The 69,425-nt window shown below is 56.6% G+C and overlaps 3 protein-coding genes across 10 annotated transcripts in view; all 3 read left to right on the top strand.

Annotated features, from left to right (window-relative positions):
• Positions 1-5,550, top strand: part of TBCEL (tubulin folding cofactor E like) — a 23,005-nt gene extending 17,455 nt beyond the window's left edge. For 4 of the 8 annotated variants that reach the window (XM_075723379.1, XM_075723374.1, XM_075723376.1 and 1 more), the window contains exon 8: positions 2,290-5,550. In XM_075723379.1, coding sequence (XP_075579494.1) covers positions 2,290-2,608 — 319 coding nt within the window. In that variant the 3' untranslated portion in view covers positions 2,609-5,550. The remainder of the gene's footprint in view (positions 1-2,289) is intronic. The other 4 variants (XR_012831763.1, XR_012831762.1, XR_012831761.1 and 1 more) reach the window with 4 other exon arrangements.
• Positions 5,551-11,322: 5,772 nt separating this feature from the next.
• On the top strand, positions 11,323-39,291 carry TECTA (tectorin alpha). The gene is made up of 23 exons (XM_075723373.1): positions 11,323-11,386; positions 14,581-14,714; positions 15,848-16,135; positions 19,957-20,094; positions 21,123-21,288; positions 23,769-24,181; positions 24,481-25,051; positions 25,596-26,188; positions 26,693-27,266; positions 28,475-29,085; positions 29,408-29,969; positions 31,354-31,553; positions 33,083-33,466; positions 34,083-34,369; positions 34,455-34,735; positions 34,887-34,997; positions 35,354-35,556; positions 36,287-36,450; positions 36,607-36,855; positions 37,398-37,560; positions 37,847-37,934; positions 38,600-38,716; positions 39,191-39,291. The coding sequence occupies exons 1-23, from the start codon at positions 11,323-11,325 to the stop codon at positions 39,289-39,291; spliced, it is 6,462 nt and encodes a 2,153-aa protein (XP_075579488.1).
• Positions 39,292-52,616: 13,325 nt separating this feature from the next.
• On the top strand, positions 52,617-55,148 carry LOC142595376 (lathosterol oxidase-like). Its single transcript, XM_075723315.1, has 4 exons — positions 52,617-52,826; positions 53,797-53,929; positions 54,390-54,490; positions 54,723-55,148. Exons 1-4 carry the CDS (start codon positions 52,617-52,619, stop codon positions 55,146-55,148), a joined length of 870 nt encoding a protein of 289 aa, XP_075579430.1.
• The last annotated feature ends 14,277 nt before the right edge of the window (positions 55,149-69,425 follow it).

The raw sequence follows: 69,425 nt of genomic DNA, 5'->3' as shown, positions 1-69,425 counted from the left end.
GCAGGCTGCAGCTACCAAACAAGGAGCAAGGTGCAAGGCTTGTTCTGCCTTTCCTCGACATGAGAAAATTTAAGACAATATTGCCTGAACCTGTGCATGTTTACAGCATGCGTTTGGGTAATCTTAGCCCACCCGTTGTACTTATCTTTTTCAGCTTGCTTGAAATTTCTCCCCCTCTTTATACTCTTCCCACCATCAGCGCTGTTCACTGCAGTTTCCCTTAGCGCATGAATCATGGCAGTACTTCTGGTCGGCACGTGAGAAGTTGTTGCTGGTTTGCAGCAGAAGCTGTGCCGCAAAGAAATCCTCCCAGTCGGTGACATTTTGGCTAGCGCTCCTTCTTACTGCGGGCAGTAGCCCGGTGGGTAAAATATGGGGAGCGTGTTGTCTCCTCTCGGCACTAATGGCTTTTCCAAAGAAATAGGGCTGATCCTCTCACCCAGGTGACTGTGAGAGCAGGACTTTGGACACTCTGCCCTGGTGAAGGCTCATTTTGTCTGTGAGACTGGGGAAATCCTAGTGTGTTGTGGCCCTTACCTCACTTCCCGGCAGACAGAGGGTCTGCTGTTCTCCAGGAACATTCCTGCCTTCAGCAGGACTCCCTGGGGTCACCCAGCCTGCCAGGTCCCATCAGCTCTCGTGACACAGCACCGATCGCATTCAGCTCAGACTCGGATGGGGAACAAAAAGAGCTTTCTGTACAGCGCATAGTGGAGGGCCTCTGAAATGTTACCTTTTCTCAGCAGCTCTCGGTCTTTGTCATTTCAATCGCATTGTGTTTTGTGTTGCTGTTCGATTCTTTCCCAGCCAGGCAGGGGAGATGTAGCCTTGCCCGATCGGAGCGATACCCGCTGAAGGCGGCGGGAGGGTGAGTCGGGCTTTCCATCGCAGGGGATGGCTCCCCAGGACGGACCTTGTGAAGGACAGTCAGACAACTTGGCTCCAAGGAGAAAGTGATGGTGGAGTGCGTGGCTCTGCGAGTAAAATTCCTATGTTGTTTTAGAGTAGGTGTGAAGGATCAGCTGGCAAGAAGTCCCCTGTTTGTTGTCAGCTTCCAAACCGTGCGGCAGCTCACCTTGATTCGGTGATCTTGGTGATCCGGTGCTCAGTGGAGTGTAGCATTTTGGAACTAGCTGGCCTCTTGGAAAAAGAGAGGAATGTCTGAAAATCGGTCAGGCTATGAAGCCACAGATACTGGGAATCTAGACTGAGGGTCATATCCTTTGTGTGAGCACTAGCTTGGTTCTGGCACTCTTTAGTGAAGTGTTTTCACTGGAGCAGGAGGCGCAGAGTCTTGCAAGTGTAGCGTCCCCTCTTTCTTCCAAATCCCACTGCAGCCCTGGCTGGGGTTTCTGAAAATGTAGGAGCCCCATAGACAGCTTCGCTGCTCAGTTTTGTTCAGGAAGCTGTTTTGATAGCAGTCAACTGGAACGTCTCAGGTCGGTGATAACTTCACCTTCCTCAGCTAGATACCTTCTCCCTAGTTGGATGCTCACTCGGGTTCATGTTGGTGCCACATGCAAAACATGCATGGCCCCACATGCAGCTCGGGGACTGTGAGACAAGGTGACTGGAGTGGATAGGCTTTCTGGGTTTTGTTTTCTCCTTTTCAGCATCTTGCCTGAGAAACGCTGTGTGGTCTGTGAAGTGTCCTGCTGTCAGGGGAGAAAACAGGACTCATACCATCCGATTTATTCCTAATGGATGTCTCTTCAGGTCATCAGACTTGAATTGGGGTGAATGTTGTCTCACGTGAGGAACATTCAGCTCCCCAAAGTGTGAGAGAATTGGTGGCAAATGGAGAAGAAAGGTGGGGTTTTCCTTTAGTGGCTGCTGGGCGGCAGACTTGTATGGAGAGAGGCGTGCACTTACGGGCTTTGAATGCTAGCACAGCAGCGTTCTGTTCTTGTGGGAGCCTCATCCATCCTTCCCGCCTTGAGCGAAGTGCCCGTTAAACTGAGAGATGTTTCGGAAAAGCCATATGCCAGCTAGTCACTGACATGGAGAATGAGGACAGCTCACTGCTGTCTGGGTTCTGGTTTTAGCTCTCGTCAAAGAGTTCTGGGCTTTAGAGGAATCGTGCTGTGGCATCTGTGCTTACCCTCTTGTCATCCAGTCACTGTACTGTCTGTGCAGATGTTTGTTTATACTTTGCAACCTAGCAGCATCCTTGGATGATTGCAACTGAAGAGGGGTAGTATCCTAAAGTGAAACAGAAACTGACTTGTGAAACCTGCATTGGCCATACCAGCAGCTGTACCGTAACTCTGGACTTGTTTAATTTTTCAGGTATCACGAGCTGGTCACGAAGTATGGGAAGCTGGAGCCCTTGGCAGTTGTGGATCTTCGGCCGCAGAGCAGCGTGAAGGTCGAGGTTCACTTCCAGGATAAGGTGGAAGAGATGTCTATCCGTCTCGATCAGACTGTGGCAGAATTGAAGAAGCACTTAAAAACTGTAGTGCAGTTGTCAACAAGCAACATGCTGCTCTTCTACTGGGACCAGGAAGCTCCCTTTGGTCCCGAGGAGATGAAATACAGCTCACGAGCACTGCATTCTTACGGCATTCGGGATGGAGATAAAATTTATGTGGAGCCCAGAATGAAATAGCCTCTTTTGACCTTGTGAGTGCACACACGTGCACACACCTGCCCCCACACATGCATTAAGGAGTTTTTGCAAGGTTTTTATTTCGGTTGGTTGGTTGAGGTTTGGTTGTGTTCTGTAGCAGGTAATTTTGTAGTCCCGAGGGAGTGCCCTGATCTGAGAACCATGCCCACCATCCACTGCAGGCGACCTTGAGGTGACAATTGACTTCAGTGCGTGTGTTTCAGAGTGTGCAATACCTTGATGTTTTCTTTGATGGTCCGGTATACTCGTGATTTGGCATGAATGGTCAGTTGTTCAAGCTAAAGAATGCTGGGGCCCGTAAGGGAGAAGATAGTTGGGTGCAGAATTTGACCTGTTTTTTCCTTTTTCTAAATTTTTGGGGTTTTGGCTCCACCAGAGCGCCCTTTGGCCTAGCTATCCAACTGTGGCTCGAGCTTGCTGAAGTGTTTTTTTGCAGCTGGGTGCTGTCTCAATTTTTGTTGCGCTCGAGTTCACTGAAAAGATCTAAAACAGTATTTTGCTTGATTCTGAGCTCAGGTATTTAATCCATCCACTTAACTCCACTGGTTTGGTTTGTATGAGTGCACAAAATGGGGGAAAGAAAGAGACCCTATTAGAAAGAAACAATTTATTTTCAAAACGCACGCTCTGTATCCACGCTGTCCTATTCTGATTTTTGGGGGGGGATTTTATTTCTGTACCCATCTTGCATAGTGTCTGCAACCTGTAGCACTGGCAGTCTGGAGGCAAAAGGACCCTTGCTCTGTGCGTTGCAAAGTGAATTTTGGAAGGCGGCGGATGTGCGTTGCGTTGGAAGGGCTCTTGGAGTAACAGGTCAAAAAGGGGTCGAAGAGCAGATTCCCCCGTTGGCCATGATTCATCCCCGCGATGCTGAAGAGATCCTCCGATATGCACTTAACCTCGTACCGGTTTGTACTGAAAGTGGAATGGCTAAAATTGCTCTCCTGGGAGAGAGTAAGAGTACAGTTGAAGTTTGCGTTTGTTGCTGTTGCATCAGAAATGAAACCTAGCACTTTCCCTGGGGGCCCCCAGCTGTGGGGTCCCTGCTTAGGGTCCAAACTAGGAGAATGTGTTGGCTCGGATCAGTTTCTAGAAGATGAGTAACAAAGCAACTGGACTCACGTTTATTGTAAAGCAGGTTTTTGCTGTCTAGGTTTTCACTATCTCTATTGGCTTCCCCCCACACACACCTCGTAGGCATCGCGTGCTGCTGCTGAAATTAGCCCCCGTTTTCTACTGTACAGCAGATTCCCCTTCTTGTGCGATGAAATCCTCCCTCCTTTATATCTCGTTTCACTTTCCTGTGTCCTTCCTTGTTTGTCTGTCCCCCTGACAAGGGGAAGACTTTTCAAATTACCTAGTTATAAGCAGCTGCATAAAAGTTTTTGAAGCGGTGCAGTGAGGGCTCTAGTTACACATGAACTTCTGACCTTCATTTTGAAACGCTCCCTTATCCCCACACGTACTTTCTTTCCCGTGATGCTTTTGTGCACATCACTGAGCTCCTTTTGTATTCTTGGAGTTATGTATTTCTCTTCATATTTTACCTGGGTTGTGGGGTGGGGGAGGATGGGGAGGGAACGAAGTATAATGTCGTAGTCTTCAGGTTCAGGATGTGGGGACCATTCAGAGGGGAATAGTTCCGCATCCAGAGTAATGAATAAAAATGGGAGGATTTAAGACAAGTTAATAATTTGTGCCTCATCCCCCTGCCAAAAATGTCAATCTCCTGGCCCCGTTGAGACGAGCAATAGGAAACGGAGCAAGACTCACCGTAGATAGTGTAGAGGCCGCGGCACGTAGCTGCGGAGCCGTGGTACCCATCAAACAAAAGAGCGGGGAGACGGCAGCAGTGTAACATAAGATGACGCTTTTATAAGCTAGAGCTTTACGGAAGATGTATTTTCCATTTGGGCAGAGAAAGGCATTTGCTGCCTGATAGCAGAACTCTTAAGCCAACACTTCTGTATGATATATACATACATACACATAGGAAAAGTTGTGTTTAATAAGATATTTTGTTATAAAACAAAGTTTTATGAAGATATGGTTGTTTAATATTAGAAGCCTATTTCTCCCCTTGACCTCCACTTTAAGAAGGTTATCCCTCAGTCGCTGCAGTCAGAGGTAAGGGACTGACAGGGATGCAAAAGTATCTCTGACCTAATTCTGTAGAGCAGTAATTGCCTATGTGGGTATATTGATGGCATTGTAACTGGTATTAATGAGATGCTATAACTATTGACCAACTCCTCAGCACAATTAAATGTCTCGGTTTCAGAGAAGGAAATAAACAAAGACCATTAAAGAATTGAATGGGATGTTAAAAGAAGACCAAAGTATGCGCTTGTAAGTTTGTTCGCCCACAAAAGGGTAGCCAGTCCGCAGAGGGAACGGCGCTGTCACCGCGCCGGCTCAGAACTGTCGGTAAATCATGCTTTTATTTACGGCCGACCTGGTGGGAACTGGAAGATGGAAAAAGAGAACACCTGCTGGCGTACGAGGTCAACAAGCGCCATGTAGCTGCCGGGGATTTTGTGCTATCACCCAAACTGGCCCTCCCGGTCTGTTCCCGTCAGCAGAAGTCACGGTGCGGATATCGCCGCCTTGCCACTTTGTCGGGGGAAGGTTGTTTCTGGACGACGGTCTCGAGCCATTCACCTTCTGCGCAGCTAGCAGAGCACTCGTGGGGTGGAAAACAAAAATCTTGGTTGGCTTCCCAAGGAGAAAGAGTCACATCCAAAACCCGGGGACAGTTAATGCGTCCAGATGATTGACTTTGAAAAGTAGGGCCAAATGGCGTGCAACCGATGTGGCAAAATATCCCCAGCTGGCTCGCTTTCCTTTTGTAATACCTTTTGGGAAAGAGTCTTGTATGTGTGCCATGTTACCGCTTAACAGGGGACCGTGTCTTGGGGAGAGAGGGGAGGGCTCTGAGCGAGAGTGGGGGGGTTGGGGACAACAATGGGTGCTGAGCATCCAGGAGGGTGCTGAGAGGGCGGGCGGTTTGATTTAAATCGATGCGATGTCACGGGGGGCTGCGTCCCAGTGTTGTCGGCATATACCCGCTTTAGCAAAAGGTCCCTGGTTTTGTCGCGTTCCTTTGAGAAAACAAAATAGATTTGCAAGCTTCTCTAGCTTTTGTGTCCTTCTATCCGAGGGCTACTTTTGTCAAGAACTGTTGTTGCTCACGCTAGTTCATGCATAAAAGTCTGCCGCGGGCAGCCTATGCAGTGGGAAAAGCACCTGGTTCAGAAGGAATTAGGTGACAGCTATATACCAAAGTGTCGCACGGCTCCGGGAATTGAGATTAGATGCTGTGCCGTTGTGTTTTTGGATACATTCCTATTGAATATCCGTGTTTTGACCAGATGTTTCAGGCGGATCGCCTGACTGGTGATGTTATGAATATGCACGGCATGGCGACTGTCCTCTGCTCCCTCGGAGGGATTCGTAACCCCCTTTATCGGGAGCTGCGTCCATCCGGGCGGCAGATGATGCAGTGCGGCCCGTGGTGGCTTGGAGCAGCTTGGAGGAACTGCGCCTAATGGCGCTCGTTGCTTCTGGGGAGAGGCTCTGGGTTTGCCCTCGCCTACTCGGGTCCGTAATCTGAAGAAGGCGACGTGGCGGCTCTGCCTCCGTCGGTTGCCGGTTTTGCTTGTAAATGAGAATCTGTGGGTTCTGTTCGTGTGCGGATTTGAAAATGCAAATGAGGTGCTGAAAGCAGCCCGGAGGCTAAAATATGTATTCCTGGCAGCTGTGCCTCCCTCATTTGAATGTGTCACTTTTGTAGGCGGTAGAGAGACGCCTTCCCCAGAGCAACATTAGAGGGGCTTTAGCCATCTCGGGCCTTTGCCTCTGTGATTACTTTTCTGCAGTTACTGGAAACTTCAAATATAACTTGAACATGAAGGTCTATTCTTTCTCCCTATTAATGATGCATCCATATGTAGTTTTAAAGAAAAAGGAAGAACTGTAAGTCCATCTCGTTTTTTATTCTGGTTTCTTTCATGGGGAATATACTTCCCCACTCCCACAATTTGCCTTTGGTTTGCTCGCAGACTTAGCGGTGGAATTCAGGCCAAATAGGTAATTGGTTTGGATCAGTTCAATAAACTTATGTAAGTTTTTACACAAGAAGAGTGTCCCGAGTTTTGCACTTTTGTGTTCCCTGAAGCAAAACGTTTCCTTCCGTCTCACCCGCACACTTAACCACGCACCTTTGGGAGAGCGAAAGCTACCGAGATTTTTTTGGTTGTGCTGACCGTTCGTGCCGGCTCGGGCGCAGCCACCTCCCTTGTGCCAGATGCTGCTTGTCGGAAGGAGAAGTCGCGGTGCTGGAGGACCTCGTCCTCTTCTGGACTGTGTTTCTCCGTGGTGCTGATTCATCTCCGCTTCCAGGTGAGGAACGAGGCCGGAGCTCGCTCTGTTCTCTGCTCCATGTCCTCGCTGGGACCGGCCTCGGGGTTAAGACAAGTTTCACCCTTCAGGAAAGGCTTGGAGTTGCTGATGGGGAGGGCAGTACGGCCCACAAAAGCAGCAGTCATGGGCTCAGCCCATGCTGGCCTGCACCGAATGACCCGGGGGGGAGGGAGGTGCCCCTCCGGATGGGACGCAGCTCCTGGGCAAACCCCTCGCCAGGGCATCTTCCCTAGGCTGGGCCGGCTCCCTTGAAATGGGAATGCGACAAGGAGCTGCCTGCGGCTGCTCTGCTGAGGTCAAGCCTTGAGAGGGAGACCCCCTCGTCTCATCTTTTAACGCTTGCTTTTTCTTGAGGTCGGGCATGGGAAGGTTTCTGCTAGAAGAAAAAAAAAGTGGTTGTTTGTGCAGCTCTGATGTGCTCAGCACTCCATGACTTCTTGCCAAAAGAAAATAGCCTAGAAGACAAAGTCTTCCCCAAAGAGACAGTGAAACCTAATCAAACTTCATCAGTGTAGACTTGCCCGGGACGAACGGGACCAGAATATTAAACTGCTGAAGGAGCAGAGGGAAACCTGTTTTCACCAGTTTACTCTGTCTTACAAAACAGGATGAGGAGAGTCATTTGATTTTCCTGTGGCTGGTAATGTTTAAAATTTGTATGGGAGGGAAAGGAAGAGCCAGGGAGTGTGGAGTGGCAGGCTGGAAGTAATCAGCCCCCGGAATATCAGTCAGTGCTTTATGATCACCCTGCCCTCCTAAAGTAGTTGTTGGTTTAGAAAAGGGGAAAAAATAAAAAAAAATTAAAAAAAAAAAAAGAAGAAAGCAGCTTCCTGCTAGCAAGGCCATGCCTGGAAGATAAAGCAGACTCTGGGATTTGCTGTGGCCACGGTGTACTGCCCGGTGCCCTGGTGTACTAAAAGAAACTGCGGAGATAAGATACGGCACTTTGGGAGTGAACTTACTAAACACACTTCTAGGAGCACCCAGGGTCCTGGGGAAAAGGTCTGGGCTTCTAGGTGCTTCCTGTTTGGCTGCTGGCATTCCTGTCCCCTCTCCGTTCCTGACGAAGGGTGGGGAGCGGGTGTACGGGGAGCGCAGGAGGGATGCCTATCCCCTAGCAGGGAAAATGGGTGGTAAAATGCCCCCACCCAAAAAGTCAGAAGGCAAAATGCTGCTTCTGCCAGGGTTGCGCTGTGCGGTTATGTCTGTGAGAACACGGCCATTTTCCCACGACGGACTTGCCGGGGTTGGAGCACCGCCTGTCTTAACTGAGCCTTAATGCAGGCTGTAGAAGTCAGCTCGCTAATGGGGTTCTGCCGACTGCATCCTTCACCCCTCGGCCGTTATTCTGCCTCTCGTCTTCATCCGACATTGATGGGAACAAAAGTAAAGCAGAGACCTTCTCTGGGGCCACAGATCAGGCTGGGATGAAGAGCTTGGTCCCCGTAACGCAGTTTGAGGCTTACAGCTTGCAAACCTTCGGCAGGTACCGCTCTCCGGGGCTAGCGGTGGTCCCGCACACCGTCAGCGAGGGTGTGTGAGAGCCTGCCCGTCAGCACGGCTGGAAACGCTCGCCACGCGGCAGCCGGCACCGAGTGCCAAGGAACGATAAGCGTCCCTGGTAGTTGCTCATCTCGGCTGGCCGCAGTTTTGTCCCTCGAGGTAGCTGTGTATCTAGCAAAGCCCCTGGGCGTGCCGAGGCACGCTGTTGTTAGAGGTGGAGGGCAGGGGAGATGGAGATAGGGAAAAGGCTGGGCTGTGGGCGCCCGCAAGAGAAGGGGCATAGTGCTGAGAGAGGACGTCAGCGGCGAACTTCCCCAGCTGCTGCGGGCGCTCGCGGGCATGCCGTGCAGCCCAGGCGCTGGAGGCAGGGAAAAAGCCCTGTGAAAATTGCAGGTTGTGCGAGTGAAAACGGTAATAATGCTCACAGCAGTCCCCCAGGGAAACTCCCCACCGGCTTGAGTAAAAACGCTACTCAGTCCTTCCAGGGAGGGTGGAAATGGGAATGGCAGTGAAACCCTCTCAGCGGATTTGGAGGGAGCGCGCCGCACTGGGTCAGTTTTTCCTCTTCCACCTGTAAAAGCAGAAGTAAGTTGTGTTACAGAAGCTAAAGCAAGACTTGGATGGAAAAGTAACTCCATGGAAACTCTGGGGCACTGCCTTTGAACGGTGCTTTAAGCCTAGTGCTGTTTAATGCTAATCCTGTAACATTATATAGATGGGGCTTTTTTTTCACTTACACAAAGGAGGAAGGGGCTCAATTCTAGGCTGGTTTTTTTGGTGGGTGGTTTGGGTTTTTTTTTTTTTTTTTCCCCTTTCAGGGAAAGGCAATGCTGAGCAGCACGGCCGCGAGCCCAGCTCCGGCTCGCTGGCATTTCCATCTGAATCCACCTGAAGGGGGTGAGCTTTTGGTGAAGAAAGAGGCTTCTCTCCCTCTCCAGGCCAGAATCTGATCTCCAGATTAGCTTGCTGGTTATCAATAGAGGCAACGGTTGTGATTGCAACTCAACACTCCTTCAGCCCTGGAGCAGCACTGAAGAAAACGCACTTTTCATCTGCAAGAGCAAGGGGACTGAGACTTCGTTTCAGTCATCAGCAATAATTGGCACAGGAGGACCGGCATGCATGCTCCATTGACATAGGATTTCTCCCTGGTCTACCAAGAGTGGTCTAAAATTTCAGACCTGATTGCTCCTCTAGTCTACAAAACAGGTTGGTAATTTTTTTTCCCCATACCTAAAAAATTGTATTTTTGAATGTGATATGTTAAGTAACACACTCTTTATTGTCTGTCATGTTTCCCAAGCGGTGCCGGTCTCGCTCTTGTTTTTGGACTGCCATAGTTTCCACTAGTCACTGTCTGCCTGGTCTCTGCTAACGAATCCGCAGTGACTCAGATTTATAATCTATATAAAAATCTGTTGTCCTCCTTCATCTTTCCAAGACAGGGAATCTGGTAAAACTTTTCCTTGGTGGAATGAATTTTTCTCAATGTAGAATGCGGTTGCTGGAAGCAAGGCTGTGGCCAGCGTTGATGCGAGCGGCGCTCTGAGGAGCACCGAAGCTGGGGGGAACTTTCTTTCCACCATGTTTTCGCACTTTGTGAGCTCCTGGTAATGGGAGTCAAGGGGAAGTGAGGTGGGAGAGACGATGGCACGTTCCCCGCTGTAGTCCTGCACTGTATGCGTTATGCATGTATGTGGGTACACTTAGAAGGCGTTGGATCTGTCGGTCCCCAGACACTTTAAAAACAGATCTGCAGGGAGAGCGTAAAGGGATGCTGGGTTTTGTAGCCAGTGTGTCCACGCAACTGAAATGCATGGGACCTATAAAGCTGAGAAGGTAGAGAGGCTGGTATTGAAACTAAGGCTGTACGTAATGCAGAGATATAGTTTGTGTCTGAAGCCGATCGCGTACTTTTCCGGCGGGCGCACACATGCTGGGAGTGCACGATACCTTCCTGGGAGCTCTGCGTGAGCCGTGCCTGTGTGTAATGAATGGAAGCGACGGGCGAAGAAATCAAAGCAGGTGTCTTAGCGATATTTTCTATTGGATTAATAATGAGTAACAAATTGCATTAGGCACAGAAGGAATTAAAGCTGGCACAGGATTTCGCTTTCATTTTCCCAGCCCTGTATCTGCTTCTCTCTCTATCATTGATTCCTGTACAGCAAGGAGTTGCCCAGCTGTGTAAATGTTTGTGCTTCTTCCACACTCATCAAAACCGGTAAGCGATCGTTGTGTTAGCAGCCAGCGCAAAGGATTAGTCGAAGTGGTGTCTGAAGCCCCTCAACTATGAGAGCATGCCGCAGCTCTGCATCGGCTCTCGCGTTTGGAGCGGTGCGAAGCTGTTCCCCTTGAAGTCAGGCAGAAGCGTCCTCGTGCTAAGCGGATCAGGGAGGAATTGCCTTTGAACTATCGGGAGAATAGACGGCCCACGGAGAGCCGGGGCTATTTACAACTTCCAAACGCCGCGTGAAATTAGCAGCGGTTCTGTGTGGTTATGGGCTTACTTTGACAATACCTGCAGGGCGATTTGCTGTTATCACCGGGGGATTCTCATTACACCACTTAATGCAGTAGGCATTTCGGGTCTGCCTGGTGGGTGAGGGACCTCCATCTCTGAAACGTCTGCATGTCGGCAGCGGTCGGGCAGCTTTGGGAAACGGCGCTCAGCATCGCCCAGGGTGATGAACAAACCACAGGGTTTGTTCGAGGACACGGTTTCCTACCGATGTGATGCATGTCTGGGTTTGTTTCCTTCCTGTAGGATGAACAAGCGATCGTTTCTCAGAACCTGGGTGGCCCTTTTGGTGATAACTGCGTGGCAGCGAGGTGAGTATCTCTCAGTTGGGTGCTAGGAGGCTGACGCTCGTCAGCTGTGCTGGGAAAGCGGTCGCTTCGTTGCAGTGCTGTGCCCAGAGACCCCAGAAGTACAAAGGGCTTGGAAAACACACCCAGCCCCTTGGCTGGAGCAAGGACAAGAACCAGGGTGAACTACTTATTTCCTGTGGGGAGGGAGGGAGGAACCACCAATTTTAAGGGCGAGTGCTAAGCGGGGAGATTGGTGCGCCTTCGTGGGTAAGCACAGGTGCCAGTTTTGCATGAGCGAGCGGGAGATGGATCGGCAGCCTGCGCAAATGGCCCTCGCTTCATTGAGAGCAATGAAGCAATGATCGTTTACGTTGAACGAGGAGCTGGCACGCCGCGCTGAATACGAAGCTGGCAAAGCTGGCAGGATATACAGGCCACAGAAGTTGTTGAGCTTGGTGAGCATTTTACGTATGTGTGCATATATCATCTACGTGGCCGTGTGTGCGCGCACGGGGCGTTCCAGAGATTGCGACAGTCTTGCCAGTTGCTACGAAATGGGAGTTTGAAACACTTCTGGCGTTAGGATTGCTGAGCGGGCTGACCAACCTACGCCCAGTAAAGGGCAAACTGGTTGAGCGATAGCAAAACGTCATGGTTTGCGGGTTGTGAGGTTCCCCTGGGGTGCTCGTGGAGGACGTCCAACAGCAGACGTGGAGGTGCCTCTGGCGGGGTCGCAGGGCTGCAGCCTGCAGCAGGAAGCCTCTCCCCGCGCTCGCGCTCCGTTTCTCGTGGTGCGTTTTGTTTTGTGAAGAGGTGGTGTTCACATCTGGGCTGGATGAGGCCCTGAGCAACCTGCTCTGACCTGCTCAGGGCTCAGCCCTGCTTTGGGCAGGAGGTGAGAGACCGGCCGGCAGCCGGGGACCCCTTCTGAGCCCTGGTTTTCTATAATGCTGAAAAGCACAGGAGCAGCTCGCTAGTCTCATGGGGTAATTAATCTTTGTCATGTTTCTGTTCGAATAAGGGCAAGCAGAGCTGGTAGGGGCAGGAAAAGCCTCTGTTGTTTGGTAACGTGGCAGACGTGCGCTGCGTGGCTGGTACTAGATGTGTGGCCGGCTCGAGGACAGCTAGCAAGGGAGCCTAGAGCTGGGGAGTTGGGAAATCTGGAAGCCGTTTCCCTGGTCAGCTGCTGAGCTGCCGTCAGCCTGAGGACGGCAGGCAAAAGTTGTGACTCTCTTTCCTCATGCGGGAGAAATGAGACCGCCAGTTCACCCGCAGGAAATGCCACCAGGGCAAAAATCACAATCAGCGGGGCCCGCTGGGCTGCTTGGCTAGGTGACATGGTGCATGCAAAGGTATGGTAGTGTCACACTACTAGTGCTAAAGAAGCTGGCATCGAGAAGTTTTTGCTGCGTTTCCTGTGTAAAAAAGAAGTACAATCCGTGTCTCGTAGCTGTGCCTCAGCTGTAATAACCCGTCAGGTGTGTAGCAGCTGTGAAACAACTTGTTCTACTACCTGGCAGCCAGGAGTTTTGTTGCGGCCCTTTGGATATATCCGTGAAACCAGGCTTGTGGCTCGGACACCATCACATGCAGCCTCCCCTTATGTCCGGCGGGGCACTCGGGCCGCACGTGTGTGTCTTAGGAAGTCAGGACGCCAGCAGGGTTAGGCCAGGCTTCCCCTTAGCTCCTTTCTCCCCAAGGAAAGTTGGACCAGTGGAGCCTGTGAAGAAGAGTCAGCTGGCAGCTCTCTGTGCTCCCAGGCAGTCTGAAGCAGGGAGCGTCCTGCGGGCGGCTAGGACAGAGCATCCCCCAGCTTGGGCAACACCGACAGCCCCTCCTGCATCCCTAACGGCAGGGCGAGAGCAAGCCGGCCTCGGCTGGAGGCCCCTGAGCAGCGCAGGGTAGGGCCTAGGAGATACAAGCATGTCCTGTATCCAGGCGAACAAAGCCGGGATTGTTCACAGCCCGGTGGCTCATGTCGGCCGAGATCGAGTGTCGCGAGGGTAGGGTGCTGCTTTTCTACATCAAAGAGGGGAGGAGGGGGAAGAAAACCCAGCAAAATCCCCATTTGCTCTGTGAGGAGCCACACCAGTAGCTAACTGGAAGAAATGGGGGATGAGATGACAGCAGAGATCTGGCAGAGGCTGGAGTAGGAAAGGACATGTGCCCTAGGGCCAGAAGTGTCCGCTTGCCACTCAAGCCGATGGAAAATGGATTTTAGTCTGGTTGAAAATGGCAGGCTTGTGTGGAAACATGTCAAAACCATCTTCTGAAATATTTTTAGGAGAGGCAATTACATTCACCGGCAGTGCCTTTTAGCAGGAAACTTAATTTTAGCAGGAAACTTAATTTTAGCAGGAAACTTAATTTTAGCAGGAAACTTAATTTTAGCAGGAAACTTAATTTTAGCAGGAAACGTCAGGGCAGACGTGACACCTCGGGCTGTAGCCCAGTGCCAGGAGCGCTCGGGGTCTGGCAGGGCGGGCTGGCCCTGGTGCCCGGGAGGGCAGGAGGAGGGTGGCCGCTGCCAGGAGCGTGGCTCTGGGGGTCGGTCTTGGTGCTGGGTGGTCCCCAGGCACCTGAGCACCTCACCATCTGAAACAGCAAGTCCTGCCCATCCTAGAGCAGGGGGCTATGGACCTGTTTGTCCTGGTTGTCCCGATGTGAAGCCGAGACATAGGCATTATGACTTGATCACAGTCACGTGGAAAGCAAAATGTGCAGCTGCAAGCTGTACGCACGCCTTGTGGTCGCTTTGCCATTGCCCTATGTAACCTTTGGGTGATGCTCTCTCTGATGACGCTGTCCCAGAGCCAGTCCCAGAGCTAGCACCTCTGTCCTGGCTCAAAACAACATTTGGCTGCTGGTGCTGCTGAGTTTTGGTGCTGTTTTCCTCAGCAGCAGCAATGCAGAATATGGCATGGTGGCCAAGTACCGGTTTGGTTAGTCACGGTTAGACTGCAGCCTCAAGTGCACAGCATAGAGTCTTACCCCCACCCCGAAGCCTCACACGGCTTAGGCGCAGGCTGGTGGCCAGCAGACCTTTTGCATCCCCAGAGCGTCCAGGAAAGGAGGTGAGGGCAAGGCAGCGATTCTGCTGCTCACAGGAGGTCAACTTTGGTGATGGGCAACCCCAGGGCCCCTGCCGTGGCCTCTCTGAAGTCGGGACCGGTCCTGACATTGCTGTAAGGACTCTCTCCTTCCTCTCCTTGCAGCTCCCACCATGGCGAGTCTGTATCCGTTCTGGCAGAACGACATGAAAACGCCCAAAGTTGACGACGGAAGCTCTCCCGAAATCAAGATCTCGGTCCCCTTCATTTTTTTTGGAGCCCCGTACAGAAGCGTTTATGTAAGTGGAGAAGCAGGCCTTCCCTTTATTCTTTTCCCTGCCATGAGCGGCTGCATTTTAAAGACCCTCTCCCCGTCATCAGGAATCGGAAGATTTATTAGCACCTACCTGACAAGTTCTTAGATTTCATGAACTGATAGGTTTTATGATTAAGAAAGTCAAAGGTATATTTAATGGGCTAATGTTCATGGGGAAGGAATATAAAAGGCAATAAATTTTCTTTGTAGGTGATTAAATGGTACAGCAAAGCTAAGGCCTTGACACAAGGAACATTATACCTGTTACACGACAAGAAACAAGAACATGCAGAGACCCACAGGGGGAAAGAAAAAAAAGGCGATGGTTTGGACCCATGTGTAGGTGCCTGAGACAAGGACAGGTTGCTGCTGTTCTGTGATGACGGCGCAGCAAAAGCCTGGCAAAGGGGGCACCGGCTCCTCCGGGCTGGGCTGGGAGAGGGTTCACCTGACCGCATCAAAACAGCGCCTTAGGCAGCATGACCGTATGCCGGATCCCAAGCGCGTCCATGTTTTGTGGCGAGACGGTCTCTGTGGGTATGCCCGCTCCAAAGCGGGATACAAACCTGCCAGTCCCGCAGGGTCAGAAGAGAGGCAAAGACTCATTTGTTCCCCTGCCTGAGCGGCTCATATTTGTACATGGCAACAGTGGGAAAGCAGTAATCCCGAAGGGGTTTTGGATCCTTGTGTGGTGGGAGATTTCAGCATCCGGGACAGCAGGGCCACTTGTCCTCCACGCTTTGCAAAAGTAATTGTTGCTTTGGGGAGCATCTTCAGCAGGGTCTAGGGAGGCTGCCCTGGCCCCCAAGGCAGGGTCTCTGCCGAGCCCAGTGTCATTCCGCTCTGATGGGTGCCTCTCCTGCGCTGTCCCGTAGGAGCCCTGTTTTGCAGACTTTTCAGGGGTTTGTCCCACTTGGGGCTTCCTGTGCTCAGCCTTTGGCCCCCACTGGTAGGATGACGTTGTATCTCTGCCTAGGTGGTCACGCTGTCTCACCGGGTGTCATTATGACAAGCCACCTTCTGCCAAAAGCTGCTCACCCCACGTTTTCTGATAAAGCAGCAGCTTTCTGCTGCCTGCAAAGGCTCGCGCAAACCAAAGCGGGTCTCTTTCTGCAGGTCAACAACAACGGCGTGATTTCCTTCAACGCGCTCGTCAGCCAGTTCACGCCGGAAGCCTTCCCCCTGACGGACGGACGGGCCTTCGTTGCGCCCTTCTGGGCGGACGTGCACAACGGCATCCGGGGGGAAATCTACTACAGGGAGAGCACGGACCCCGAGCTGCTGAGGAGAGCCTCCAAAGACATCCGCAAGCACTTCAAAGACATGTCCTCTTTCTCTGCCATCTGGATCTTCATCGTCACCTGGGAGGAAGTCACTTTCTACGGAGGAAGCAGCACGACTCCGGTAAGAGCGATCAGCTGTGCTGCTTGATGGGTGGTGTTTGACGGTTGAGCACATCTGTATATACGTAACTGTCCTGGCCTTTGTGCATAACGTTGAGTGAGTTGCTTTGTCTTCCCACTCTGCAGTGCCCTTTTGGGCAGAGGAGCACCACGGCGCTTTCGTTCTCTCTCACGGGAGCCGTACGAGCCTCACTCCCTCCTCTCGGATCTCGAGGGAAAGCATCGCCTCTTTGGTGTTTGTAGGCGACATGCCTAAGCAAGGCTCCGACGCCAGTTAGGAGCTTTTGGCTTGATCATAGTATGGTTATTTTTTGTTAGACAGGAATGCAGCTTCCATTTTTCCTTCATGGCGTGATACACAACCTTCACTTCCCCTGTGCTTCCGCAGTGATAAAACAGAGCTATTTGTACAGGGGCTATAGGCACCTTGGAAGAAAGGTCTTGTATAAAGGAGCCAAAGTTTTGGCATTGAACAGTAGCTCTGTCGTGATATAAACCCCTTGAGGATCCCATCCACTCCTGCACAGTCAGTTTATAAGGATTGATTCAGTTTGAAGGCACATTATCGTGGCAGTCGTGGGGCCAGGGTGTCGGGCGAGACCCAGAAGCACCGTGTAGCAGCTGGCCAGGTACCAAAAGCAGCCCGACTGCGTGCATGGCATCTGAGCGTGCCGAGGTGCGTGTGCTCGGGGCGTGCGTGCAGAGCATGCTCCTCCCGAGGCCGCGACGTGGTGAGCGGTGCCCGGGGATGGAGCAGAGAATAAGGGGCATGCCAAAGGGTGCACATGCTTGCATCTTGTCCTGAAGTGGGACTGGAGAGCAGCCTCCTGCTGACCCCCATGCTGGGTCAGGTCTGTCCACTACAGGGGTCCAGGATAAACTGGTCCCGCACTCAGCCCCGGGGAGAGGGAGCGGCGCTTCCTAACGCAGGGAAAGGGAACACAAGGCAGCGGGGTGACGGAACAAACGGGCGGTGCAGGTGGACGGGAAGCCCTGTGTTGTCTGGCTGGCCAGCCAGCCAGTCTCCTGCTCTATGCTCCCTTCTTCTCCTCATCACCCTCTTGAGGCTGGATTTCATAGCTCACCCTTTCCCCCCACTGCTCATGTCTACCTGGGATTCGATGCAAGTCTGCTTGGTTTTGCACCCTGAGCTCGCCTTGCAAGGCCACGGAAGCTTTGAAACGAAGCTAAGGTCGTTACTTGCTTCTTGCCTCTGCGAGGAGGGAGGGCTGCTCCAGCAGAAAAGGCCCTAGTTCAGGAATCCGCAGTAAATTAAGTTTTGGAAGTAATCCACTCTCCAAGGAGCTGGAGACAGGAAAGAGAAAATGGGAGCTTTAATTTGTATTTATTTGGCAAAACCCCCTCTTCCTCTCAAATCGTGATGGCTCTTTCTGTGGCAGAGGCTGAAACGGTCTCTCCGCAGCACTAATCCAAGAGGGCGGTGAAGACATCTCGTAGAAAAGGGTTGAACGGCTGCTCTGAAATCCTGTGCGGATGCCGAGATAGGAAGGGGAAAACCAAAGGGACTACTGACAGCATTTTTGCCATGACAGCTGCCCTGTCTGCATGGGGAGACTGCTCCAGCCCGACCAGAGAGCCACACTAGCGGCTCAGCCATAGTAGCTCTGTTATATTTCCATAACCGTGCGAGTTGTGTCTCGGAGGATGGGGATGCAATGTTTTTAAGGGCATTTTGCTGGTAGGGCCTGGGCAGAAGCTTGGGGTGCAGACAGCGAGCGAGGGATCCCTGCTATTGTTCGGGGAAAGGGTTGTTTAGGATTAGCATGTGTACCGTGAGTGCCAAAAGCTGGCTGCTTCTGTCTTGAGGAGTTGGCTCTGATAAACAGTTCAGCTCTTTTCCATTTGTTAGAGAGGCTTGAGATTTAATGCATATTTTTTGCCAGTCCTGGCAGAGCTTGCAGAAAAAAAAATACATATATATATATATATTTGCAGACAGCAAGCAATACAGAGAGTCGTGTATTGCCTGAAGAATTACATTTGCAACACAATGCAATTTATTTTGTTATAGAGCAGCCTTCCCGTTCAATAGCGGCCAGAGCTCTGGGTTGGCACGTGGAATAGCACGATGCAACTTAAGCAGGAAATTCATCGCAATGCAGAAAAGCTGCAGAAAACAATTTTGCGAATGTGGCCTTGGGGATGCTGCGGTTACTGTCTCTCAGTGACGCCCGAGCAAAGTTTCCGAGAGCCTTGTTAGATGGCTAGGGCGCTTGGTGCATGTTTGGCCGTGAGCACCGGCCATCCGAAAGCTCAGGGTGCTGGGTCAGCTCCCGTCATTCTCCAAGAGGCACCTGACCAGAGCGGGGTTTGTCGCTCCATCGAAGAGCCGTTGTTGCACTATCAAAGCGATACTGCCTTTATGGTTTAGTGCCTTCTGATCTCCTGGTTATGGGAAAAGACTCAAGTCACCGCAAAGGTGAGCAAGCGTGCCGAGGAGGTGAAGAGGAAACCAGATGTAGGAGGCGGAATCCCAGGGAAAGGATGCAGCAGCGGGAACAGTGGCTTCCAATTAGCTTGCTCTCCCGTTTGCCCCGGTGTGAACTGTGCCATTTGCAGCTGCCGTGACGCAGCTCTGCCCACGCCTCTCGCTCTCCCTGACAGCTCGTACAGGCTGCTTTGTCTCCGTTTCCAAGATTTCTCAAGGCAGGAGCCTAACGCACCTTGGAAGTGTCTTCCCTCGTGGCATGCAAGTAGCGAGTGCAGCTGTGGGGTCCTCTCCTCAATCTTCAGGCGTTTGTGCTCGCCTCAGCGCCAATAATTAAACTAGTGGCCTTGCTGTAAGGGAATGTGAAGTGGTGCAAAGCGACCCCCAGCCCCACATCGCCTGATAAATGTTTCTGTGGCTGCAGTTTCCTTCACAGTTTGCAGTGCCCAGGTAGCTGGGCTCCTAGTATTGGTCTCGAATAACTAAAAGAGGGGCAGTCCAAGCTTTGTCCTCCACTGAAATCCTGCTCGCTCAGAGGCAGGAGGAGCAGTCGTCTATCACGGCACGGTCCCGGCACAGAGCAGCCTAGGATGGGCAAGGATGGGAAGGACAGGAGAATGTAGAAAGCTGAGAGAAGCGACTGCCTGTTAGCTCCCAGTGGTGACCTCTGCCGCTGGATCCGCACGGATAGAGGGGATATCTCAAGGGGAGAGGCCTTTTCAGTCTTTCTGCGTAACTGTAAAAGGGAAGAGCTCAGGGCTATGCCGCCCTCGCCGGCTGGCAAAGCGTCCCCTTCTCGCCTGGGGCCCGGGCTGGCAGTCATGTGAACGTATCTGGAGTTTGGGGGGCTGGAAATGCAGAGTCATTTCAAGCGAAAGGAAGAATGTGAGCAGCGGATTGAGCCGGTACTGGGGGATTTGGCAGCCAAGCAAAGCGCATAACATACATGGTTGACTTGGACGTAATCCACCATTAACAGTATTGTAGGATGTGAATGCAGAAGGGAAGTAAGATAATGCGGCGAGGAATAAAGCTACGATAGGGTAATGGAAGATAACAGGGCATAACAACCTGAATCCTGCTGATTGCTGTTTCCCCGCGAGCTTATTCTCATGCTGCCATCTATTGGCATTACGTTGGATCAGAGATGGTCTTGTCCTCCCGGGTGGAGGTAGCGGCCGGGATGGGAGCCGGTGGAGTCACAGCAGCCAGGGCGAGCGTATTTCGGGTCTCGTTTGGCTTCTGCTGCTCTTCACCACAAGGCTCCCACGTCTCGCCCGGGCCAGAGATGAATGTGCCAGAAGGGGCAGGCAGAAACTGAGATACTGAGAAAAGCAGTATCACCTTGTGAAAGTGCTCATGGTTTTCAACAGGTCAACACTTACCAAGCTGTCCTGATCACAGACGGAGTGTCATCTTTTGCCCTGTTTAACTACCACGAAATCAGCTGGACCACAGGGACAGCCAGCGGAGGGGACCCCCTGACCGGTCTCGGCGGGGTGATGGCCCAGGTGAGGTTCTCGCTCCCATATTCCCATCTCTGTTGAGCTCTCGGATGGCTGCCCATAGCTTGCTCAGACCACTCGGTCCCTGAACATCCGCAGCGTTGGCCTTGCAAGCCCACTGCCAGGCACAGTGGGATGAGTGCTCCAAAATCTGGTGTAGGTAGCGGTGCCGCAGCCAGTCCATCTGCCCGAGGAGGGCGAGGTTCCCTGCTTAGATGTGCCCTAAAGGCTTGCAGGCATTAAAGCTGCCTTATCTGCCGGGCTCTGGGGCTTCCCCGTGCCCAATTGTGCCTCGACATCCAGTCTATTTGGGAGGCAAAGTTTGGACCTGTGCACGTGTTCAGGGCTTGTGTTTAACAAGCGACCCAGGTACGTGGCCTTTGGGCTTGCCCCTAAGCACCCCCCTCACCTTGAGGACCCAAGTGGAGAAGTATAAACTAGGTGATGTTACTCTGTGCCAATTAAAACTGTGGGTGCTTTCTGTCCCACTCTAGCACCAAGCCCTTTCTCTTAGACGGTCCCAGCACACCTCTGTAGGTCAGGAGGGCTCAGGTTCAGCTTCCAGGACTGGGGTGAAAGAATCTGCAGAGCAGTGGAAAGGGAGCCTCCCCCCATCGCTTCCTCACTTTATATCGGCCACTCAGTACATATACCCATAATCTATATGCACATACATGTGTATATATACGTACATAGAGACATATGTGTATATATACGTGCATAATGGTTGGACTGGATGATAATGGTTGGACTGGATGATCTTAAAGGTCTTTTCCAACCTAGATGATTCTATGATTCTATGATTCTATAAATGTGTAAATATACATCCATACTGCTTGTAGTACCTGTTGAGCTTTTCACTCACATCCAAAGTACCAGCAAACCGAGATCCCTGAAAAGAGACTTTAAAACTAAATAAGATACACTCAGGGGTTATTGCGGGGGTCAGAGAAGTGCGGAAATGCAGCATCCCTTTCCCCTAGCAAAGACATGTGATGAAATTTGTGTGCGCGCTCTCTCTCTCTCTGTTTTAGGCTGGCTTCAATGGTGGAAATATCACCAACTTCTTTAGCATCCCAGGCTCCAGAACCCCAGACATAGTCAATATTGAAGAAACAACCAACGTTAACGTCCCCGGGCGCTGGGCTTTCAAAATAGATGGCAGAGAAATAGATCCGGCCAATGGCTGCAGCCTGAGAGGTAAGGGGGAAACAGCATTGCTTTTTTTTCAAGTTTTGGGGTGCAGCATAGCAAAAGGTAACACTGTTAGGACAGCGGAGAGGTGCCCGACTGCTCTGGGCTGCTGCGTGATTTGTGGTTTTGCCAAGGCACTCCCTCGAGCCACAGCTGCGAGGACAGAAACACGCAAGCGGGGTTCGGGCCCCGTGTGTGTTTCTGAGTTGCTGCATGCAGCACAAAGCCATCACTCGACTTGCAGCGATAATTGTCAGTCTACACGCTGCAAAAGGCTAACGCCTTGAAGAGCGGACAGAGAGGTTTGTCATTGTTTGGCACGTCTCATTCAGCGGGAGAGCATCCTCGGCAGCGTATGCGAAGAAGCCGTCATCAGCCGTTGTTTTCCCTTTGTCCTGGCTGGTGTTGCCTCTCCCAGGGGCCGTCAGCACGCCCACAGACAGCCGGACCCTGCCCGCAAGGAGTATTTGCAGCAAATTCTCAGTGCGGACGAGGGCTGACTCGGCAGCTCGGAGAAAACTGAGGGACTCGTAAACACTCGTGAGTCTTCTCTGCTCTTGGCGTTGCTTTCAACCGCCAGTGAGCAAAACTGCATCTCTGCTAGGTTTTTTTCCTTCCTGGGATTTTAGCAGCACGGTGTTGCTATAAGCCTCCATTTCTGTGGCCCAGAAGCAGAAGCTGAACACCATCGAGGGCGCATGGGGCTCGAGTGTTTCGCAGGAACTGAATGCCACCGAGCCATCGTCTCGGTTCTCTTCTGTGACGCTGACGGTGGCAACGGGAAAGACCTGCAGATGGCAATTTCCTCTTTCCCGCAGAGTGGGAAAGCCCATGGCATGGTTCCATTTCCCTTGTTTATATCCCTTGTTTCTGCAGGAGGAATAGCAGGTTTTCCAGGCAAGACAAATGCCATGCCTCTGCACCAGTTACAGTGTCTGTGCATGTGTCACTGGCAGCGAGTGGATAGAAAGGGATTAATAAATGCACACGGCAACTGCACGGGGACTCTGCTGCAGAGAAATTATGGCATTACCATTTGACAAAAAAAAACCCCGTCAGGAGCACCTGCTGTGCTGCGGGAGCCTTTCTAGCAAGAGAGGATTATCACTTGCTGATGGATACTGGAGATGTCATCGCTCTGAGATGTGTGGCTTCTTTATGTCCTGGTTTAGGACTGTACCAAAGAAGGGTCATGAGGCCCCGAGGCTCTTGCAGTCCCGGCGGAGGTTTTGAGTCCAACTGCTCCAGCCACTTCTGGCTGCCAACTCCAGGAAGAAAGGCTGGACTTTGCCAAGGGGCTGAAAGCCAGTCTCGGCTTTGCAGACGACAAGGGCAGTGCGGGTAGACCCTGCCACTGGATTTGTGTTTCACGGTGGGCAGCCAGTTGCCCTCCACGAGAGGAGATGCAGCACAAGGCATCGGAGGCGAGGGGGCCCGCCGTGCCTAACAGCGCTCGTTTGCCCAAATCTCCCGCACCAGGACAGTTGGCATGGGAGCACTGGCAAGCAGGTCTTGCGAAGAGGAGATGTTGTTTGTTGCAGGGAAGTGGAAAATAGCTTTTTTTGTAGGAGGCAGGGAAGAGAACAAAAAGTTTAGGAGAGGTAACTTCAGGCAGCGTGCACGGCGGAAGCCGCGTGTGTGAGAAGTGTGAAAGACGACCATATGGAGGAGAGGGAAACTCTCACGGGTATTCGCCACCCTTGTTCTCTCATCTTCTCTCTGCCTCTCATGTCTCTCACCAGACAAACCTGCCTTCTTTTGCAGTACCGCCGTGTAACAAGTCTGCTCGGTCTATTGCTATGTGATCACTCATCGTTTCCTGTTGTCACTGGTGTATGGTGTGGAACTTACTTATCAACAGCTCTTTGCTTTCATAACTACTACGAGCACTTTCTGAATGGGAGCGAATTGCCTCTGGGCCACTGATGGCGGAGTCGCTCTTTGAGCGGCAAAGTTATGTCAACAGAGGAATTACGGGGATGGCGACAAGGCTGAAGGATGTTGCGTGTACAGCAACAGCATGAGAAATGGCCTCCAAAAGGCGAGACCTTTACCAGTGGACTTTCCCTTTGAGAAAATAGCACAAATGGCTCTTGTTTCCTGCGATACTGAAGCAGAATGAGGGTGGTACGTGTCCAAAATGGAAGGAATAGCCTTCAAGTTAGCCAGCCTGCACGGCACGGCACCAAACTCCGATTCGTGAATGGCGCTCGCACCGTCCCGTGGACTTGCAGCGTGGGTAGGACTTGAAGGGGACACATCATACATTGAAAATGAAGCTTGTGATCGCAGCACTTTGCCGAGCGGCTCTTGCCAGCAGTCCGCGCAAAGAAAGCAGCAGAGAGGCCTGACAGCAGGATGCTTTGGCGGCGGTCTCGATCGTAGTGCTGGCAGACCCCTCCAAGGGCTGACGGGGTGCAGTTAGAGCATGTTCCTCTGTTTAGAGAAGTGATGTAGCGTGGGTTTTTCCCTTTCTGTCTTTCTAGGACAGTTTCTCCACCAAGGGGAGATCTTTTGGGACAATGCCAACTGCACCACCAAGTGCCGCTGCCTGGACTTCAACAACGAGATCTTCTGCCAGGAGATGGCCTGCGGCCCCTTTGAAGCGTGCGAGTCAAAGACCAAGTTCTTCCAGTGCGTGCCAGTGGAGAGCAGCACCTGCGTGGTGTTTGGAGATCCACATTACCACACTTTCGACGGCTTCCTCTTTCACTTCCAGGGTTCCTGCTCCTACCTCCTCGCCAGGCAGTGCTGGCCAGGCTCCCAGCTGCCCTACTTCAACGTGGAGGCCAAGAACGAGAACCGAGGCGGCTCCTCCGTCTCCTGGCTGAGGGATATTCTTGTGGAGGTCTACTCGCACAAGATCGTCCTCCCCAAAGGCAGCTTTGGGAAAGCAAAGGTAAGAGCCCTGCTGAAAGGGGAGAACTTACCGGGGTGGCTCCTCCGAGGCGTTGGTGAGACCGCAACGGCAGCCTGGGGAGCATGGGACGGCGCTCCCGGGCCCTGCGCATCCCTCAGGGAACAGGCACGGGTGATGGAAGTGGCGGCAAATGCCCGCAGCTTACCGACAGCTGTCCTTCTGCGCACGTCCCTAACCCTAAGACCCTGTAACGGGGCCGTTCGGCTCCTGTCTGTGGCCCAGTGCGAGGGCGCTGCTATTTCACGCGCCGGCTCAGTCGTCTGGTGTTGTTCCCACAGGTGGACGACTTGGTGGTGTCCCTGCCTGTCTCTCTGGAACTGGGTGCAATAAAAGTCTACCAAAGCGGCTTGTCTACAGCCGTGGAGACTGACTTTGGCCTGCTGGTGACCTACGATGGACAACACTACGCCTCCGTCTCCGTTCCAGGCACGTACATCAATGCCACGTGCGGTCTGTGTGGGAATTACAATAAAGACCCTGAGGACGATACCCTCCGCTCAGATGGGAGGTTGGCCGTGTCCGTGCCAGACCTGGGTGAGAGCTGGCGAGTGCCGCACCCTGAGAGAAAATGCTTGCCCGGCTGCTCGGACAACTGCAGCCTCTGCGACGCCGCCACCGAGTCTCTCTATTTCACCTCTGACTACTGCGGCTTCATCAACAAGAGCGGCGGGCCGCTGTGGGAGTGTGGGGCCGTCGTGGACCCCACCGCCTTTGTCCACAGCTGCGTGTACGACCTCTGCGGCGCGCGGGATAATGGCACCAGCCTGTGCCAAGCCATCCAGGCGTACGCTGCGGTGTGCCAGGCCCTGGGCATCTCGGTGGGAGAGTGGCGCGCCCAGACGGGATGTGGTAAGTGTTTGCGTGCTCCTGCCAGCAGCCTTCCGCCCTGGCAGAGGGGAGCGATTTCAGGGGTCTGCCCATATGTGCCCAGCAGCGTGTGAGGTGAAGGGGGAGAAATCCAGGCAAGGGAGTCAGGCAAGAGCCGATGGGTCCCTCCTCTCTGTGCCAGCAAAAGGGTGGCATGAGCCGGGCATGAGGCAGGAGCTCTGCATTTCTCTGCAGACGGTCGGCTGCCGTGATGAGAAGCGGAAGCCGGACCGGAATGGGGACTAGCTGATGGGCATGCTTCTTGGCCTGCCCTCCTCGCCTGCAGCATTAAATAGCTGCGGGCTGCTTGCTGGCTCTGGGGCTGTTTTGGAGAAGCTATCGCTTGCGCGAGCGGAATGGCCGGGGAGGCACGGGAAGGAAACGGAGGGGATGATTCTACCATCAAGCAGGGCTCTCGGGTCACTCTCTGTTGTTTCTGTCGTGGGTCAATGGCAGAGAGGTAACTGGCCCTGAACCATGCTGTAATCCAGTCCTCCTGTTGTTTGTCTCCCCTCTGCATCCACAGCGACAGCCGTGCAGTGCCCGGAGCTCAGCCACTACTCGGTGTGCACCAGCAGCTGCCCCGCCACGTGTTCGGACCTCACGGCCCCGTTGGCCTGCTCCTCCCCGTGCGCAGAGGGCTGTGAGTGTGACGAGGGCCACGTCCTCAGCACGGACCGCTGCGTCCCCATCCAAAAGTGCGGCTGTGATGTGGACGGCCGGTATTACACCATCGGGGAGTCTTTCTGGGCGGCGGCAGACTGCACGGTGGAGTGTGAGTGTGAGGACGGTGGGGAGGCCAGGTGCTTTAACACCACCTGCCCTGAAGGAGAGGTCTGCACCATTGAGAACGGCTACCGGGGCTGCTACCCCAAGCGGGAGAGCCTGTGTCTAGTGGGACAGAACCAGGTGCTGCAGACGTTTGACGGCATCGCCTTCCCCTATCCGCTGGAGCACTCCTACACGCTGCTCAAAACCTGCCCGGAGAGGCCGGACTTCATTGAGGTGGACATCAGCCAAAAGAAACCCGGATCCACTCCCAATGGGCCACGTGTCGTGCGGATCCAGGTGGTCGGCCAAGAAGTGAAGATCGGAGGCACCAGCCTTTCTGAGATCAAGGTAAAAGCACTGCCGTCAGGGTGGCCCACACCGGGGCGGGAGGCGGTGGCTCGCACTGTGACCTGATGTCCCTTTGGAGAAGGGCTCGCGGGTCCGTGGCCCCGGACCGTTCCCCCAGGTCAGGGCCTCAAGCACTATGATGGCACTCGGAGAAAAAGCCTGTGTGGGCCACCGCTGCGTGGAGGCCCTTTAGGTGCCCGTGAAGTTGCCGTCGCACTGCCGTTATTGCTGTTTGCTTGCCAAGTCAGCTCCGGAGACTTTCCTGATGTTACGGTTGTCTCCTGCAACTTGGTTTTTCTCTGGAAAAACATTCTCTGTTTGTGGTGCAAAATGCAAGGGAAACAGCTGTATCCCCCCACTCAAAGGAGGCTCTGGGCCTCGGAGGGTGGGGTCTAGGTTGGGAAGCGTTTAGTGTACCCAGCGTGGCACGGCCAGCAGACGGGAATGGCCGCATAAAGTTGCATCACCCTCCCTGAAGCATCTCAATCTGCTTGTTACTTGTAGGTGAACGGTTATGACGTGGAGCTGCCCTATTTCCACCCTTCCGGCCGCCTGGAAATCTACCGTAGCAACAACAGCACCATGATGGAGTCGGAGGGGCTTCTGGCTGTAGGCTACTACGATTCGGGCCTCCTGGAGATCCGTCTCTCCGCTGCCTACTTCAACTGCACTGGGGGCCTGTGCGGTTTCTTCAACGGCAACGCCAGCGATGAGTTCTGCCTGCCCAAGGGCAAGTGTACAGACAACCTGGAGCTCTTTCTGGACAGCTGGACCACGTTTGACGAGATCTGCAACGGGGAGTGTGGGGACCTCCTCAAGGCTTGCAACAACGACTCGGAGCTGCTCAAGTCCTACAGGAGCCGCTCCAGCTGCGGCATCATCAATGACCCCACCAACAGCTCCTTCCTGGAGTGCCACGGCGTGGTCAACGTCTCGGCCTACTACAGGACGTGCCTCTTCCGCCTGTGCCAGAGCGGGGGCAACCGGTCAGAGCTGTGCGACTCGGTGGCACGCTACGCTGGTGCCTGCAAGAACGCCGAGGTGGACGTCGGCCAGTGGAGGAGCCACAGTTTTTGCCGTGAGTCCGCCGAAGCTTTTAATTACCCGGGGTGGGGAGAAGGGGACATAGACACTGCCGACCTCAAGCAGAGTCTTTTTGTCAGGAGCTTGCGGGTGTACAGAGGTAGAGCAGCTTTTCTTACGGGATACCAAAAAGTACGGGCCATCTTTCGCACCGCCCCTCTATCATCTCTGGCGGGTACCTCTTACCCGCAGGGTACTCCTCTGTGGCTGAGCTGGAAGACGCTCGATAGCAAAAAGGGCTGTTTGGGTGGGAGGTCCTGACCCGACGGTGCTTGTGGCAGCGTTAGATGTTCAAAGTCATACGAAGGGGTAGGGATGGAGACGTCTAAATGCTGGCAAGCCGGGGCAATTTTCCTACTCCTGACAGTCAACCAAAGATCGGCTTTGCCTTCGAAAGAGCTACACTCGGTAGAGCTTTCTGCCGTGAGGGGGGCCGACACATACAAAGCGCTCTCCTGTGTAGCGTACGGAAGGGAAAGGGGAATTGCCGTAGGAATGTGACATCTCTCGAGCCCGAAGGCAAGGCAGCACTGCCCCATGTACCAACGGTAGTTTCTGAGCAGTGCTCGTGCCGGCAGAGATGGATTTCCCAGTGAGGAAATTTCAGGGTGGCGTTTCGGGAGGCATCGGGAGTTTTATGATGTGGTGGAGAAGCGTTCCAGAGCCGCAGATGGTGTCTGACAGCGCTGTATGCCACCACCGGAGGATCATTTAAATAATGCTTGTTTTTAGCTGTCGCTATAAACTTGCCGTTGATGGGAAAACTTTCATAATTCAGAAGCGAATGTGAAAAATCCCCAGCGTGGAAGTACAGGGCGGGGAAGCAGCCCCCATCTCCACCACAGAACTTTGAGGGAGGCATCTGTTTGGGAAGGAGGGAGCAGCGCATCCTCTCCGTTCTGGGCGGCAGCCCGAGGCCAAGCCCTGGCCTCGTACCCCCCAAACTAACAGGAGGGGGCGTCGCTCAGCACGTGGTGGGATAAGGCTGCGATGCAAGGAGGGCGATGGCCCAGGGGAGAAGGGGTTGCCAAATGAGAAGAGCTGGCAGCCAGCAAGGTGCTGGGACTGTTTCCCCTCTTGCTTTTTCCCCCCCGAATCGGTCACTGCTCACCCCATTCCTACCTTTTGCCTGTTTCCCCTCCCTGGGCTGCCCCTGGGCTGCGGGAGCTGGGAACTCACGTTCTGTATTCGTTGGCCCTGCAGCTCTCGCCTGCCCGGAGAACAGCCATTTTGAGGAGTGCATGAGCTGCGTGGAGACCTGCGAGACCCTGGCTACGGGCCCCATCTGCGCAGATGCCTGCGCGGAGGGCTGCCAGTGCGATGAGGGCTTCACCCTCCGTGGTACCCACTGCGTTCCCCGCCGTGAGTGCGGCTGCAACTTCGAGGGGCGCCAGCTGGCCACCAACCAGACCTTTTGGATAGACATTGCCTGCCACTTCCTTTGCTACTGCAACGGCTCCGACAACAGCGTGTACTGCGAGAACATCTCCTGCAAGGACGATGAGTACTGCCTGGAGGAGAACGGCCTCTACTACTGCCACGTCCGCACCGACGCCTCCTGCATCATCTCCGGCTACGGACACTACCTGACTTTTGATGGCTACTCTTTCGACTTCCAGAGCAGCTGTGCATTGGTCCTGTGCACCACGATTGCTCGGCCGAGGGCAGAGCGCTCGGACACTTTCCCGGCGTTCACCATCACGGCCAAGAATGAGGATCGGGACACCTCTCTGGCCCTGTGGGTGAAACAAGTTGAAGTGGAGGTCTTCAATTACAACATCGTCATCCACCGTGCCTACAAATATACCGTGCTGGTGAGTGCAGGGCCACGAGGGCCGGGGCTATTCCTCCCTGCCGTGGCTCCCCAAACCATGGAGCGATTCCGTAGGCACAAGGCCTTACGGCTCGCAGGGTTTTCTGGGGGTTGGGAAGGGCGTACGCTTGGGCTCGTTCATAGGGTGCCACCAGTCGTAGCTTTGGGAGGGGAGTTCTGTTTTGGCTGCCATGCGTTGGACATAGAGGCGAGGCTGGCGGGGACCTTGCTTTGGGAATGCCAAGCTGCCCTCCTTTGCGTCCTCCCACGGAAGCTTCGATCGTCATCCCCGCTCACGGGGCATCTTGTTTCCTTCCCCGTAGGTCAACGATGAGCGTCTCTACCTGCCCTTGAAGCTGGGCCAGGGCAAAGTGAACATCTTTGCCTTTGGCTTTCACATCGTGGTCGAGACCGACTTTGGGCTGAAGGTGGTGTATGACTGGAAGACCTTCCTCTCCGTCACCGTTCCACGCAGCTTCCAGAACCTGACCTATGGCCTCTGCGGCCGCTACAACGGGAACCCCGAGGATGACCTCACAGCTGCGGGCAGCGTGCTGGCTGCCGACATCGCCGACTTCGTCCAGAGCTGGGCGAAGCGGGATGCGTTCTGCCGCGTGGGCTGCGGCGACCGCTGCCCCGCCTGCGGGAAGGTGGAAGGCTTCTGGAAACCCCAGCAGCTCTGCGGCCTCATCCCGAGCCAAAGCGGCGTCTTTGCCAAGTGCCACAGCAAGATTGGCCCCGGCTTCTTCTACAAGAACTGCCTCTTCGACACCTGCGTCGATGGGGGAGCCATGCAAACGGCCTGCAGCTGGCTGCAGAATTATGCCAGCACGTGCCAAACACAGGGCATTGCCATTACTGGCTGGAGGAACTTCACCTCATGCTGTAAGTGCCGCCCTGCCTCTGGGCCCTTCTTCCCTAGAGGTGCTTCCTGTGGCCGTCCACTGTAGCCGTAGCACTTGCCGGAGCTCACCTCATAGAGAGGTAGCAGAGCACCACGCAGAGTGCCAGCCGGGTGCCAGCTTCCTCTGGGCTGTCGACCCAGATGCATCCAGGTCCCCACAGTCAGCGCCCGGGGATGGCCCCAGAGATCCCCTTCTCCCTGCAGGATAAGGGGGCAGTTGACAGAGCGGCGAGCTAAAGCGGCGTGGTAGGCGCGCACATAGGTGCCGCTGACCGTGCCAGACTGACTCGTGTGCAGACCAGGGAGGGGGACGCAGACAGCCCGGCAGCCGGTCCGTCCGGCGCTTGCCAGGTGGAGCAGGGGTGTGGGATCGGGTCTGGGGCACCATGTTCACTTGGAGTTGTTACGAACTGCGTGTGGTATGGCGGGAGCAGGGATGGAAAGAGGGCAGCCTCAAGTTCAGAAGGTCTCCCCCTGTCCCTCTGTTGTTAAGCAGGAATTGTATTTGTCAGCTTCAAAGCCAGGAGTACGTGTTCACTCTAATGAAGCTGCATGCCCTTGTCAATAAGATTATGATGCGATGTTCAATTAGACTCCTGCGGATGGGGGCAGCGAGCCTCTCTGGCAGCCGTTCTATCTGGCAAATCAGATGGGAAGTAATTGTCTTTGCTAACAAGACCAAAAATTAAATTTATGTCTTTCTTCCTTCTAACGAGCAAACTCATGGCTCAGAAGGTGCCGCTCTCACAGGGCAGGGGCAGCGAGGCCGCCGACCGGCACCCCACACGCCGGGTCTGACGTGGTCCCTGCAGAGCTGGTGGGGCGCCGGCAGAGGCAGCAAGCCCAGGCACGGGCAGCAGCCCTCACAGGCTTCACGCTCTGACGGAGCAGCAAAAATGCATCTCCCGAAATGCATTCCCACGCGGAAAGCACGGAGGTTCCGTCCGCTGCCCGAAAGCCCTCATGGCCAGCACAGGCATCCCTCCCGGTGGGAGATGTTAATCTTGTGTCAGCGAGTAGGCTTGTTTGCAGGAGAGCAGGGGGCATGGGGAAAGGGGTCTAGGGAAACTGGCGTGCAGGAGCTCAGAGACAGCGGTGAGTATTGGAGAAGTGTTGCTCAGCATGGACTAGGCAGCCAGCACGTGGCGTAGGACAGGGGAATGAAGGCTGCCTTTTCCCTTCGGTTGCGTGCCTGAGGGCTCCCTCTCTGGGCAACGTGCTCCACGTTAACCACCTCGGCGGGGCAGTTAGCTGCCCAGGGACACCAGTGGGGTGGGGATTACGGCCCCATGTGTGCCTGGCTGCCAGATTGGTTTTGTCTGGGGAGCTAATCCGTATCCGTTTTGTCCTCTGGTAACATCGCAGCCGTCAGCTGTCCGCCCAACAGCCACTACGAGAGCTGCGTGTCCCTGTGCCAGCCCCGATGCGCTGCCATCCGGCTGAAGAGCGACTGCAGCCACTACTGTGTGGAGGGATGCCAGTGCGACCCCGGGTACGTCCTCAACGGCAAGAGCTGCATCCTTCCCCACAATTGCGGCTGCTACTCTGACGGCAAATACTACGAGGTACGCTGCTCGCATCCTTCTCTCGGCCTTTTTCCTGCTTTCTGTCTGGTATTTCTGGGCAGCACCTCGTGCCCCAAGTGGAGACAGCGGTGTCGTGCTGGGTTTCTTTGCCAGGGTAGCAGGGTCAGAACTTCAGTCGGAGAGCGTGCTCTGGAGGACCCAGAGGGACAGGTCCTCTCCTTCATCAAAATCATAGGCGTCTGCTGATCTGTAGCCACACTTGGGGATTGCTCTGAAGTCTGGCACATTTGCACCGAGTGAGGCAGGGTGGGGAACGAGGGGCAGAGCGGGCAGACGTGCATCGAGCAGAGGCGGAGAGAGGAGAAGCAGACTTTGTAGCGAAGCCCCGGTGATGATCCATGGGACGTTTGCTGGGGCCGAGCTGTCCTGCGGTCTCCCAAGTCCTCCTCTGACCTGCAGAGCATGTTACTGTCGCTCCTGCTGGAGGAGTCTCTGCGTCGGGGCCAGGCTCCGGCTCTGATCTGACTGCCAGCACGCACTGGGGTCAGGTGGCTTACATGTCAGGGGCCCCTCGCCCGCGCCAGTCTCATTTCCAGCCCAAGTCTCGCACAGCCGCCCTTTAGGAGCTCAGGCCCGAGGAAGGCCGGCACAGAGCAAGGAAGCCTCGATCTGAGGGCTCCATGGGAATTAGAGCTCCTAGAAGAGTGGAAAGGTGGAGTCAGTAAGACTCTACGAGGCAAGAACCCGGTACCACGCTGGTGATGGAAACTGTGGTTTTCGGTGAGGGTAGGGATGATGTGGCGGCAGCGCGGGGCTCTCGTGGCTCTAGAGTTAGTGGGGGTAGAGAGGAGAGGGACGTCCTCCCACGGTGTGCTGCGTAGTGAATCTTTCTGGCTGGCAAAATTGTCACGTGTTTGTTGGGTGAGCGTGACTCGGGTGTCAGGCAGGGATGGGAGGAGGGGGAAGAAAGGGTGGTGGCTGGGAAGACTAGCTTTGATGAGTGCCAAAGTGTACTACTGCATGACCACGTCGTTCTAGGTATTCCACGCGAGACAGGTGTACTGGTTCATGTGACATTTACTTATTTGTAGCTATTGGATGTTACTCGGGAGTTTGATTCAGCAGGGAGTTGTGCTGGTGGCACCGCTCATATTATAGCGGGTTGTATTTTTGTCAGTGAAACTGTGCTGCATAAGGTGCCTTTGGCAAGCCCCACACCCATAACAAGCCAGTATCGTGGTACTGTTGTGTGGGGACCCTAGCAGCTGGGTCGGCAGCTGGCAGGGCACAAGAAAGGGGTCCAGGAGTTAGCGCGCCGTGGGTTTTGTGAGGGGTGAGGGAGGTTGCGGCGGCAGCAGAAACATGCAGTTTCCTCGTGCCTGGGGGTAGCGGAGATGTCCTGAGGTAGGCACAAACTGCCGGCGTGTTCTTTGTGCCTTTTCCTCTGTCCTCGTCGCCTGCTCTCGCTTGCCGTGCGGCGGAAGGGCGTCGATCTCGGCCCGAGCGACTGCAGAGGGTACGGGCGGGGGTCCCTGGCCCTTCCAGCCAGCGACGGGTCGCTCTTTTAGCCCAAGCAGCTCTTCTGGAATGGGGACTGCACCCGCCGGTGCCGCTGCTTCCGGCGCAACCTCATCCAGTGCGACCCGCGGCACTGCAAGTCGGATGAGGAGTGCGCCCTGCGCAGCGGCGTCCGCGGCTGCTTCAGCACCAGGAGCTCCTTCTGCCTGGCGGCGGGTGGCGGCGTCTTCCGCACCTTTGACGGGGCCTTCCTCCGCTTCCCTGCCAACTGCGCCTTTGTCCTATCCACCATCTGCCAGAAGCTTCCCGACTTCTCCTTCCAGCTCATCATCAACTTTGACAAGTGGTCCTCACCCAACCTCACCATCATCTCCCCCGTGTACTTCTACATCAATGAGGAGCAGATCCTCATCAGCGACAGGAATACTGTCAAGGTAAGGTCTCGTCAGGGGTATCTGCCCCCTCCAGAGGCTCCCGAGCGGAGGAGGACGGTGCGCAGGGCCACGCGACCATCTCCACGGGGGCCCCGGAAGGCTCTGTCGGTGGCTTTGCATCCCGGTCGAGGCAGCTCTATGGGTGAGGGGCGCGGCCATTGTCCATCGGGCTTTGCGGAGGGATGCCGGCAGGAGGTGAGGCTGTCTGCAGCCCAGGAGCGTGTAGTCATGTGCCTGTCCACCTCGCGGTGGTGCGGGCAAAGCTGTTCTTTTGAGCAGAGGGGTACGGAGGGCTGGCTATTGCTGTGGTGTCCCTCGGTGTCCAAAGGGCACTGTCTGTGGCCTTTCCTGGTGAGGCTAGACCCTCTGCATGTGAGTAGGGTTCCCTTTGTGGAGCAACCCCACATGGGCATTGAAGGGAGGTGGCGTGCTCAGAGCAATCCGTCAGGCCAGAGGAGAAGGAGGACATGCTGGCCCCTGCCAAAGACGAGGCGGTGTGTTTTCACAGCTGGGCTATCGGGAGGCAGCCGCAGAGCTGTCTGCGGGTGGCTAGCACTCACGTCTGTATGCAGAGGGGACGGGAGGGACATCAGCCTTGCATCCTTTCCCGCGTCAGGTGAACGGCAGCCACGTGAACGTCCCCTTCGTCACGGGGCTTTCAACAAAGATCTTCAGCCAGGAGGGCTTCCTGGTCATCGACTCCAGCCCTGACATCCAGATCCGCTACAATGGCTTCAACGTCATCAAAATCACCATAGGGGAGCGGCTGCAGAACAAGGTGTGCGGCCTCTGCGGCAACTTCAATGGCGACCGGACGGATGACTACGCGACGCTACGGGGGAAGCCGGCGGTCAGCGGCATGGTGCTGGCGCAGAGCTGGAAGACCAACGGCATGCAGAAAAGGTGAGCGGTCGGATGGTCCTTTGCCGCCGGGCGGGAGCAGGGCTGGCCGTGACGGGAGCCCCCATGACATGTCTGGTGCCCACAGCTGCAACGAGCTGCAGTACTCACAGTACACCGCTTCCTGCGACAACATCCAGATCCAGGAGCTGCAGAGCGACAGCTACTGTCTGAAGCTGACGGACATGAAAGGCTTCTTCCAGCCCTGCTACGGCCTCCTGGACCCCCTGCCCTTTTACGAGTCCTGCTTTTTGGATGGCTGCTACAACCACAAGAAGGTGCAGCTGTGCGGCTCGCTGGCCGCCTACGGCGAGGCCTGCCGCACCTTCGGAATCCTGGGCACCGAGTGGATTGAGAAGGAGAATTGCTGTAAGAGAGCTGGGGGCCATCCGGGTTGAGAGGAGCCGCGTCCCGCTGGGACCGCGACCAGCGGGGCAGGGGCAGACCGTGGCGGTCAGAGGTGCCTGCCCTGCAGTCTGAGGATAAAGGTTGCGTTTGCACTCCGTCTTGTGCCATTTAGCAGGAGTGGTGGAAGATCCCTGTGTGGGCGCCGACTGCCCCAACCGCAGCTGCGAGCTGGACAATGGCGGGGAGCTGTGCGGCTGCATCGAGCCCTCCCCCTACGGGAACAGTGAGTCCTCCGGTCCCGGCCGCAGGGTCGGCGCTGAGCAGTGCGGGCGTGCATTAGGCCATCGGACCTCCGGGGCTTCGGGAAGGGAGGTGCCGAGGGCTGGGACCTCTGCTGAGATGGGGTTTTGCGACTGTGCACAGTTCGGGACGGGAGCTGATTTTCTGGAGCACGTGTTACTGGCATCTCTGGCTCGCGCGTGCTTTGGGGAGCAGGGACACTGGACAGGCAAGGCGTGCTGCAGGAGATGGCCTCAGCCCATTTCTGGTGGTGGGGAGGAGGGCCGGGCAGGCGGGCTGGCGGCCTGGGCCCATGGTGCCGTTTGTGGCGATCTGGAGCTGTCTTGTCTTCTCCTCTAGCCACCCATGACATCATTGATGCGGAGGTGACCTGCAAAGCTGCCCAAATGGAGGTGTCCATCTCAAAGTGCAAGCTGTTCCAGCTGGGCTTTGAGCGCGAGGGGGTGCGGGTCAACGACCGCCACTGCCCTGGCATTGAAGGGGAGGACTTCATCTCCTTCCAGATCAACAACACCAAGGGCAACTGTGGCAATGTGGTGCAGGTGAGCCGGGGCACAGGGCTCGCGAGGCCCAGAGCGAAGGCTGGGCCGTTCATCTCGGGTGTCTTGTCATTCACGTGCACTCGAGGGTGGAGGTGGTGGGAGGCGAGCGTGCCTTTGGAAGAAGGCCTGATGGAGCGGAAGGGACCCGAGAGTCGGCTGGTACCTGGGACGTGCACGTAGCTCTGACTGTCGATCGGGGCGGCTCGCGTTCAGGCAGTCGGTCGCCGGCGGGCTTTGTAGTGCGCAGGGTCTTTTGGCACGGGGTCACTGTCGTCCCGCTGGCTGGCGTCCCGGTCCAGAGGGTGCGGGAGGAGGCAGAGGAGCCGGTGGGAGGCTGAAGAGAGCGGTCTGTGTATTCTGAGCTGTTATGTATGTGAGGAACTTGTTGGCACGGGGGGCATCGAGGCAGTGTGTCTTCGTGCCAGCTGGGCAGTCTTCCTCTGTGTCGGAGGCGGCCCGGCTTGACGCCGGGGCTGTGTGTCAGCCCAAGTGATGCTCGGGAGGCACTTTTTGGGATGGGGGTCGGGGGAAACCAGAGGTGGGTTTCATAAAGCAAGGATGCTGCCCAGCGGTTCCTAGCCCTGCTGTACAGTACCCTTTCTGGCTAGAGGCAGCAGAGGGGCGGCGGGGCCCTCAGCATCACATGGCTCATTCGGGGGCCGAGGCGTTTGTTAGGAGCAGGGGAATGGACAGGGCCGGTGTTGAGCGACGCCCTGCGTTCCTTCTACAGTCGAATGGCACGCATATAGTGTACAAGAACACGGTGTGGATCGAGAGCGCGAACAACACGGGCAACATCATCACCCGGGACCGGACCATCAACGTGGAGTTTTCTTGCGCCTATGAGCTGGACATCAAGATCTCCCTGGATTCAGTCGTGCGGCCGATGCTGAGGTAGGAGCCGGGGCGAGACGCATGGCCTCTCCCATTGCATGGGCCTGGGAGCGTGCAGGCAGAGGGTGAGGTGGCAAGGGTCTGAAGTGAGGTGCCAAGTCGGGGGTTTGTAGCCTTTCTTCCGTCCGAGCTGGTGGTTTTTTTTGTCATCGTTAGCGTGATTAACCTGACGGTGCCGACGCAGGAAGGGAGCTTCACGACCAAGATGGCCCTGTACAAGAACTCATCCTACAAGCACCCCTACCGGCAGGGCGAGGTGGTGCTCACCACCCGGGATGTGCTCTACGTGGGCGTCTTTGTCGTCGGGGCCGATTCCAACCACTTGATCCTGATGCTGAACAAGTGCTACGCGACCCCCTCGCGGGACAGCAACGACAAGCTGCGCTACTTTATCATCGAGGGAGGGTGAGCGACCGCGGGCCGGGCAGCCCAGCACGCCCTGTGGTTTTTCGTCGTCTTGCTCAGGGAGGGTGCTCGAAGGGATGTCGGCGGTGTCAGTTGGAGCGGGGAACCTTTTGTTTGGCGAGATGTTCGACCGAGATCTGGAAAGGGCGGGGAGCAGGGCAGCTCGCATCGTTAGCGCGGGAGTTGGTTTGCTTAGCGGTAGTCGGAGGCCCCGCGTGTGACCGAGTCCCGGCCATGGAGAGAAGCGGCCTTCTTTGCGTTGCTAATGCCGCAGGCATCAGGCCATCCGTAGGAGACGGGGGGATGCGGATCGTGGTGGAGGCGTCTTGGGAAGCGGGGCTACAACAAAGCGGGATGTGCCAGAGAGAGATCGAGCTACAGAGGCAGGGTGCCTCACCGTTGTCCAGAGGAGGCGGGCACGGCAGGATCTAAGGGCGCCACCGTGGGACCCGGGGCGAGGGGCCTCAGGGGGACAGGGGCAAGGGGCGTCCCTCAAGGGAGGGTCCCGGTCGGGCCAGGGTGAGCATGGGTGCTTTGCACAGGTGCCAAAACATGAAGGACAACACCATTGGCATAGAGGAGAATGGCGTATCGTTGACGTGTCGCTTCCATGTCACCGTCTTCAAGTTCATCGGGGATTATGACGAAGTTCACCTCCACTGCGCTGTCTCGCTCTGCGATTCAGAGAAATACTCCTGCAAAATAGTAAGCGGGGCAAGTGCGGAGGGACGGGTCGCTTGCTTTGCGGGGCTCCGCTGGAGCGCGGCCAGCCCGGTCAACCCGGTGTCGGAGAGGTGGCCGGAGACGCAGCCCTGGGGTGAGGCCGGGAGGGTCACGCGTCCCCCCTAGGCACTGGGAGAAGAGCCCCGCCGTGGGACCCGTGCTCTCTGAGCCCCGGTCGCAGGGTCCCTTCGGGAGACAGGCCGGAGGGGCGCGGAGGGGGCCCGGGCAGGGGCCTAGAGTGACAGTGGCGGCATTCATCCTTGCGTAGAACTGCCCTCAGCACACGAGGATGGCCGGCCTGTTCGCCGAGGAGCCCAAGGAGCAGATCCTCTCAGTGGGGCCTATTAGGCGGAAACGTAAGTGCCTGTGACCCCCAAGGAAGGCAGCGGAGGTTTGTCTGCCATCCAGGCTGAGCTGGGTGGGGTGCCGTGGGGTAGGACCTGGGTATGGTGGGATCCTGGGGCGAGGAAGCGTGCGTCCTGCAGGGAGAGGCTGTTCCTGTGAGCAGGGATTGCGACAAGTGCAAGAGAGCGCTCGGGGTGGGGTTTGCTGCTGGGAGGCGAGGGCAAATGGCATGCGGGTGCCCGTCGGACGGGCGCAGGCATGGGCCACGTTGGGGGTCTGTCTCGCTCGGGGATATGTGTTCCTAGGGGGCCGTGGGCGGTCGCACGGGAGACGGCGAGGCGGGAGCTCGGGGTGGCACACCCGCGTTCTGTTTCTGGGCACGTGGCCCTGTGCTGTGGGTGCTCCTCTTTGTCTTCCTGAAAGGCCCCTGGAGAGTTGTGAGCGTCAGACTAGGTGCTGCTTTGGGGCACGCTTGATGGGAGCCCAGCTGGGTCCTAGCTAGCGTCTCCGGGCCATGTGTGACGCGAGGGTGTGCCCGGCAGGTGATGGGTGTGCTCTTGTGGGCCCTGTCGTTGTAGCAGGGAGCATGGGAGTGCAGGACTTAGGCAGGCAAGGATTGGGGTCTTGGGGGTCTGTGAGGATCGCTCAGGTGTCCTCCTTTTCTCTTTGTGCCCAGGATCGGACTGGTGCGAGGACAATGGAGGCTGTGAGCAGATCTGCACGAGCCAGGCGGATGGACCCCTGTGCAGCTGCGTGACAGGGATGCTCCAAGGGGATGGCAAGAGCTGCAGGGGCAAGTACCGGGGGCGGCGCGGGAGGATTCGGGGTGAGCATAGCGGGGGGCTTCTGTGCCCGAGCCAAGGAGCTGTAGGGGCAAGTGGCGCAGGGAAGGCGTGGTGTGTTGCGGCTAGGAGGGAGGCGGAGGGCAGGGAGCCGGGCGCGTGCTGTTCCTGGGTGATGGAGGTGCAGCACCTGAGGGCTGCGAGGCCGACGATGGAGAGCTTTGAAGAGCTGGCAGGCAGTCAGTTGCAAGGGCAATGATGGCGTATAGCGTGGCAGTAGCAGGGTAGAATAGAGGCCGTGGGTAGAGTTCGGAGGCCAGCTAAGGGGCTCGTGGAAGGGGGTGCCCAGCGACGCGATGGGGCACCCAGGAGGGCGTGGGTTTGTTGCCATTTGCGGGGTACCTGGGGTGCCGGGCAGGAGGGAGGTGCCTGCTGTGTGTGTGCTGGGGCTCCGGCTCATGTGGGTCTTGTTGTTGTGTGGGCAGCCTCCAGCTCTTCAGGGGAGCGCCGGGCCCGAGCGACCCTTCTGGTGGCGGCCCAGCTCTGGCTGTGGCTGCGTGCGTCTCTGCGGGACCTGACCTCGTAGGTGCGGCGCTGCCACCCGACCAAGTACTGTTCTCGCGTCAGCCTGAGTCTTTGTAGGGTAGGAGACGGCACCCCCACAGTGGCCATGCTGCCACCGACGCGTCTTGCTGCGTGGAGGTGAGAGAGGGACTTGATCAGGAGAGAGATCAGACACGGAATCGGACGTGAAGGCAGCGCATGGCGGCGACAGCGAAGCAGAGCCAGATATTTGCCAGCATCGATGTGGGACTTGGGGGTTTTTTTGCAGGTTTCTGGCATCGATGTGGGACTCGGGGCTTTTTTTTTTGCAGCTTTCCGTCATCGATTGGGGACTTCAGGGGGTTTTTTGCAGCTTTTTCCCATGCTTTCTCTCACAGCATGCGCTGTGGGCGACCCACACCTCCGTTGGTAGCACGGGACGGGACGCATGCCGTCCCCTCACACGGATGGCTGTGGCTCTCCGTGGTCGGCAGCGTCTTGGGAGCTCATGGACTTGGCCAGAGGTAGGTGTCGCGGCATGGGTTGCGGGCCAGAGTGGCGCGGCGCGGCGTTGTCGGATGTTGTGACGCCTCGGGAGCAGAGGTGTCATCGAGGTGTGTGGTCGAGGGCTGAGCGCGTCCCCGAGGGTCCGGGAAACCTGTTAGCATGCTGCAGTGGCAAGAAGCCAGCCCCAATGTTTGGAAAGAGGTGCTTTCTTGCGGGCAGGAGCGAGAGCCAGAGAAACAAGGGGCAGAATTCCCCCCCGCGGTGGTGTGACGTGTCGTGGCAGCCTTGTTTTTGAGGGCGAGAGCGGGGTTGGGGTCTGCGGGGCGGCGTCAGGGCGTTGGCCGGGAGAGTCAAGAGCAGCCTTGGGCTGCCGGTGGGTGTGGGGGGCTGTCTCTGTATCGGTGTCTTGTCTTGTGTTTGTACTGTGAAATGGCTGCGTGGGAATAAAAAGCGTTGTAATCCTTCGTAAGCGGCACGGTCCTGTATGAATGGCGCTGAGGATGGGGCGAGGCAGGCGGGGCCGGGAGGACGCCGTGACCGAAGCGCGGCCCTGGGAGGGGTAGGGAGCGGAGGTTTCAGGGGGCTGGGCAGGGGCCGTGGGCTTTTGTTAGGTGGGTCAGATGAGCTGGGCGGTGGGGAGCGGTCAGCTTTTGTGGGGAGAGAAGGGGGGTACCCGACTTCTCTGCCGGGGTCCCAGGAAGAGCCGAGGAGTGTGGCGGCTGGAGGGGAGTGGTGATTGAGCGAGTTACCTGCGAGCCTGGCGGGCGACCGCCTTCAGCGTCTCGAGGAGGGCAAGTGGTGCCAGTGTGGGTCTGGCAGGTTCGCGGCAGTCTCGCTGTGGTGCTTGTCACGAATGCAGGCTTGTGAATCCTGCCAATTATGTTAATTTATTGTGAATGTGTGACTTTACACTGATTTAGTAGCAGTTTAGAAATTACTTGTAGCAAATCACAGGATTTGATTGTAATGTTTTAATAGCGCTCAGTCATCGGTGATTAACAAAGCGATTAGACAAAATTGATCAAGACAGTGACTTAGTTGCAGATTTGAAGATGGCAAGGGTCATGCTATTACTACATGGAAGCGCATAAAGGAAAAACAAGTTACACTGAGTTGGAACGATTCACAGATTGTGTACGTAGGGGATAAGGAGGACCCTCCTGTTGAGTCACGAGGTTCAGAATAGACCCCCTTGCTTTTCAGAGAGGAGTCTAGGTGCAGCTAGGCCCAGTCTTAGTCTTCAGACTTGGTTGATGGTTTGTAGGAATAAGGATTATAGATATATGTATATATGTGTATCAAGTACACAGAAGAAGTGCATAAAAGGAAGTTAGGTTACACTTTTGGGTGAGAGAGATTGTGGATGCAGGGGATAAGGAGGACCCTCCCGTTGAGTCACGAGGTTCAGAATAGACCCCCTTGCTTTCTAAACTCCTTCTCAGAGAGGAGTCTAGGTGCGGCTGGGTCCAATCTTAGTCTCAGCCTTGGTCAACGGTTTATAGGAATAAGGATAAGGCAGCAGTATAAGACTCACTTTGAAATTAAATCGTACAGCTACAGACTAGATAAACTGATTCACACGTGCATACATGCAAAGATGAATACGTATATAAAAATAGTATACCTGGTAAAAATTCCCCTCAAGTTCAGTGAAATACTCACGTCTAATGTCTCGGCATTTCTCAACAGGCAAGGGTCGAGCCTTGAGGAGTGAAGGGTTTCAGCCCAGGCTCCACTGTCGGTCTTCAGCACTGGATTTCTGGTTATAGCAAACTTTCAGCGTTTGCTGGCTCTGAGAGGCGTCTCGCTCAGAGGGAGATGCCGGTGCAGCCCGCAGCAGTCCAGGAGAGCTCAAAGGGCCTCACTTAGGACTGCTGTTTATAGGATTGTGAGATGATTAGCATTAATCACCAGTAAATTTCCATCCGAGCCACAATTCGGGTCGGTAGTTGCTGGAATTCCAGTAACGATGATACCACTCTGTTTCAAGGCTGTCGGGGGTAGCTGTTTGTTCTCGGTCCCCTCAGTAGCCATAACACGGAGATTTTGATAAGGACAGGACAGGCCCTCCACTTCAGCCACGTAGGAGTGTCTGGTACAATTAAGGGGTGTTTAACTGACTAACTCGCTACACAAAGGCCGTGGCCTGGAATTCTTGAGGTCATAAAGCGGTTGAAGAGAAAGAGTAATAAGCTGGGGGGGGAATGCACCACCACAGCGCTGTTTGGCGAGGGACGTAGTTGTCTCACTGTTTCTGGAGCGGACGTGCCCTCTAGGGCGAAGGGCTGTTTGCAGCCGGGGGGAAGCCCGGGAGGGAGGGGTCCGTCGGGGGGAGCGGGAGCGGGAGCGGGAGCAGTCGTGCGGGGCAGCGGCAGCAGCTCGTTATAGCGGAGCGGGTCTGGTGTGGGAGCCTGCCAGGGCAGGCGTGGGGGTGGAGGGCGAGGCACAAGTGGAAGTGCCGGTCAGCTCCCAGAGCTCCGATAGTGTTGGTATCGGTGAGAATCAGTGAAATGAGTGCCGGGCTGGAGGGCTGCAGGCTGTTCAGGAGCGTTGTGGTTTAGCCCCAGCCAGCAACTCAGCCCCATGCGGCCGCTCGCTCCCCCGGACCCGGTGGGATGGGGGAGAGAATTGGAGGAGTAGGAGTGAGGAAAAACTCCTGGGTTGAGATAAGAACAGTTTAATAATTGAAATAAAATAAAGTAAAATAGTAGTAGGAAAATAACAATTTAATAATAACAGTAATAATAATATGCAGAGCAAGCAATGCACAATGCAGTTGCTCTCCACCTGCCGACCGATGCCCAGACAGTTCCTGAGCAGTGATCGCTGCCCCCGGCCAACTCCCCCCAGTTTCTATACTGAGCATGACATCGTAAGGTATGGAATAGCCCTTGGGGCAGTTTGGGTGAGCTGGCCTGGCTGTGCCCCCTCCCAGTTTCTTGTGCACCTGGCAGAGCATGGGAAGCTGAAAAGTCCTTGACTGGCATAAGCAGTACTTGGCAACAACTGAAACATCGGTGCGTTATCAGCATTCTTCTCCTACTAAATCCAAAACGCAGCACTATGCCCACTACTAGGAAGAAAACTAACTCTATCCCAGCCGAAACCAGGACAGGGAAGAATAGGCAGGGCAGGCGAGACGGAGGCGTGGTGCTACACCTAAGAGAGAGATTTGGTTGTAGAGCCCTTGCAGTTAGCAATGGTGCGGTTGGGAGCCTCCAGGCAAGGACGAGGCAGATGATGGGAAACAAAGGAGATGCGGTAGCAGGCATCTACTGCCGATCGCCCGGCACGTATGCACCAATGAGTTATTCTATAGGGCATTAGGAGAAGTGTCTGGATTGGTTGCCCTCATCTTTATGGGAGATTTCAACTTCCCAGACTTCAGATGGGAATGTCATACTGCCGTGATGAGCAGGTCTTGGAAATTTTTGGAGCTTGTGGGGGTCCTGGTTGCCGGCCTGCCCTCCCCCACCCGCCCAAGGTGTCGGCCGCCCCACCTCGTCATGGGCCCCCGACCCGAGGCCTGCAAGGCGATGTCCCCCCAAAAGCCTGGGGGACACCCTTACCACCCACCCCTGCCCCACAGTCTCGACGTGTCCAAAGAGCACGCCCGTGACCGCGAGTCTGGGCCACGCTCGACACCACAGATGCACCCTACTGACTGTCCGTCGTCGCCCTGACACCTCCTGCTCTTGCCAGGAGACTGGAGGACACCGTCCAGTCCAGCTCTCACCCAAGAGAGGGACACCTGAGTGCCCAAATGGCCTGCCCACACTCAGCCCCCCGAGACACATCCCCCAACAGACCACCACGCTAAGCCCTCTCACCTGGCAAACTCTCCCAGGCGGCAGCTGGCCTCCCGCCCCATCCTCAGCACGCCCGTGCCTCAACAGTCCGCCCAACAGACAGCCGCCTTGGACCGCACGCTCTCCTCCCATCGCAACTAACTGCACCCCACTCCAGGCACTGATGTGGTGAGCACGACCAAACACAGCTACACCTGTGGCGGGAAACTATCCTCGCAGAGAACGTAGTGCCTAAAGCTGCAAAGCGCTATGGACTACACGCTGCACTGCTTCCTATGACATTCGCCCACTACCCAACCTACACAACGCAAACATTGGAGCACTACTCCAGGACCCGCCAGGCCCTCCTAACAGAGCAGCAGCCAGGAACACCTCGCCACACCAAGATCTCGCTCGCCAGATTCCCATGGAACACCATGGGATGCTTGCCTGTACATCTCTACAATACCCAATTGACAGGTACCGACAGCACGCCTACACTATCATCTTGCTCTACCCCAGACCCACCAGAAGATCAGCAACAACAAGAAGTAAGTACCTAAGCAGACTACAGGCAGCCAGGCCTGCCTGCCTTCCCTCTGTACCATGGTTACACACCTCCACTGCTTCTGGAATGACTTACCTCTCAATAAACTACCTGCTGCCTCATATCACTCCGAGTGATCTCTGACTCTTCCCCTGCGACACACCACCATAGGCACAGCCAGCCATCCCGCTCACGCCACGTGTCCCATAAACACCCCAAAGGCTCTCTCACCCCGACACCCTAAAAGCTGACTGCAGCCCGCACAGCAAAACCGCACAGCAGCATCACCCGAACCCTCCTCTACCCAACAGCCACAGCACAGCCAACAACCGAGACACTGCACGGAACAAGACATGATGACCCAGCTTTCTTGAGACACACATGCCTCAGAAGAAAGGTCCTTCGGCACAGGAGCTGCATTCCACACGCTCGCCACCTACTACTCCCCGCTGTCATGCTGGTCCCTTCCCTCACAGCCCAGCACTCAACACCAGAGACAACACCCCAGCACCCCACCCTGCCCAACCCTTCCAGTCTCAGCTCACACATGCACAGGGTGACACGTGCATATGCCACGACCCCGCTTGGAGGCCTCAGTTTCCTGCACATCAGTCCATGCTGTTCCAAACCTCACCACATCACAACCAACGCACTAGACTCTGGGCCCCTTTGGTTGACTTGAGCCACCCCTCCCACCATATCTACCCTGCCAGCCAGAGCCAATCATTATGTCCACAACCAAAGACCACCCCCCTACACATCAACACAGGCAATGCATGGGCCACCCCTTCAGGAAGGACCACTTGCTCTGGTGGCCCTCTACCAACACACAAACAGCTCCCTAGCTCTCTGCCTCGTTTTCTTTCTTCTGTCCCACACCAAGGACTCCTCCAGAGCCGGACACCACACTCCGCACGATGTCTCACCACAGCAGAGGAGAGCCGAGGGACAAAACCCCTGCCGCGACCCCCTTGACAGACACACAGAGCCAGCCCCCATCCCCTTCCTTCTCGTCCACCAGGCTCTCAGTCCCTGGACCACCCAGCCACTGCATACATCACTCATCCTCCCAACCCAGGCACGGGACCTCACCAGGCGCCTTCTTCCGGATGCCGGCACTGAGGGCTCAGGCCCGACATCCGCCTCCCTGCTCCGTCATCTCCCTGGGACAGGCCCCCCACGCATTCCCTTGCTGACTGCACTTCACTGTACTGTGACTCACAGACAATACACAGAGACCACCAGGCCTTCTCCATTGCAGCAAGCGCACTCAGAGCAACGCACACACAAATACCACCTACCCACATCATGACCAACAGGAAGTGCAAAAAACATTCTTTGCCCCCACCTTGGCCTCCTCACGACCAACACTGCTGTCCGTACCCTGACCCGACACACTCCGGCGCCGCGTCCCATTCCGCTGCAGCCATCCACACTCTCACTCCATATATACACACTTCCCCAATCCGCCACGCTTGCCACCAGTCCTGTTCCCTTGTCTAACCACACATCCCAGATTCTGCCATCCCACATGGGGCACCCTCGCCTTCCCCGTGGCCGGGGGGGGGGGGGGGGTGGGGGGGTCACCCGGCACCCCGCCACTTTGCCGGAGATCCCTCTGAACCGCCCGGCTGCCCGCAAAGGACTCCTCTACTGCTCCTCATGCCACAGCATCAGCACCAAGCTGCCTTCCTTACTGTCTAGCGTCCTGACTCCTCGCACACGCTCGCTGTCTGCCTGTCAGACTTCCTCACTGACTGTCCGAGACAGATGCCCATCAGGCTCCACAGCCGCCTTGAGCGCCATGCCGACCAGGCCCCGGGAAACGCTGCCAGTGCGACATCTGGCACCCCGGGCTGGGCTCTCCGCATCCAAGCCCCTCCCAAGTGCTCTCCATTTCCCACTACGACCAGCACAGCTCCCGAGTCTCCCCCTGCAACTTACTCCCATAAGCCCCCTTTCCAGACTGACAAGCCACACCACCATCTCCCCTCCCGCCCCGATCGGCCCCTCGACGCAGCGGACACACACACCAGCCCGGCAATCATCCCCGCGGCCCTCCTCCAACCCCGCTTGCCAGGTTCTTTCTCCCGCCAGGCACGCCACGACGGCACTCGTGGGGTGGAGTGGCGGAAATGCCTCCCCAAGCCCCCTACCTATGCTCTCCCTGGGACAGACTGGGAAACAGTCGGCTTCTTCCTATTCTACACCATACCATTCTATGCTATGCCTTCCTGACAATTCTATTCTTCAACTCCATACTATACCATTCTAATCTATTCCATTCCATTCCATACCACTCACTCTGTTCCATTCCATTCTATTCTATTCCATCCAATCCCACTCTAGTCTAGCCCATTCAATTCCATCCTACTCCATGCCGTACTGCTCGGTTCTATTCCATTCCACTACAGACTACTCTATTCCATACTGCTCCATTGTATGCTACTGTATCCTATGCTGCTCCGTTCCATTCTCTTCTATACCATTGCATTCTGTTCCATTCCATTCCATACTGCTCCATTCTATACCGCTCCTTTCTATACCGCTCTACTTGACCACATTCTGTGCTATTCTATTCCATACCATTCCATTCTACTTGGTTCTGTACCGTTCCACTCTGGTCTAGTCTAGTGCATCCCATTCTATTCCATTCCACGCCACACCATTCTGTTCCATTCCTTTCCTTTCTATTCTATCCCACTCTATGTGACTCCATGGCATTCTATTCTAGTCTAAGCTAGTCCATCCCATTCTATTCTATACCATTCTACACCGTTCGACTCTGTTCCATAGCGCTCCATTCCATTCTACTGTATTCTATGCTACTCCGTTCCATTGTCTTCTATACCATCCTATTGCATTCCATTCTACTCCATACCATGCGAGTCTATCCCATTCCACTCTTTTCTACTCCATTCATCTATACCGTTCCATTCTCTTCTGTTCCATATCCTTCTATTCTATTCCATTCCGTTCTGCTCCATTCATAGAATCCTTTAGGTTGGAAAAGACCTTGCGGATCATCCCATCCAACCGTTAACCTCGCACAACTGAGGAGTCGAACACCCAACCAGTTAAGGGGAGAGTCGTAATTCATTTCACATTTCCTGCCTCGATGCCTCGATTATTTTTCAAGGAGAGCGAACCTAGGAATCACTACCGTTGGAAAGGACCTCCGAGATTGCCGGTCCAGCCGTCGACCCGACACCCCCGTGCCTGCTAAACCATGTCCCCGAGGGCCGCGTCTGCCTGTTTTCGGACCGCTTCTGGGGATGGGGACTCCGCCGCCTCTCTGGGCAGCCTGTTCTGATGCTTGACTATCCTTTCCGTGAAGAAATTTCTCCTAATACCCAATCTAAACCTCCCCTGGCGCAGCTCGAGCCCATTTCCTCTCGCCCTATCGTTATCTCCTTGGGAGAAGAGACCGACGCCTGCCTCGCTACAACCTCCTCTTGGTAGTTGTCGAGAGCGATGAGGTGTCCCCTCAGCCTCCTCTCCTCCGGGCAAAGCAACCCCAGGTCCCTCAGCCACTCCTCATCACGCCCGTGCTCCAGACCCTCCCCCAGCTTCGTTGCGCTCCTCTGGACACGCTCCGGCACAGAATCACCTCGAGGTCTTTCTTGTATGGAGGGGCCCAAAACTGGACGCGGTATCCCGGGTGCGGCCTCACCGGTGCCAAGTATGGGGGCACCATCGCCTCCCTGTTCCTGATGGCCACGCTATCCCTGATACAAGCCAATTCAATACCAGTCTATTCAATCCCATTCCACGCAATTCAATTCTATTCTAGTCTATCCCATTCAATTCCACTCCATTCCATTCTACTCCTTTCTACACCATTCTACTCAATTCCATTCCATTCTGTTCTACAACAACAATCAATTCCCCTCCATTCTATTCCATTCCATTCTATACTGTTCCATTCTGTTCTATCCCATTCCGTATCATTAGATTCCATTCCATTCAACACCATTCAATACCGTTGTATTCCATTCCCTATCATTAGATTCTATTCGATTCCATTCCATTCACTACCAGTCTGTTCAAATCCATTCCACTCTATTCTATCCACTCCATTCTGTTCTACACCATTCAATTCCACTCCATTCTATTCCATTCCATACCATAACAATCCATTCTACTCCATTCCATACCACTCTATTCCACTCCATTCCATTCTGTTCTACACCATCCTACTCAATTCCATTCTGTTCTACACCATTCTATTCCACTCCATTCCATACCACTCTATTCTACTCCATTCCATTCCATACCACCCTATTCCACTCCATTCCATTCTGTTCTACACCATTCTACTCAATTCCATTCCATTCTGTTCTACACCATTCTATTGCATTCCATTCCATACCACTCTATTCTACTCCATTCCGTTCTATTCCACATCCTTCCATAATAATAATATCCAGATTCAATTCCATTGCATTCAATACCAGTCTCTTCAATTCCATTTCACTCTATTCCACTCCATTCCATACCAGTGTATTCTACTCCATTCCACACCACACTATTCTACTCCATTCCATTCCATTCCATTCCACATCCTTCCATAATAATAAGATCCAGATTCCATTCCATTCCATTCAATACCAGTCTATTCAATTCCATTCCACTCTATTCTACTCCATTCCATTCTGCTCTACACCAATCAATTCCCCTCCATTCCATACCACTCTATTCTGCTCTATTCTACTCCATTCCATTCTGTTCTACACCATTCAATTCCACTCCATTCCATTCTGTTCTACACCATTCAATTCCACTCCATTCTATTCCATTCCATTCCACATCCTTCCATAACAATAATATCCATATTTTATTCCATTCCATTCAAAACCAGTCTATTCCATTCCATTCTGTTCTACTCCATTCCATTCTGTTCCACTCCATTCTATTCAGTTCCATTCCATTCTGTTCTACACCATTCAATTCCACTCCATTCTATTCCATTGCATTCCACATCCTTCCATAATAATAATATCCATATTCTATTCCATTCCATTCAATACCAGTCTATTAAATTCCATTCCACTCCATTCCATTCTGTTCTATTCCATTCCATACCACTGTATGCTACTCCATTCCATTCCACACCACTCTATTCTATTCCATTCCATTCTATTCCACATCCTTCCATAATAATAAGATCCAGATTCGATTTCATTCCATTCAATACCAGTCTATTCAATTCCATTCCACTCTATTCCACTCCATTCCATTCTGTTCTACACCATTCTACTCATTTCTACACCATTCTCCTCAATCTCATTCCATTCTGTTCTACACCATTCAATTCCACTCCATTTTGTTCTATTCCATTCCATACCACTCTATTCTATTCCATTCCATTCTATTCCACATCCTTCCATAATAATAAGATCCATATTCTATTCCATTCCATTCAATACCATTCCATTCTGCTCCATTCTGTTCTATTCCATTCCATATCATTAGATTCCATTCGATTCCATTCCATTTCACTCTATCCGACTCCACTCCATTCTGTTCTATTCCACTTCATTCCATACCACTCTATTCTACTCCATTCCATTCCATACCACTCTATTCCACTCCATTCCATTCCATACCACTCTATTCCACTCCATTCCATTCTGTTCTACACCATCCTACTCATCTCTACACCATTCTACTCAATTCCATTCCATTCTGTTCTACACCATTCTATTCCACTCCCTTCCACTCCATTCTACTCATTTCTACACCTTTCTACTCAATTCCATTCCATTCTGTTCTACACCATTCAATTACGTTCCATTCCACACCACTCTATTCTACTCCATTCTGTTCTATTCCACAACCTTCCATGATAATAATATCCATATTCTGTTCCATTCCATTCAATACCAGTCTATTCAATTCCATTCCATTCTGTTCTACACCATTCTACTCCATTCCATTCCATTCTGTTCTACACCATTCAATTCCACTCCATTCTACTCCATTCCATTCCATTCTGTTTCATTCCATTCTGTTCTATTCCATTCCATACCACTGTATTCTACTCCATTCCATTCCATACCACTCTATTCTATTCCATTCCATTCTATTCCACATCCTTCCATAAGAAGATCCATATTCTATTCCATTCCATTCAATACCATTCCGTTCTGCTCCATTCTGTTCTATTCCATTCCATATCATTAGATTCCATTTGATTCCATTCCATTCAATACCAGTCTATTCCATTCCAGTCCAGTCTATCTGACTCCACTCCATTCTGTTCTATTCCACTCCATTCCATTCTGTTCTACACCATTCTACTCAATTCAACTCCATTCTGTTCTACACCATTCAATTCCACTCCATGCTATACCATTCTGTTCTATTCCATTCCATACCACTCTATTCAACTGCATTCCATTCCATGCCATGCTATTCTACTCCATCCCATTCTGTTCCACATCATTCCATAATAATAATGTCCATATTCTATTCTATTCCATTCAATACCATTCCGTTCTGTTCTGTTCCATTCAATACCAGTCTATTCAATTCCATTCCACTCAATTCCCGTGTATTCCACACAATTCTATTCTAGTCTAGTCTAGTCCATTCTATTATGGGGCCAATCTTTTTAGCAAGGCCTGTTGTGACAGGACAAGGAGCAATGGTTTTAAACTACAGGAGGGTAGATTTAGACTGGATATAAGGAAGGAATTTTTTACAGTGAGGGTGGTGCGGCACTGGAACGTGTTGCCCAGACGGGTAGCGGAGGCCCCATCCCCAGAAACATTCCAGGCCAGGTTGGACGGGGCTCTGAGCACCCTGGTTAAAGCTGTCCCTGCTTGCTGTAGGGGGTTGGGCTGGGTGGGCTCTAAAGGGCCCTTCCCACCCAAAGCACTCTGTGACTCTATGATCCTATGATTCCATTCTACTCCATTCAAGTCTACCCCATTCCAGTCAATTCCACGCCATTCCAGTCCATTCCACCCCATACCATCCCACCCTATTCCATTCCACGCCATTCCAGTCCGTTCCACCCCACACCATCCCACCCTATTCCATTCCACGCCATTCCAGTCCATTCCACCCCATACCATCCCACCCTATTCCATTCCACGCCATTCCAGTCCGTTCCACCCTATGCCATTCCATGCCATTCCACCCCATACCATCCCATCCTATTCCATTCCACGCCATTCCAGTCCATCCCACCCTATGCCATTCCACGCCATTCCAGTCCATTCCACCCCATACCATCCCACCCTATTCCATTCCACCCCGTACCATCCCACCCTATTCCATTCCACCCCATACCATCCCACCCTATTCCATTCCACGCCATTCCAGTCCGTTCCACCCCATACCATCCCACCCTATTCCATTCCACCCCATACCATCCCACCCTATTCCATTCCACCCCATACCATCCCACCCTATTCCATTCCACGCCATTCCAGTCCATCCCACCCTATTCCATTCCACGCCATCCAGTCCGTTCCACCCTACACCATCCCACCCTATCCCATCCCACCCCACCCCCATCCATCATTCCTGCCCCGTTCCATCCCGCCCCGCTCATTCCTCGCCGCTCCATCCCACCCCCCCCACCTGCCCCCCCCCCCCCCGAAGGCACTTTCGGGCCCCACACGCTGCGCTCGCGGCCGCACGGGGCTGTCTCCGCGCCCCGCCCCGCCCCCCCCGGCGCGACGTCACCGCCCGCGGTGGCGCGAGCCGCTCCGGCGCTGACGTCGCGTGGCGCTACCGGGCGGCGGCGCCGCCCCTCCCCGCCCACCGCCGCGCCGGGAGCCGCAGGCAGGTACCGGGGTGCGGGGGGGCGCGGGGGGCTCGGCGGCGGGGCCGGCCCAGGGGCACCCACCCGCGGGCACCCACCCGCGGGGCGCCCCCTTGCACCGCCCCGTCCCCCGCGGCGGCCGGGGGGGCGGGGGGGAGGGAGGGGGGAGGGCTGGCGACGCCGCCTCCCCCCCACGTCCCGCACCGACGCGACCCTCGCCTCCCCCGCTGCCGCCCTCCCTGCCCACGCACGGCCCCAGCGCCGCCGGGGGCTTCCCACGCCGGCACCGGCACCCCCAGGAGCCCTACCGAAACCACCCGGCCGGACCCAAAACCGGGCCGGGGGCCCCGGACCGCCCAGACAGACCCCACCGCAGCCCCCGGGCCCCCGTGCGCCACACGCTGCCCGAGAGGCCAGCCTCGCTCCCCAAAACCTACGTCCCGCCGGCACCCTTCCCCCAGCGCGGGACCCTGCCGTACGCAGCCTCCCCCACAGCAAGAGGAACAGAAGCGGGGTGGCCCCCGCCCCCCCAGCATGACCCGCGACCCACGCTTCACACCCCACAGCCGACACCTCCCAGACACGCCCCACGCACCCCGCCAAGGGGACCCGGCCGGCCGATCCCCCGCACCTCCCCGACCGGGCCCCTGCATCCCCGGGGATGGACGGGGCTGGGGATACAGGGGACACCCTCTGCGCCCCTCGTGTGACAGTCACGCCGACCTCCTCTCTTTCCCCCAGGAGCCAGCATGGATCTGGTCCTGGACGTCGCCGACCGGCACCTCCTCACGCCCTACGTGTACCCCGCCGGCTGGCCCGAGGGCGAGCCCTGCCGCCAGCTCCTCAGCCTCTTCGTCATCACCAACCTGGGGGCGCTGGCCCTCTACCTGCTCTTCGGCACCCTCAGCTACTGCTTCATCTTTGACCACGAACTCCAGAAACATCCCCAGTTCCTAGAGGTGGGTGCGTCCCATGCCACCCCCACCTCAGCACCCCACCTCCCCCAGGCCCCGTGTCGCGGGCTGCCCCCTCGCCCTCCTCCGGTCAGAGGCCGTCCCCGATGACGCGTGCCCGCGCCACGGCGCAGGCGGTCCCCGCCGCCTGTTTGCTACGCGCTCTCGCTCGCTTCTCAAGGACGCTTTCTTCCCCCGTCCTGCACGCTGCTCCCGAGGGCCCCCCCCAGACCACCAAAGCGAGCCCCTAAAAACTCCCCGAGGCCATGAGAGCCCCAGGACTGGCTCAGAGCCCGCCGCTGACGACACGGCCCAGCGGAGACGGCAGACTGCCCGGTCTTCCCGAGGCAGGGACTTCTCGCTCTGGACGTGGGCAACCCCACTGCCCGGTAAACACCCAGCCTAACAAATACCCTCACCACATCCCGCTCTCCACCCTCAACCGCTGCAAACCTCCTCGCCCCAGACACGCCGGCAGGCCAGGAGTCCCTGGCCGCTCCAAAAGCATGCCGTCCCCCCGCACATTCGACCGTGCCTGCCCCGGTGCCCTGCATTCCCCAGCAGGCATCCGCCCTGGGCAAGGGCAGCCATCGCTCATGCATACAGCACACCCAGGCCCCTCCCGGCGCCCCGCTTTCACAACTCAACAGCCGCCTGACCGCCGGCAGCAACCGCCCCTCTTGGCCCTCCGGTACCCACCCGCACGGGGCTCTCGGTCGTCCCCGACCAGAACTCGCCACGCGAGGCCCAGCACCCGGCACGCAGCTCTCCCCAAATGGGCGGCATGACCATGCCCCGCGCCATGGCGCGGACATTGCGGCAAAGCGCCCGCGCCGAAGGCTGACTGGCAGCCAAGGCTGCCGGCCCTCCGCGCCTCACGAGGGGCCGGGGCGATGGGGCTCTCGGGTCTCTGCCCGGCTCCTGGCGCACCCTTTCCCCCCTGACCCCTCTCTTCCTCCGCCGCCGCTCTCTGCAGAACCAGGTGCGTCGGGAGATCGCCTACGCGCTGCGCTCCCTCCCCTGGATCAGCGTGCCCACCGTCGCCCTGTTCTTTGCCGAGGTGCGGGGCTACAGCAAGCTCTACGACAACATCGAGGACTCCCCCTACGGTGAGCCGTTCCCCCGCACTGCCCCTCGCCTCGCACCCCCCCGCCGAGCTGGCACCGCGTCCCTGCCGAGTCGCCTCACTCAGCCCCCCCGACGGCAGGCAGCGTGCCCCCTTTTCTCCCAACAACAGCGTGCCTCGTACGAGCCCCACGACGCCCACCCGGCTGCCTCCTGCCGCAAGCTGGTCCCATCTATTAGTCACAATGCCAAGTTAGCTTGCGGCCAACGTGGGGAGGCAGCTGCCCGCTCGATGCATGCCCCCCTCCACAAAAGCAGCCCTTCCTTTCCCCATGCACGGCTCCCAACAAACCGGCGCCCTACTTGCTTTCCCCGAGTCACGGGACACCGTCTGACCCTCTCGCCGCGCCTCCTCGGTGGGACAGACCCCTCTGCGAGTGCTGCCGTGCCTCCCCGACCCCCGGCTCTTCGCTGGGGCTGCCCCTAACGGCCTTGTTCCCCCAGGCTGGTCGGGCGTCTTCCTCAGCATGCTGTCCTTCCTCTTCTTCACTGACATGGGCATCTACTGGATACACCGCGCTCTCCACCACAAACTGCTCTATAAGGTATGAGATGGGACAGAGGGCTCCGGACGAGAGCTCTCGCCTGCGTCGGGGCCAGGGCCGAGCCGCTTCTTAAGGCGCGCATCCCTCTCCCCTTCTTTGGGCGGCAGCGGCCCTTCAGCCCCCTCGGCTCCCGGGTGCCGAATCCGTCCCCGGCCGGGGGACCCCTGCAAAGAGCGGCCCGCGCGGGCCCCGCGCCCGCCTTGGGGACCGACGGCGCGTCCTCTCCCCGCAGCGCTTCCACAAGCCCCACCACCTCTGGAAGATCGCGACGCCCTTCGCCAGCCACGCCTTCCACCCCGTCGACGGCTTCATGCAGAGCCTGCCCTACCACGTCTACCCCTTCCTCTTCCCCCTGCACAAAGTCACCTACTTGGGCCTCTACATCTTCGTCAACGTCTGGACCATCTCCATTCACGACGGCGACTACCGCGTCCCCCGCCTCCTGCGACACGTCATCAACGGATCGGCCCACCACACCGACCACCACTTGTACTTCGACTACAACTACGGGCAGTACTTCACCCTCTGGGACAAGATCGGCGGCTCCTATAAGAGCCCCACGGCCTTCGAGGGCAAAGGCCCCCACGACTACTTGCGCAAGCTCCGAGAGAAAGGCCCGGGGACGCCCGACGGCCCCCCGGCCGCCAAGACCGAGTAGGGCTCCCCCCAGCCTGGCCCCTCTCCGGGACGAGATTCCCCGGCCGGCTCTCGTCCCGCTCCTCCCTGTCTTCTCGAGACTATTTTCCCACGGACAGATCGCCCCCGACGGCGCGGCCGGCCCGCTCCCGAAACGGCGGCGCCCGGCCTCGCGGGTAAGTTACGGCCTCGCTCTACGCCACGGACCCGCCCCGGTGCCCCAATTGTTCCCCCTCCCGGCGGCCTTTGGATCTCTGCTGAGGTCCCTGCACTGCTTGACTACCGTGCTTTACCAAAAAGAAAAAAGCATGGTACAAAAAGAACAATAACGTGGCACTAAAAGAACAATAATGTGGCACAAAGAGAACAATAACACAGCTCGCAGCAGGGCAGCCTCCGTCCGTCCATCCGTGCCGCACGCCGTCGTCGCCGATCCGCTGTCACCGACGATTCGCCTTTGCCGTCGCAGAATCCGTTCAGGACAAGTCGAGTCGAGTCGAGTGGCCGTCAACATTACATTTTGTTCTGAGCTGTATTTTGCGAAAAAAGCCACCAACGCCTACCTGTTGGAGATGGTGTGGGCCCTGTTGGCGGCTCCTCGGCACGGCGACGGCTCTGCGGTAGGGCTCGGGCTCCAGATGCGGTGTGACTCTCCGGCACCTGACATGCTCTCCTCCTTCCTCTCGCCGGGGGACGTCCAGCCGGGCGCCGACAGGACGTGTCCCAGAAACGGCAGGCCTGGAGGACAAAGATGCGTGTTGAGTCCCGCGGGTCCCTCGAGCTCCCCAAGAACACTGCGGGACGGGGGGGCGGCAAGGAGGAGGAGGGGGGCGGCGAGGGTTCGTGGCCGGCTTTCTCCCCTAACGTCCATCATGCTTCCTGCTGAAACCCGGTCGCCCTGCTTTACATCTGACCCACGCTCAATAAATCTCACTTCCCAACTGGGCCGCCGTTCAGTGTCTTCGCCCTCGCTCCCGACGCCGTGCAAAGCCCGCCGGGGTGCCCCGTTCCCCCCCCGCCACACCCACCACGGCTTTGCCCCGCGCCGCCCCCTCCCCTCTTGCCAGTATTGCAAAGAGCAGAGGGAAGATACAACTGCTGGTACACCAGCTGCCAGCTCCCGTGGGTCAGCCCCAAGGACTCAACGCTGCCATGCCTCAGGTACACGCACCAAGGGCTCCAGGGGCCCTGCCGATGCCCCCGTCGCTTCCCGCCCCACGCAGCTCGGGTGGGACGAGGTCTCCGTGCCGGCCGGGCGAGGAGCGCGCGGGGGACGCTAGGCTCCCCGGCCTCCTGCTGCGCCGCCGGGAACTGCGCGGCACTCCAAAGGTGACGCGCTCGGCGAGGCCAGAGCCGTCTGCGCTCCCCCGGGCCTTCGTACACATAATCGCATCCCCACACAGCGACAGCACCCGGCTCTCATCTTGCCAGCCCAAAGCAGGATGCCAATGCTACCCTTCCTGACGAACCTGACCCTTGCCACCACGTACCCTGCTCCTGCCGGGCACCTTTAAGGGACACGCCTGGGTTTCCAACTGGCACAGATCCCACGCCGTGCCAGCCCGCCTGCCGTGCTGACAGCCAAACCTGACCGCCCACAATGCGGCGGTTCCTGCCGGCCGCCTCGCGCTCTCCCGCCGCTCCGCAGCCGTCCCAGTAGAAGAGGGACGTGACTCTGGCGGTGCCCGGCACGGACGGCACCCCAGGGAACGGCCGTGCCGTTCCTGTCAGTCCGCGGCGGCGGCCCGGGCCCTCGCTCCCCTGTTCTCTCTTCACCCCCTGCAAAGACATCCAGACCCACGCAAAGCCGCGAGGATGGGCTGGGACATCACCACGGGCCATTCACGTACAGCACACAGCATCAGAGCGTAACGCGCCGCTCTGTCTCCCAGGTACGGTAAAGCTGGGCTCCCATGCCTGACGAGGCCCCTCCGGGTTTGTAGCAACACAAAAACCCTTAGAGCACAAGATTTTGCTGCTCACAACACAGACAGAGCTGGCCGTTGGGGTACTACATGTCCCATCCGATGCCCATCCTTTTCTCCGCTCCCCGGATCGTGCAGCCCAGGACCTTCCCCCAAAGCCCCAGCTGACGCCAACGCTTTCCCTTCCCCTAGTCTGCCCGTACAGCACCTCCTTTCTCAGGGAAACGGGTGCTCGTGCACGCAGCGACTTGACAGTCACCAGAGCCACGCTGCCCGTACCAGAGACAGAAGCCCCTCTCACAGTCCCTCACCGCGGCCACAGACCCTCTCCTTCCCACCCCGCCTCAGCCGCCCCCCTCGCAGGGCGCAGCTCGAGGCGCCGCCGCTATGCCACACGGTGCCCCATGGGCATGAAAGACGCCCATCCCGCGAGGAGACACCGGCGGGATCTCCCGTGCCACCCGCCCCGGGGATCCCATTCTCCCGCCGGCACCAGGGCCACGCTCCGCCTTCGCCCTCCGTGACAACTCGCTCTCCCCCACGCACACAGAAACCCTGATCTCTGCTGATTAACTTGGAGACCAGAGAATGGCCAAGGGTCAAGGCAAGGCCCAGATCAAATGCACAGGCAACATTGCTGACCTTTGCGACCCACCGTGCTAACGAGGGACCCAATGCCCTAACAACATCAGTCCCTTGGGAAGAGCCCCGGGCCTTCGCATCGCCCCATCGCTCGGCCTTCACCGAGCCTAGGGCACGGCAACGGCCATGCCGACGCCTAAACCCCTGTCCTGGTTTCGGCTGGGATAGAGTTAATTTTCTTCCTAGTAGCAGGCACAGTGCTGTGTTTTGGATTTAGTAGGAGAAGAATGTTGATAACACGCTGATGTTTTTAGTTGTTGCTCAGTACTGCTCATGCTAGTCAAGGACTTTTCAGCTTCCCATGCTCTGCCAGGTGCACAAGAAACTGGGAGGGGGCACAGCCAGAATAGTTGATCCAAACTGCCCCAAGGGCTATTCCATACCATATGGTGTCATGCTCAGTATATAAACTGGGGGGGGGTTGGCTGGGGAGCAGCAATCGCTGCTCAGGAACTGTCTGGGTATCAGTCAGCGGGTGGTGAGCAATTGCATTGGGCATCACTTGCTTTGTATATTATTATCATTATTATATTGTTATTATTATCATTACTATTTTACTTTATTTTGATTATTAAACTGTTCTTATCTCAGCCCAGGAGTTCTCTCACTCTTACTCCTCCAATTCTCTCCCCCATCCCATCGCAGCAGGGGGAGCGAGCGGGCAGCTGCGTGGGGCTTAGTTGCTGGCTGGGGCTAAACCACGACAACCCCACGTGCGCAAAACCATCAGGAATAACAGCCAGGGGCTCGGGCACGTGTCCAGCTTGGGGCACATGGCCCCTGGGAAGACGCTTGGAGAGCCAGGGGCAGCGCAGAGCCGAATTCTCACCGAATCCCTCCTGCGGGCGACTTGCCAGCACCCAGGCCCTCGCAAAAACGCACACGGGAAAACCCCAGGGATGGGCCACGTGCCACGGGCGGGAGGCCCGGCAGAGTCATCCCGATGGCTCCATCCAGGCACGACAAAGCCCTTCATTTCTACTGCCAGCCACCCTCCAGCCTCTACGTGCTGCGCGAGGGGTGCCGTCCTCCGCCTCGCCGGCTCCTCGCGGCGGCCCCGTGCCGCTGCCACGCGTGCACACGAACGTGCCTCGGGCACCTTGATTTCTGCGCTCCCCTTCTTGTATCACTTCCCAGAGCATTTCTCATCGTACAGCCTGTCTCCCGCCTGGCACGCGCGCCCACCCTGACCCTCGGCTGGGAAGGCAGTAATGCCGTACAAAAGGCGTCGCTTCACCCAGTGCTCTTACAACCGAGAGCGGTCTCTGTTACTTTTATATTTAACAGTGCTTCCCTGCAACTGCCCGTGGTAAGGGACAACCGCTCAGGTCTGACGGCTCAGGGGACGCACAGTGCATGGCTCATGGACCCCCGGCGGTGAACCGCAATGGACATCTCCCCCGCGGCTTTGGGGCGCCGTGCCACTGAGAGACGCGATTCTGCATTTGGGACCTCGATGCTGCTGCCGTTACCACAAGATGGAGGTGTTGCTCTCAGCACACCAGCGGCAGGAATGGCACCTGCGCAGACAGCCTTCTTCCTCCTCCTCCTCTTCCTCCTCCTCCTCCTCATCATCATCGCCCAAAAAGTACACAGCCCTGAGGCGGGAGCAGCTTCATCACGCCAGCTCTGCCAGAGAACGCACGTGGGGCAGCCCGGAACCATCAGAGACCACATGAGGCACGCCAAGGACAGTTCCGTGAAACACACGGCAAGCTACGGAGCCCGATGGGACGGCCCCGCTGCGGTCCGTGCATGGCCACCTGCCCGGCTCGCCCGCTCCCCGTCACGCGAGCCAAGAGCCACCCCTCGTTCCTCCATCCCCTCTCTCCCGGAGGCACCCGGCCAGGCCACGTGGCCCTGCGACTGAGCGACACGGACCCCGGTGCGTCCGAGGAGGCCTCGAGCACGGTCCCGCCGCTTTGGACTCTGCCGTGTCCACTCGCCCCAGAATTGCTTTCCCCTACCCCGTGGCTCCCCTCGTTCCCCTCTAAACCCTGGTGCCCTGGCAAACAACAAGACCGCGGTCGCCCACTTATGGGCTGGACCCAGGTAAGCCCCACCAAAGGGGCCGCCTTTCAATGGGCTGGCGGCGTGGCCCAGGTGCTGACGCGCCGACCTGCGTCTTGGAGGCCTCTCCCACCACATTGTGCTTTGGCAGTCGGACACGAACAAGGCGGAGGCAGACCGAGACCTCTGAACGCAAAAGCTGCAGCCAGGGTGCCCAGACTGACGACTGGCACAAGCGACTCGCCCTCTCTCCCAAACGCCCCACCTGGCCAGAGCTTCGCCCGGTCCCCGATATTGACGGCGAGGCACAGCTCAAGAGCCGAAGGGTTTGGAGATTTCCCAAAGTAGCTATGTCTCTCACCCGTTTTGGCACGGCCGAGGAAGAGCTCGGCACTGTCACGTGCCACTGGATGAGCCGGGCTGAGCGCCGGACCCCAGCGCACCGTGTCTCTCGCCCGCCTGCCAGCCCCTCGGCACCGCGGGCTTTGCTCAAGACCCGGCTTTGCGCCAGCCCCAAAAGAATGGCGCGCCCCGCTGCAGCCGGTTGGTGCGAGGAGGCCCGATCACCTGAGCGGTGAGCTGGCCGGCATGCCAAGAAGGACGGATGGACAGACAGCTAGATTCAGCGCTAGAGAATGGGTCGCACGCAAAGATACAGAGACACGTGGCACGGCGGGACCGGTCCGCAAAACCCTAAGTGATACAAAGGGACCGCTCAGGCAAAGAGTCGGCACGAAGCACGGCAACAGCTGCTCCAGCTCAGCCTTGGAGCTCAGACTTCTTTAGATGCCTACTTCCTATTATGCAACTGCACCCTCCTGTAGGGAAAAGGCGGGCACGGGAGGGCCGGCTCCCTGTCCCGCAGGAAGCGTACCGCTCCGGGGAAACCTGAAAGCCATAATCCCGGCATAGCCTCTGCTCGCATATTTTTTCATGCAAATGCAGCCATTTACCATCGCACTGGGATGCCTGTACGCGGCCCTTCGCGAAACAGCTCAGCGTAGCCCCGAGCGTGCAAGATGCTTACCAGGAGAGAGCGCGACGGAACGCGTCCCGCAGCTCCGCTGCCGCCTGCCCCTTCCCGTGCCGGCCCGTCCTGCCGGGCCGCTTTTGCAACACCATGCCTGTCCGGGGACGGGGACGAAGCCGGCTCTCTCCTTTCCCAAGGACTACGGCAAAGACGCGAGCCGATGGCAGCCGCTCCTGCCACGGGGGCCTCGCGTTGCCGAGCCGAGCCCCGAGCCGGGCAGACGTCCGGGGTTGGCTCCCGGTTTGGGTGTGCGAGGCAGCGTGCTGCCAGGCCTCGATAACGTATCTCGGGTGGTGTCTTGAGGCTGAAATTTTATAGCCTATTAGCACTGTGCTCATGCTAACACCTTTGGGTATTTGTCGAGCGAGATGGGGCACGCATGGGAAAAGAACTGCAGTTGGGCAACTTAATTACTTTTGCGAGAGCACGCTCCGCGTACGCGGCTACTCGCGCAAAGGTCGCCGGGACCGTTAGACCCGTCGGATGGCAGCGCCAGAGGGCCCCTGTGCCGTGATAAATCCCTGGCCCGAGGAGAAAAAGCAGCAACGCTATTCCTAATAACCCGTCTAGTTGCAGGGCAGATACGCAAACATCCCAGGGGTCCCGTCCAGCAACCGATTTTGCAAATGTCCCTTTTCACACAGCCTCTTCTATACGCACAGCCATGAGTTCTGAGTTGCCATTGCTTATGAGGATTAGGACACATGCTTGGAGAAGTCCTTAAACCCAAGAGAAAAGCCCACAGCGCTTTGCACCGGCCTCTGCCAGTCACAAACACGCACCGCAAAAAAACGGGGCTCCCCGGGCTCCCCTGGTACAACCCCCAGGCTGCTCATCAGATTTGCTCTTCTCATATTCACGGCAAGCACCGGCCCGGCAAAGGGACCCTCCCATGCCCGACCGGCAAGGACCTGGACCACCACGAAACCACATCTACCGTCAACACTGCGCTTCTACGTGGGGAAAACATCGGCAAAGCCAGCTGTGCCCTCCTCCCAGCTGCCATCGGCAGCCCGTGAGCGAGAGCTGCGCCCCTCACCGCTACGCGACAGCGATGCAACGCCGACGTCGAGGCTGCTGCGTGGCCCCTGCCCCCTCGCAAGGACCTGGTATCGCCCCTCGCCTCCCGGCAGCCGCGCCAGCCTGACCGGGCTGGAAGGAGGACCGAGGGGCCGCCGCTGGCACGCCGCACCGCTTGCCCTTGCTGCTCCTTCTCGAAACCCATCAGAGGTCCCTTTATCCTCTCCTCCCGCCCTGCCCCAGCTGCCTCCCAGCCGTGAAGGCTGGCCACTGCTGCCATTATGGATGCTAAGTACGGAGCCACCGTTGTGGGAGATGCTAACGCGGCAGCTCGTATGCCAGCGTGACGATTACGGATAGCAATTAGCCAGCACGGTAATTCCTGCATGAGGAAACAACAGCAGATGCGGATAACGGCTCCCGCTTCGCACGCCGGCAAACCCGCGGCGAGGCGAGCTTATTCGTGATCGCGCGTTGGGTGACAGGAGCGTGATTTTTGGCAAACATCTTTGCTTTCCATGCCAGAAACGGCCCCCTGCATTCAGCCTGCACATCACCTACTCGTGGAAGCGCCTCCAGCTCCCGGTTTGGGCTCCAGCTTTCGGCACGCCCTCTCGGCCGTGCGCAGCGGCGCTGCCGCATCAATATCAATAGGGGTTCGCCAGCCCACGCCCGCTCGCTCCCACGCTCCGCCGGCAGCGGGCGGTGGGATTCGGGAGCTCCTTCTCGGCAACACGCAGATGCGAAGCGCTGCCTGGCCTTTCCTGCGCCCGTTCCCTGCCCTCCCCGCACGCTTCGCCTGATGTCAGAGCCTTTTCTGCCACCGCTGATGACGATCGAATGGATTTCCTCTGTGCCCCGGCTTGCTAATCTCCACTGCAATAGCCTCCCTGCCCACCCATGCCCAGAGCATATGCTTGCCTTCTCTCATCTACTGCACGACGCTTTTCCGCACGTCTGTAAGCACATGTTTCTACACCACGTACGGCACGCTGAACGCCGTGCTTCTCAGAGAGACCCCTCACAAAAGGGGTGCACAAAAAGCGAGGCGCTACGGACTGGCTTAATGCTTGGATGCCTCTGGTGAAAGCCCTTAGCCACGGCCTGCAAAAAATGTGCGTACAATTTATATATGTGGGTGCACGTATATATATATATACACACACACACTGTGATATATAAACATGTATTTTAATAAAAATTTATCTACCGTATATATTTATAGATATATTTACATACACATCTAAACATGTATATATCTTTGTATTCACATATAAATATACACACACACAAATATATACATAGCCTTTACAAAAACAAATATACATATATACACACACGCACACTTTATACACATGTGTGTATATATAAATATATAAAACCCATAAATGAGATTCCGCCAACTCCCAGTGGAGGAAGACGCTCTTTGAGGCTACGTTTTTTAACAAGGCCAGGGTGACCGCAGCCCGGAGGGACACGCGCTCCAGCCGACGGGTAGGAAACCGATGATACTTAAAAGCATCCATGCTCGCGTGAAACACAGATACTATATGGATTCTGTAGATTTATTGCTACGTGAAAGGGGCCACAGACGCAGGAGAGAGATGTGGCTGCTGCATTATACGTGCCCGGTCCCACCGGGGACAAGCCCTGGGGGAACGTGTCCCCCACCCCACCCTGAGAGGCCCCTCTGTTTGTTTTGAAGGAGCTCCCCGTAGGAAGTCTACCCACCTCTTTCAAAACACACGCTCATCAGCGGGGTAGGCTTAGGAGTCCTTAGCCAAGGACGGCTGGCAGCAGGTCCCGCCTGCCGTAAATGCGGGATTGGGCACCATCCTTGCCCTTCAACCCCACGAGTCACTGGCGTCATCTGCGGAGCGAGCAGGAGCAATCGTGACCCCGCCGTTACCGCTTCCCTGCGGCCGACCTGCTGACTGCCGAGCGAGCCGCCCGTGACGCCGTTCCCTCTCGCCGTTTCTTTATGATGGGAACACGTACCCAACGAGATATTTACCTTCCCAACTCAAAGCTGTACTGCCACAAAGCGCAGCCCTGCACCACAACACACGCGGCGGCCGCGGCGCTGCGAGAAACTGCCAGAAAGGAGGAGGTTTCCCTGTTGCTGGTCAGCAGACCTAGTGACACTTCGCAGTCCCTGGCCATCTCTCTTTTTTTCCAGGCACGGATCAAGCCTGTTACCCTTGGATCCACTCAAAACCCACATGGATGCATTGCCCGGCCGATGACCTGACCCCCCCCCCAGGAGAAAATCTGACCCCAGCATCTTGGGCACGGCCATCCCCCAAAGGGACCGTGCGCTCGCATGGCACGGACCCGGCTCTCGCAAAGCCTGTCCCTCCTCAGGGTGCCTGGACGCCTCCCTGCGTGCTTCCACGCGGGCAGAGCTTGGCCGATTTCGGACATGCGGAAGAGGCGTCGAGATGCGGCGCCACACTTGCGCCATGGCTTAGGAGGCTCCGGCCCTGCGAGGAGCTAGCCTCGCTGACAAAACACATTACGGATTTGACAGATGAGCTGTCCCTGTCCGGGTACGGCATCCTTCCAAACACCCGCTGCAGGACGCCGCTTTGCGAGCGGGCTGAGACAAGATTGGAGTCTACTGTCTGTGTACCCAAATGAACATGCCGTGTACCCAAATGAACATGCCGTGTACCCTCCAGAAGTACCTTCTGCTCCATTTAGCAGGCCTGCTGCCCTTCAGAATCGCATCGGCCTCGGGGCTATCCTTCCCATGCGGCGCTACCTTCCTCCGAAGGTAGCTGCGACTGACATTTTAGGAGACTAATTTACTTTGGGAACTACAAGAAGGCCAATCTGCCCAGAAAACAACTCTCTGCTGAAAGACAAGGCGTTTCCATGCCTCCATTTCAAGCATACAGCTTTTACCTTGGGCTACACACACATAAACTAAAACCCCTGCCCTCCCGCCGAGCATCCCCGGGACCAGCGTCGGGGCCTTCTTGCCACGCAAGGGGACTTCGCGCCCCAGGTTTTGACTCCGTCCCTTTTGCTTGGCGTTCGAGCAGATAACCTGGGATGTGCTCGTGCGGGGAGCCCGGCGGCAGCCTGCACCATTGCGGCGCTGGGGAGCGAGAGCACCGCATGGGGGCCGAGACCTCCCTCTCCCCTCATCGGGGCGGTGCCGCTCCGAAATCCCCCCAGCCTGGCTCTCGCCCGTGCCGCTTGCTGGGCAGGCGCCAGACACAGACCGGGAGGGACGGGGCTGCAGCTCCTCGAGCACGATACGTGGAGCGCTGTGACCTTGCTGGGCTCGCACTGCCAGCTGCTCCATATTTTGCCCTAGTTTACATGAGATTTCTACCCAGCTGGCCTGTCGCTCACCTGACCGCAAGCAGCTACAGATGGGACAAAGCGACGAGCGGCCAGGAGCGATGCGGTCGCCCTTGCTGCTGAGACCCCGCGGCAGGGCAGAGGGGTGCGGCGACCTGCTCGGGGTCCCGGGGGAGCTGAGCCGCAGGGCTGGTACGTGCATCTCTGCATTACCCTCTCTGCCAGCTGCAGCATAATCCAGATTACTCTTTTTCGCTAATCTGGTTGTTTAAACCTGAGACCCAGACCCTCCCACTCACTGTCCCCACCCCGAGTCCAGCTGACGAGCCCCAGCCTGAAGGAGGGGGTCACCACCAAAGAACCTTTACAGCCGCAGCACAGGGCACAGCTTCCCCTGCCAGGCTTCAGCCCTTCTTATACGCAGACAGTGGCAGGGGGAAAGCCGAGCCTGAGCGAGTCCGGCTAAGCCCAAAGCATCGTCACGCCGGAGATGACTGCCAGCCAGCGGTGCCGGGTACCGACAGACACGGGTTTTGTCCCATCCCGTCCGTCACCCCGGTTAGCCGGCGCCTCCGTCCCTGCCCGCGCTCACCGCCCGGTTGGCCTGTCTCCTTTCCCTCCTCGGCTGTCCTGGGGGACTGCTCACCCTTGCAGCAATAACGAGGGGCTTTGTGGGAGCGCTGCAAGCAGCGATATCCAAGAGCTGTAGCAAATGATTACTGCTCCAAATTTGAAACCAGGGGTTCCTGGCTTGAGAGCGCAGAGAGGAGAAAGGAAAGGATTAGCGACCTGGGGGGGCTTGGCTTCTGCCCCGTTGAGAGACGCGGCTCCTCTAGCAGAAAGGTTGCCAACTGTTCACCTCAAAGCCAGAAGACCCGCTGATCCACGCCTCAGGGACTGCTAAGAGTGGCGCCTCGCAGAACTTCCCGAAGGATGGGCGCTGTGGCACGCGGACACCGCTCGGCCGTGCCGAGCTTCCCGTCCGCGCCGGACAGGATCGCTCCTCGAGCTTCCGCTCTCTCGGCGGACGCCGGATGCTGAAAACGCACGCGTGGCGGCCCCGAGGAGGTGGGAGGGCTCGGAGGTCCCGTCCCCCGAGACCTGCGGAGACCTCTGGTTCAAAGGCAGGTCCTGCCGAGACCAGCTGATTTTCTCTTTGAAAGCTCCCTGCGTCCTACAACCCCGCAGCAAGGGTCTGCTTTCCCAGGGGAGGCACGCTCTCTCGCTTCCCGGATGAGTGAAGGCGAACTGCCAGCCCCGCTCAGAGACCTGCCCACTCGACACACACCTCCATTGCTCGCTCCAGCACAGAGCTCTCCGCCGCGTCGGGGCTGAGATCGGACTCCGATGGCGGGGTGGGCCATCGCACTCCTTGACTCGACTCCGACAACGCGCAGCGCTTCCTTTAAACGACTCTCTCCGCTCTCTCGGTGAGGCTCTGTGGGGCTGGGCTGTTCCAGCCCCCGCAATCCCCCAAACCCTCCGGGACACGTAGGGCCGCACCGGGGAAAGGCAAGGGGGAGAGATGAAGGAAAACCGGGGGGCCGGGGGCTCGCTTTCGGAGCTCACGGTGTTTGCTGCTGATGAAACCCAGATGTACCTTAAAATAAACTCCGCTCTGCTCCCCCTCCCCTTTACGGCAGGAGACGGGTTCTTTTTTCAAGACGCAAAAAATACCTCGGCAAAGGAAACGTGCGTTTCCCTCCGCAAAGAAAGAGCTATTCATCTGTTAGCGTTTACCGGCGCTAGGTTCACCCGAGAGGTCCTCGCTAGCGTTACCTCTCCCCCCGCAGCGACCCGGCAGGGTCAAGTCCCGCGGGGGAGCGGGGACCCTTCTCTGCTCCGCGCGCGAGCGGACGGTCGCGTCGCTCAAAGCGCAAAACGTAGGCTGGTAGGCAGCCGGCTATCCCCCTGCACGTCGATTTCCTCCGTTTAGAAACTGCCACAAAGCCAGTTCCTTATTTCTTACTATTTCTTAGAATCATAGAATCGTTTAGGTTGGAAAAGACCTTTAAGATCATCCAGTCCAACCATTAACCTACACTACCAAGTCCACCACTAAACCAATTATTCTGTTCTTCTTCTATTCCTTATTTTCGGTGGGATTCGGCGTGGCGGAGCGGGTTGTGTCATGGGAAACAGGACGGACGCTCAGACGCAGTGGCGTTTTCGGCGAACGCCGGCGCAGCCTCTTTGGGTCCCTCTCACCCGCCCACCACGTCTGCACCGGACAGCGACCGGCTACACGGCTTCCTGGCGATAAAACTGCCTTATTGACTCTGCCCTTACCCGCAGCGCTCTCCGCTCCTCGGGAGGGTCGTTATGCTGGGTCGAGACCGCTAAAAGCTTTATTAGGAGGGCTTATAATTGTAGCGACTCGATAATTGAAATACGCTAACTAGGTTTCTAGGTGAAAGCACCTCGGGGAAAGCTCCAAACAACGTTGCTGCTGCTAAAGCAAGCAAAATAAGGGGGACCGAGAGAGCCTCGGGGCTGTCCGCACAGCTTGTAAGCTCTCCTTCCTTCACTGCCAGGTCACAGCCATTTTCTTTGAAGATTTCCTGACGACGTTAAAAATGCCAAAACAGCGCACGGTAGGTGAAGCAGAGAAGATGCAACCCGTTAGTCTACTCTCGGCAACTCTGAGAGGAAAGAGGCTAAAAAAGCAGGTAAGGCCTTTTCTTAGCAGCAAGGCTATGCCCAGAAAAATACCTTTGGCTTACAAAGACAAGGTGGGACCAAGCAACAAGCACAGCTCAACTCTCCCGTCATCTCCTATGATCACCCCACTTCCCGTCCCCCTCGGCAGGGGGGACCTGCGGACGGGCGGCGCGCAACCCCTTGGCCCGTCGCGGCGGAACGGATGGCAGACCCATGGTCGCCTGGCTAGATGCGGGAGCAGAAGGAGACCGCGCCGACGGAAGGGGAGGAAATCGAGAGAGGAAGGATCGCCCGGCATTTGAAAGCAAGACTCTCTTTTTGCTCATGCCATCCTAGACTCCTGAGTCACAATCTCCATCGGACGCGTCACGTAACACATATCTGCCCAGGCACGGGCCACGACATCCCCGGCGCTCGGCGTGGGCGGAGCTGGGTGCGGGCGAACGGCCTCGGACGCGCAGACCGTATATCCACACAACGCACAGCGCTGAGATGAGCCAACGCCTGCCACTGGCTGCAGAGCCTGAGACGGAGCCACGCAGAAGGGACCGTCCAGCCGGCAGGACAGCTGGACGCTGACCGCCGGGAACCCCGGCAGAGCTGGCCCTGGTCCTTCCTTGCCACCCGGGCAGAAACCCACTGCTCTCTTTCTGCCTCAGATCTCCGCTCCCCGTTCCCACCCCTGCTCCGTAACACCCTGGACGCAGGGCTGCCCAGCACCAAAAAAGCCTGCGCATTACAAAGATTTCCTTCAGTACGGCCACGCGAGCCCCGGGCAGGGCCGGCGCAAGTTGCTCTCTGGAAGGGGCGCACGGGAGGTGCCTCTCGCGGCCTGCGGCAGGACTGGGGAAGTTCCTGCAGCTGGGAGTCCGGCGCTTGGGCCCGTGCCCATAAATCAGGGTCGCGGCCGCCGGCGGCGGTCCCGCGCTGTCCCTGCTTAACCGTGCGTCGCCTCCGCCGCGCCGATGAGTTACGTGGCCACGCGGGCGCATTACCTACGCTGAATGTTCTACCGGGGAGCATGCAGCTAGCTAACTTGACCCTGGGTGGAAAGGGCTGGCACAGCTCAAACCTGCCTGCCGGGCCCAACGGGTGGGAGAGGCGGCGGGAGGGACCCCGGGGGCCTCCGCCTTCCCGCTCCCACCGGCAGCTCGGGTGAGATAGCACTCGCCTTCCCAGCTCTGTCCAGGCTGGAAGGTAGCAGAGACTGGGGTGGAGAGCTCTGAGGGCTATCGGAAGCGTACCAGGGGGAAGTCTATCACCAGAACATAGGAAATCATTTGCACCTTTCCCTCCCTCCTCTCGACATCCATCCACACCTTCATCTTCCCATCCAGAGGCAGACGCAACTCCTCATCACACCCAACCCACCCTCTCGGCAGCGAGGACCCGAGCCTACGCTGCTGCCCGCCGCGCCGGCGGGCCCCTCATTAGCCTCTTCTCCTCTCACCCCGACGAGGAGCCCGACCTCGCGGCGGGTCTGACCGACCGCCGGGAACAGTGCTTACCCAAAGAGCCCCCCAGGCACTGTGACAGCACTTGACAAAAACTAGATGTGAAGCGTCGCTGTTGACCCGCAGATAATCTCCCCGATACGTATAGACTGCACGGACCTCATAAACCTTCCGTTACAGGAAATCAAAGTTTTTACCGGCTGCTCTTCTTCCCCATGAAACGTAAGGCACAGCAAGGAGCCTCA

Source organism: Pelecanus crispus, chromosome 19 (genome assembly GCF_030463565.1).
Source record: "Pelecanus crispus isolate bPelCri1 chromosome 19, bPelCri1.pri, whole genome shotgun sequence".
NCBI classification, from domain to species: Eukaryota; Metazoa; Chordata; class Aves; order Pelecaniformes; family Pelecanidae; genus Pelecanus; species Pelecanus crispus.
This window is presented reverse-complemented; position numbering and strand designations above follow the sequence as displayed.

Excerpts from the sequence above, each read along its gene's own strand:
- TECTA (XM_075723373.1), top strand. The coding sequence starts at position 11,323 with ATGAACAAGCGATCGTTTCTCAGAACCTGGGTGGCCCTTTTGGTGATA. Across the intron at positions 21,289-23,768 it reads CAATGGCTGCAGCCTGAGAG|GACAGTTTCTCCACCAAGGG; the intron begins GTAAGGGGGAAA and ends CTGTCTTTCTAG. Across the intron at positions 29,970-31,353 it reads GAGGAACTTCACCTCATGCT|CCGTCAGCTGTCCGCCCAAC; the intron begins GTAAGTGCCGCC and ends GTAACATCGCAG.
- LOC142595376 (XM_075723315.1), top strand. The coding sequence starts at position 52,617 with ATGGATCTGGTCCTGGACGTCGCCGACCGGCACCTCCTCACGCCCTAC. Across the intron at positions 52,827-53,796 it reads AACATCCCCAGTTCCTAGAG|AACCAGGTGCGTCGGGAGAT; the intron begins GTGGGTGCGTCC and ends CGCTCTCTGCAG. Across the intron at positions 53,930-54,389 it reads CATCGAGGACTCCCCCTACG|GCTGGTCGGGCGTCTTCCTC; the intron begins GTGAGCCGTTCC and ends TTGTTCCCCCAG.